General features: G+C 35.1%; 2 protein-coding genes across 3 annotated transcripts in view; one reads left to right on the top strand and one right to left on the bottom strand.

Annotated features, from left to right (window-relative positions):
* Positions 1 to 13,972: 13,972 nt before the first annotated feature.
* LOC112025635 (cationic amino acid transporter 8, vacuolar-like) lies at positions 13,973 to 16,239 on the bottom strand. Its single transcript, XM_024058303.2, is given in 2 exon segments — positions 13,973 to 15,401; positions 15,404 to 16,239. Coding segments are annotated over 2 exon segments (1,743 nt in total). The 5' UTR covers positions 15,924 to 16,239; the 3' UTR covers positions 13,973 to 14,178.
* A 46,996-nt stretch (positions 16,240 to 63,235) lies between these two features.
* LOC112013187 (ubiquitin carboxyl-terminal hydrolase 15) overlaps positions 63,236 to 72,089 on the top strand; it is a 14,189-nt gene continuing 5,335 nt past the window's right edge. Inside the window, exons 1-11 of one of the 2 annotated variants that reach the window (XM_024045574.2) lie at positions 63,236 to 63,382; positions 64,956 to 65,386; positions 68,776 to 69,217; positions 69,298 to 69,754; positions 69,833 to 69,984; positions 70,087 to 70,175; positions 70,596 to 70,681; positions 70,786 to 70,948; positions 71,174 to 71,297; positions 71,441 to 71,598; positions 71,711 to 71,795. In XM_024045574.2, coding sequence (XP_023901342.1) covers positions 65,100 to 65,386; positions 68,776 to 69,217; positions 69,298 to 69,754; positions 69,833 to 69,984; positions 70,087 to 70,175; positions 70,596 to 70,681; positions 70,786 to 70,948; positions 71,174 to 71,297; positions 71,441 to 71,598; positions 71,711 to 71,795 — 2,043 coding nt within the window. In that variant the 5' untranslated portion in view covers positions 63,236 to 63,382; positions 64,956 to 65,099. The remainder of the gene's footprint in view (positions 63,383 to 64,955; positions 65,387 to 68,775; positions 69,218 to 69,297; positions 69,755 to 69,832; positions 69,985 to 70,086; positions 70,176 to 70,595; positions 70,682 to 70,785; positions 70,949 to 71,173; positions 71,298 to 71,440; positions 71,599 to 71,710; positions 71,796 to 72,089) is intronic. The other variant, XM_024045575.2, reaches the window with a different exon arrangement.

Raw genomic sequence — 72,089 nt, forward strand, 5'->3', positions numbered from 1 at the left:
AACGAACCAAACACTAATATACATTACTATATTCCCCCTCAAACTCATCAAGGAGCGTGAGGGATTAACTTGAGTTTGTCAACTAAAGCTCAAAGGCATCTTGTAAGGTGTAACATGGTGAAGATATTTGCTAATTGATCTTGAGAGGAGATATATAACAGCTTGAGAGAGCCCTAGAGTAGTTGATGACAGATAAAATGACAATGAATCTTGATATGTTTGGTCTATTCATGGAAGATATCATTGTGAACAATTTGAATGGCACATTGGTTATTACTAAGAGTGACAAACGATGTGAACACACCTAAATCCTTGGGAAGCCAACAAAGCCAAAAGAATTCAAATGTGATGTCAGCAAGGGCACAATTTTTAGCTTTAGTGCTAGAGTGTACCACAACAAATAGTTTCTTGCTTTGCCAAGATATCAAAGATGAGTCAAGAAGAAAGTAATAACTAGTGATGGATTGTCAATCAGTGGGTCTCCTACCCGATCAACATTAGAGAATGCACAAAGAACAAGTGGAGACTATGCATAGAAGTGTAGGAATGCACATGTTCCAAAACCAAGTCAGAATCATATGATTGTGGCTATCTCATTCAAATATGTATGTCACAAATGCTTGATCATCTTTATAGTCCCCCTTAACAAGGGCAATGATTCCACCAACATAATACATCCAAAGCATGTGACCTTTGAGAAAATTGCGCATAGCTCATGATCAAAATAAGTAATTCTTGCTCCCTTCCAAGGTAACGTGGATATGGTGAGAAAGAATAATCTCCATTTGAGAGAGAATAATTTCTCAAATGTCACAAAGGCTTAATCATCTTTAGAGCTCCCCTTAACAAGGGCAATAATTCCACCAACATAACACATCCAAAGCATGTGACCTTAGAGAAAGCTGTGCATAGTTCATGACCAAAATAAGTACTTCTTGCTCCCTTCCAAGGTAACATGGATAGGGCGAGAAGGAATAATCTCTTTTTTGTTTATCTCAAAGCAAAATATACAAAACAAACAAAATTGAAATTTACATTATAAAAAAAAAAATGGGTAAGGGGCACTTGAAATGCAAAAAGTCAACTCTGTTAGGGTTATATTTTCTATATAATTAGCTAATCCTTCAACAAAACGCATTTTACTTGTAATTGGGTAGATCTAAGTTGGGTTTAATGTATCAAGAAGTTGTTATTCAAACATATCAAATGGTATCATTAAAGACATGAAGTTTGATAGAAGAAACAAATGAAGAAAAGTTGTTTCATTAAAGCTCTACACAAGCTTGACACAAGTTGCTAACGAGGACTAATGGAGAAGCGCAACACAAGATCGATTTGTCGAGAACTATAAATTCAGAATTCTCGGATCTGAATTTCGGCCCATGATGACTTGAATGATTTGGGTTTCTCTCTCTACAATCCTAGTCATATATAAGGCTTATTTTAAAAGTCATCTAGTACAAAAATAGAGACCTAGAACTCATATACTTTGTGCGAAGTTTTTGCATTTGTACGCCTTAGGGTTTTGTAACCAAGTGCTTCTTGATATTCATTGTCCATGAAGTGAAGAACTTTGCAACCAACAACAATTTATCAAGTTGCTGAAGTTAGTTACATACTGAGATCCATGCAAAGGTGTTAGTCACAAATTGGAGATTTGTGCAAAACAAAGAACTCTACTACAAGATCAAGTTTAATTGGGTATTGAAGTGAAGGTTTAATTGTAGGTTGGTATTTTGGGATAGTCTAGGGTAGTGGTAAGATTTTTTATACTTGTAACTGCTTGATTATTGATTAGTAGATTCTTGAAAGTAGTGGCCTTAAATTCACATAGTGGGGTTTTTATCTTACGTTCGTCAACAAATCACCGAGTTATTTAATTTCTGCTGCATATTAGCTATTGGTGATTTATTGGTGCATTCACAATTTGCATGTAATTTGACCTTATTAATCATCTTTGGTAATTGAATTAATTAACTGGGGTCAATCTATTTTAACCCAACAAGTGGTATTAGCGTGAGCACACTCTGATTAGGTTTTAATCTATGTTGTGTGATCCATTTACCCCTACTGGCATGGATACAAATTACATGAACAAATATTTTTCTAATAATATCTCTCGTGATTCTAACATTAATGTTCTTCAGTTTCTCAAGACATGTAAGTCTAACAATTATTTGAAATTGATGTTTTAGTTGGTTGAAAAAGATTTGTATATGGATGATTTGATGGAATCAGTCAGGTGAAAGAAAAGTTGATTCTCGAAAAATGAAAAAGAAGTCTAGATTGCCTCAAAAGGTGCATACACAGGGCTGCTGGTAAAAGAAAGATGAAAGCTTGGTTAAATTTATCCAGCAAAGGTTACAAAGAAAGAACCATAACATATAACTTGGCTAATAAACATGAAGTGCGTTTCATGATGCATACTTCCCTTAAAGTAATGGACACATGTCTATGGTATCTTGATAGTGGTTGTTCAAGACAAGTAACTGGAGACTGTTCTCTCTTCAAAACATTTGAACCGAAAAATGGTGGTAATGTTACATTGGGTAATGGAATCAAATCCCTAATAAAAGGAAAATGAATTATCTTCTTGCTAGGACTGCCTGTTTAACAAGTTTGAGAATTCCTAACACAACTTCCTTCTTAGATAAGATTGAAAGTTGCTTATAGCTTGCATGTCCCATCCTTTGGTGTCATAGATTTTCATTGGGCATTTGAATACTATTGCAAACTATTTTAGCATCTGGAACTAGACTGTAGCAATTATCCAGAGTACAAATTCCACCAATAAATTGCTCTACTAGTTCATTAAGTACTAGACACTTTCCTTTGGAGAATAATACCATAAAGTCTTGATCATAAATTTGACTTATGCTCAACAGATTTACCCTTAGCTCTTCTACATATAAAACATTTGCAGACTTAGTCCTTCCATATAAGGGCACATGTAAATGGTTCCTAGACCTAAACTAGGTGGCGACTCCATCTTTTCTCCACCCCGATTCACTCAGTTTAGGCGTACTCCCCATTTCCTCCTCCCTATGGAGGGGAACAAGCAGTCATGGCGCCTACAAGGAGGAGTGGTTGGTACTAGAGTATCATCAACAAGGTTTCTATCAGATGATTCAGCAATACTTGGTGTGGAAGAAGGAGAAGGATCTTCTTCAACTTTATCACTTTCAAGTGCTAAAGGAAAAGCAGATTTCGACAATCGATCAACCTCTTTTTTTTGTGGTAGAAGTTGAGGTTTCGTCAATTACAACATTCACAATCTCCACGACTTTATTTGTCCTATTATTGAAAACTCTATAAGCCTTGCTGAAGGATGAGTAACCAAGAAAAATCTCTTCATTGCTTCGTGTGTCAAACTTTCCCACATTTTCTCTATCTTTCAAAATAAAGCAAGTGCTATCAAATATTCTGAAATACTTTACATTTGGTTTTCTTCCTTTCCACAGCTTACACAGAGTTTTCTTTGTTCCTATTTTGAAGTACACTCTGTTCATAATATGACATGCAGTGTTCACAGTTTCACCCCACAAATTTTTATCAGCATCCTTGTTGTGCATCATAACTCTAGCCATCTCTTGAGTAGCTCTATTCTTACTCTCAACTACTCCATTTTGTTGAAGAGTAATAGGAGTATAAAATTCTTAAGCTATGCCAACTTCAGTGTAGATTGCTGCAATTGAGAGTTTTCAAACTCTCTTCCTTGATCACTCTGAAACACTTACTCCTTTCTCATTCTACAATCTTTTACACAACGTTTCTATTTGGTGAGGTGCTTCAAACTTAAACCTTAGCAAAATTGCCCATGTGAATCTGGTAAAGTCATCTATCACAACTATGATGTATCTCTCATCTCCTAGAGATTCTATTCTAGTACTACCCATGAGATCGATATGGAGTAGCTCAAGTGGTCTTGCTGTGATTATGGTTAAGGTTGCATGATGATGAGCTCTTATCTGTTTTCCAAGTTGACATGGTCCACATACAACATTATTGACTTTAACCAGCTTGGAATGCCTAACATAGCTTCCTTCTTAGACACAGTTGATAGTTGCTTGTAACTTGCATGTCTCATCCTTTGGTGCCATAAATCTTCATTTGGCATCCGAATGCTATTACAAACTATTTTAGCATCTAGAACAAGACCATAGCAATTATCCAGAGTACAAATCCAACCTATAAGTTATTTACAAATTCATTAGGTACTAGATATTTTCCTTTGGAGAACAACACCATAAATTCTTCATCACAAATTTCACTTATGCTCAGCAAATTCACTCATAGCCCTTCTACATATAAAACATTTGCAATGTCAGGTAATTTAGGTATGAGGATGATTCATTTTCCTTTTATCTGGGATTTACTTCCATCACCAAAAGTGACATTGCCCTCCTTTTTCGGTTCAAACATTTTAAAGAGAGAATAGTCTCTATTCATATGTCTTGAACAGCCACTATCAAGATACCACAAATAGGTGTCAATTATTTTTAGGGTAGTATGCATCATAAAACATACTTCATGTTATTAGCCTGATTATATGGCAGGGTTCTTTCTTTGTACCCTATTTTGGATAACTTTAATTGAGCTTTTGCCTTTCTTTTACCAACAGCCCTGCACAAGCACCTTTTAAGACAGTCTAGTCTTTGAAGTTTGCATTTTTCAAGAATCAACTATTCTATCAATAGATCTGATTTCAATAAATCATCCATATACAAATCTTTTTCAACTAGCAAAAATATCAATTTCAAATAAGCATCAGACTTACGTGTCTTGAGAAACTAAAGAGCATCAATGTTAGTGTCACGAGAGAGACTATTAGAAAAATAATTGTTCACGTAATTTGTATCCATGACAATAGGGGCCAATAAATCACATAGCATAGATTAAAATCTAATTAGAGTGTGTTCGTTTTGATACCACTTGTTGGGCTAAAAAAGTTTAACCCTGATTAATTAATTCAATTACCTAAGTTGATTAATTAGGTCAAATTACATGTAAATCATGGAGGCACCAAAAACTCACCAACTCACTAATATGCAGTAGAAAATAAATAACTCAGAGATATGTTGACGAATGGGAAAACATCTCGCAAGGCAAAAACCCCACCGATTTAAGGTCACCACTCTTAAGAATCCACTAATCAATAATCAAGCGGTTACAAATATGAGGAATCTTACTACTACCCTATCCTATCCTAAAATACCAACCTACAATTGAACCTCTATTTCAATACCCAATTGAACTTGATCTTGTAGCAGACTTTTTTTCTTTATACAAATCTCTAATCTGTTACTAGCTCATTTACACGGATCTCAGTATATGACTCACTCCAGCAACTTAATTGATTGTTGTTGGCTAAAAAGTTATTCACTTCATAAATGATGAAAATCACGAAGCACTTGGTTACAAAACCTAAAGGCATACAAATGTAGTAGTTTCACACAGAGTATATGAGTGTTAAGTCTTTGTTTTTGTACTTTTTAAATTTTAAAATAAGCCTTATATCTGATTAGGGATGTAAAGAGAAAAACCTTAATCATTCAAGTCATCATGGGCCGAAATTCATATCTGAGAATTTTGAATTCTTAGTTCTCGACAAATCGAGCTTATGTCAAGCTTCTCCATTAATCCTCGATAGTAGCTAGTGTCGAGATTATGTTGAGCTTGTGTCAAAACTTAATGAAACAGCTTTTCTTCTCTTGTTTCATGGATCAGTCTTCTTGTCTTTAATGATACCACTTGATGTCTTTGACAAACATGATTCTTGATACATTAAACACAACTTAGATTTAACCAATTAAAAGTAAAGTGCGTTTTGTCACAATATAAGCCAATACATAGAAAATATGACCCTAACAATCTCCCGTTTTGCCAATCCGTCACAAAACCACAAGCATAATTATGAGAGAAGTGTAAATCAACAATTTTCATAACTATTACACAAGAAGTACATAAGTCTAACTAATACAATGAATTCTTATAATAACTTTGAATACTAGAATTAGAGACAAAATTCCAAATCCATACGTGACACCAAATGTAGACACAATATTTTGTACGCCTTACGACTCGAGCCCCCGTTCCCTAATGATGTTGAATTCTAAGACCCAAGGTTAGTTTAAAGCCTAATCAGATTACAAATTGACTTGAGAGATATTAAAATGAAAAATATAACTTTTTAATGAGCTAAGAATCTTGGAAAATAAAAGCCAAAAGAAACCCTAAGCCAGCATATGCAGCCTAGAAGCCTATGTGTGTAGGCATGAAACCAGCGCATGCAGGTAGGGTTTCAAAAGCACCGGAAAGACAAGTTTTCTACATTAAAGATTAAGGTTTGGAATGAATCCCACATTGTCTAGGAGCCATTCCAAACCCCTATTTTCATAATATAAATAGTCATACATGGTACCTTTCAAAAACACACAGAAATCTTATGGAGAAAACACTTAGATTCACAAGAAATAGTGAATCAAAGAGTGAGTTTTTCACAAAACATCCTCAAGTAAATTTTATTTGATTAGGGCCTTTTCTCGCCTTGATCTTTGAGTTTTAATATTGCTAATCACTTTCTTATTGATTTGTGATAGATTTGACTGAGGGAAACGGTCAAAATCAAGCTTATGAGCTTTTACTTTGAGGTGTTTCTTTTTTAAAATTTTCTTTTTATTTTTGCTTTTAATTTTGTCTCTACCTTGTTTCCTTGTTTGTCTTATGCTTATAACATGTTTGTTTAGACTAAGTTTATGCTTTATGTATGATTTAAGCATATTAGGTTGAATTTGTGTTTTGATCTGGCTATATTTTCTGCATTTCTAGGTTTTCTGGGCAGAAACCCACACACGTGTGATCAAGGCTACCTACACAGGCTTGATCATGCGCACGTAGGGTTGTTCATGCATACGCATGAACCAGACCAAAAGCCCTAATTTTGTTTTCTATTGTTTTTGCTTCTGCTTTCACATATATACTTCTGTTTTGGTTCCTTTATATGTTCTTGTGTTTTTTAAAGCTTCTGTTTCACATGTTTAATTGGTTGTTATCTTTTCACATGTTAGAAATAGGGTTTGTTTTGAGTTGCTTTTATTTCAATACCATGATCATGCATTCATATGCTCATGCATAATGCTATAGGTGCTGAGTTGTTGCAAGGCAAGTAAAGGTAAGTCAAGTATTCACATGAACATGCATCTTTGAGTAAGGTTTTAGATGTAAATATGCTTGTTTGATGAAGTTGTGTTTTCTCACATGTTTGTTTGGATCTCTTTATGCTCACATGTTTTGCCTTGGATGGATATGATGATATGATGATAGGGTTTGTGATGAAGCATAATTAGATGTATGATTAGGGTTGTTTATGTTGTGATGAATGCCTTGAATGCTAGGGTATGCCATGATAGATGTATGGTTAGGGATGTTTGATGCCATGTTGATTTTAAGATGTATGTTAGTGTGTGTGTGAGAATTAGATACAAGTATTGAGTTTGCCTTTAATAAGCTTAAGACATAAGACACAATGATGGGAAACCAACCTTAGCGTTGGGCGGTTATGGTTGCCTAACACATTCCCAAGACTGTACCTTAACTCCGAATTCACATCTCTAGTAGTAAGATCAAAAGGTCCTTCCTCGAAAGGACACTATATATATGGTTCCTAGGCCATTGCAAAAACTAGGTGGTGACTCCAAAACCCATTGTGTCCACACCAAACATGCACATCAATGTACCCCTCATATTGGCTGTTGCAAATTCTAATACGTAAAGTAGACAAGAAATGGTTAATAATCCCATGTCGAATTGAAAATGTGTTCTACCTAGGGTTATCATTCGTAAGTTAGATGTCAATGAAACTTATAGAACGCCACAAATCTAACAACAATTGGAACACAAATGGTCACCAGTCATCCAAAATTTTCATCTAAATATATACGATCAATGTAAATAAGAATACTTTTAGTCATAGTAAAACAATGGACATTAAACAGATGAAATTTCTACACTCATGTATTATGTTGTGTACCTCTTCGTTTTCTCTTGATCCAAACCTCTCTCTTTTCACCAAAGTCCTTCTTCCATTCAAGATTTTGACCTATTCCAAGCTTCAATTCATTGGTATGTCCTCTAAATCTCTTCCTTCTTTTCTCTTCATTGGTATGTTCTTCATTTTCTTCTTCTCTTCCCATTTGAGATAGGTCCCATGATTTAGAATCCCAAAAGGATTTTGAGAATAACTTTTGTGACCAAGTGATTCATTTGGAACACCAAGTTATTCTATCTGATTTTTTGGACACACCTCTACTCGGTGCATTTAGCTCTCGGGATCGATAATCTCTTTGCAAAAAACGCTCTAAATGTCCTCACGTTTTTATAAAGGAGTTTTACACCAAAATACAAGCAATCAGTACCTCTATTCCTTAGTTTACTACAGTATTTTGAGGAACACGTATCTTAGTGACACCAAACCTTATTACCAATGTACTACATGTCCCTAAGGTAGCTTTTTCGGACTATCCTAGTCATCCTCGTCTCCGTTCCATCTCTCGGGATTAGCTGGCCTCACACTTTTATGAGCGGCCTATGTTGTGGGGTAATGCTCTTAACTTCACCACCCATGAATTTGCTAAGGATCTAAGGATCCTTAATATGGTGATGACCTTTGTACTCAATCCATGGTCTCACTATAACATCGTCAATGCCATATGCTCGTTTTCTTTATTCTTTCTTGGAGGGTCTTTCTATAGACTTTCTATCTCACATAATAGTATCTATGATAGATATCTATCAAGACACTACTACACGTGATAAGATAATCTTTTTTCTACTATCATACGTATTCTCTCACACATGCACATCCCTATTCCTTCTGCCCCTCTCTTTCCGATCATGGGTGCGATCAGTCAAGAATCTATGCAGAGGAGTGCTGCACAATTGACGGGAAAGGCCAAGCGACCTCATCAAGAGGTTGCTTTTTGAGCTGTAGAGGATGCTTACTATGCCTCTCTACCCCTTTCTTCGTCTGTTCCATCTTCTACTTTTGCAGTAGAATACTTTTGCAGTAGAAGCATTTCTTTCTACCATCTTGGATTAGCTTCTACCCATGTGAGTTGATTTTGGTGCTATCTTTCTAATGAGATGTGTCAGATGAACACAAGGATTGGTTTTATTGCTCATCGACAATCTCGCCTCGGTGGCTTTGTCCCTTCTCCTAATCATGATCCTTCCGAGGAGTCCTCTGATGGTGGAGATGATGATGGTGATGATGCTTCTGTCTTTAACTATGATGATGATGAGATGACCATCTCTTGGTGATTCACCTTCTGTCACTTGTGACAAAAAAGAGGGAGTAGTTTTGGTTATGAGAGAGTAGTCTTGTTGTTAGGGGGAGAGTGTTTTGAGATGTGTAGTGGGGTTTTTGTTGAATAGCTCTCATTATATGTACCTTCATCTTGTGACCTTTTACATACATTGTATTTATCTTGATATATATGATGATGATGTATGTTTTTCACCTTTATCTCACATGTGTTGTTTCTTTTCTTTCTTTATACGCATGTTTCTTATTTTATATAGCTTGTCTATATTTCACACTTGATGCCTTGAAGGATCTTATTTAAGTGTTCTAGCTAAGACAGGTTGCAAGTCTTTCATATCATGATCTCTCTTCTTGCAAAGTTTTTCAAGAGTTCCTTGTGTTAGTTAGACTTATGTAGTTTTCTGTGTAATAATTAGGTAGTTTGTTGTTTATACTCCTCTCATAATTATGCTTGTGGTTTTGTCACAAATTGTCAAAGAGGGAGATTGTTAAGGCCATATTTTCTATGTAATTGGCTAATCTTTCAACTAAACACACTTTACTTGTAATTAGGTAGATCTAAGTTAGGTTTAATGAATCAAGAAGTATGTTATTCAAATATATCAAGTGGTATCATTAAAGATATGAAATTTGATCCAAGAAACAAGTGAAGAAAAGTTGTTTCATTAAAACTCGCACAATTTGCTATCGAGGATTAATGGAGAAGCTCGACACAAGATCGATTTGTTGAGAATTACAAATTCAAAATTCTCAAATCTGAATTTTGGCCAATGATGACATGAATGATTTGGGTTTCTCTCTCTACAACCCTAATCATATATAAGCTTTATTTTAAAATTCATCAAGTACGGAAATAGAGACCTAGAACTCATATACTCTATGTGAAGTTAATGTGTTTGTATGCCTTAGAGTTTCGTAACTAAGCGCTTCCTGATCTTCATTGTCTATGAAGTGAAGAACTTTATAGCCAACAACAATCAGTCAAGTTGCTAGAGTTAGTCATGTACTAAAATCCGTGCAAAAGAGTCGCTGAGGTTAACAATAACTAGTGGCAGACGATTGCCAGTGCTGACGATGGCTAACATTGTACTATTGACGTGGTAGTAAAAGCATCTCTAGCAGTGTATATATAGGCAAAATATTAGCTATAATAGAGAATGGGACCATAAAAACAGACTCTAGCAGATTCTCTATATCCAAAAAAAAAATTTAACTTATGAACAGTAGCCCATCAAGTCTTATGGGCTACTGTACATTAGCAATTGAATTTCTTGGATTAAAATATTGTACCAACTACTTATTATATCAATTCTTTCTCTCTCATCCAGATTTCTTTTTTTCTCTCATTCTCTCCGTTGCTTTTTTTTTTTTCTCATTCTCTCATTCTCTCTGTTGCCGTTGCTTCTTTTTTTCTCATAAACCAAATGAAATCAGAAAAATAAAAGAAAAAAAAAAGAAAAAAGAGAAAAGAGAGAGACCTATTCATGAGCAAAAGAATTAATCCAACACAAAACTAAATCCAATTCTTAAAATAAAGTTGAATCAGAACAAGCAAATATGAAAAAAAAAAAAAAAAAAAAAAAAAAAAATCTCTCTCTCTCTCTCTCTCTCTCTCTCTCTCTCTCTCTCTCTGAGATGTGAAGCGTTGGAATGTTCTTGTGAGGGGAAAAAGAAAATAAAAAGAAGGAGGGGGGGGGCTAGAAAAAGAAATGAAACGTGGATGAAAATGAAATGAAAGTAAGAAAAATAATATAAAAAATAAAAAAATCTTAATTGAAAAATACTACCATAATATTTTTACAATAAATTTTAAGTAACAGATTGTTATTAGTTAAAATTGGCGAGTAAAAAAATAATTTCAGTGGTGGATTCAAATTAGAACTAGTAACAACTTTCCACATAAATTTCGTTATAAAAGTATTGTGTAAAATGTTGTGAACATAACACTTTTCATTGAAAAATATAGTTGTTAAAAAAAGAATAAACAATAAATAAAGAAATAATATTTAAATTAGATAGAGAATGAGATAGAGAATTTGTTGGAAGTGTATTTGAAAAAGTGGATAGGTAAAAGTTAAATGTTACTGTTCATTCTTTGAACAGTACAAAAATTTAGAGAATCTACTGGAGATGCTAGATGCACTAAGGTTTTACTTAGATGTTGATGTCAGCAAGCAGGACTAACTTGGCACAACAAGGATGAACACGTGGTAGAGAGCAATGTGGTAGGTGCATAAGGATACATGCAGAGGCAGTATGTGGTTCACGGGTCGAGATGTCGGAACTTCAAGCGGCGCCTGGGCACTCTAATGGCGGCAAATCTTTCACAATTAAGTTGATCGAAGCATAATCATTTCAGAGGTTCTAATGGCTGCGACCCTGATTGCAGCACTATGACAGCTACAGTAAAGAGTAACATTGAGAAAGACAATATGCTTGTAATACCAAAAGATCAAAGTAGTGACTTAAATGTTAAATCTTGTATAGTGCTAGCATATTTTGTGTCAAATTTGCTTGTAATAAATATTTAAATACCTTAAAATTTTCATTTTGTAGGTCTATTTGTGACATTGAAGACAAGTGAGGATGAAACATTTGATGAGTTTTATGCCAAGTTGAATGACATTGTGAATTCCAAGTTCAACATCGGAGAGAGTTGATTGGCCAAAGATTGTGAGAAAAGTTCTTCGTTCCTTAATGGAGAGTTTCTGTCCCAAAGTCGTAGCTAGGGGGAATTTGTTCAAATTTCATTCCACCACAAACTATGCATGACATGTTTCAGAGGTCCAATTTAGTAACCAAAAAAAAAAAAAACATGTTTCAGTGGTCCAAAGGTCAGGGAGAATTTTCTGAACGTGTTTCAGAGGTCCAAAGTTATAGCTGTTGGAACAAATAAGTTAGATTTTTGGTGGAACGATACTTGTACGTATTCCCCATAGAAAATGAATTATACCAAACCCCATGTAATATTAGGCCCAATCATCATCGAAAGTCGGACCACACCATTTTTAACCAAATAATGAGACCTAGACAATAAATAGGTTAAAATCAATGTGCAACCACATTAAGGTACATTATAATTCAAAGTACATCTTCACAATAACTTTGGAAATTATTTCTGGAACTAGACAAGTCTTTCTTCTCTTGAGATATCTAGTGATGTTTGGCTCTAATGGCTTTGGTACCATGTTAGACAAGATAAAACATAGCCATGGTACCATGTGAAAATAGAAAGAAGAAAACAAGATAATACAGAGAGACAAACTGGAAGCAAGAGAAATAATGAAACAATATAGGAAATTTACTTGGTTTGACCTACTACGTCCAAGGCAGGAAGACAGTAATAACTATATCCTTACTATTAAGTACTGTGTTTTACAATAAACACATAGCAGGTTATATCTTTAATAATTGTTAATAGACAATATCTCCAACTCAAGAGGGAAATTGAATGCCTTTCTGCAAAAGAGTTCAATAGCATTAATTTCAGGTAAAGGATGCATTTCATGAATATGAACAAACGAAAGTTCCTTGCAGGAAGTAGCTGACATCAGAATTATCCTACTGCCTTTGTGATCATGAGGAAAAGCATTAATTCTTTATAGACCCCATTCAGAATTTATCCTAATGCCTTTGAGGCTAGATCCTGTTGAAACCACTTACATCTTACTGCAATGAATTGAGAATAAAATATCTTAATACAATTATCGCAACTTGAATGTTATGCATGACCTTTCAAGGAAAGAGATACCAAAGTTCTTGTTTGCAATCTCTAATAACATAAAACAAGAAGGAATGGTCCAAACCAAAGAGCCTGTACAGAATTTTCTCCAAAAAGAATCAAGAATTAATTAGTTACGTAGTACAGCTGATATTTAGAGAGGAGAGGACATCCATTAATAATGCTAAGTAAATCCTCATCATTCATGTCATGATCAATTTAATAATGCCTGCGTTTCTTCTGCTTCCATATTTGAAGCTGCGCTAGAAAGGATGAATTGCATAAAAACCATATCTGTATCTCAAAAATCATCTCTACAAATTATGCCCAAAGCTGCATCAGAACTTCAGGGACCACATTTACATAATCATTTCTTCAAATAGTCAATCTTGATGGCTCCACAACCACAACTGGTCTTTGCAAAAGGGCAGCTCTCTATATATGTTAGAGTTGAATCAATGATATGAAATAATGATAAACTTGGTATTGAGAGATTATCATCTTCCACAACTAATGGCATGAGATTCTCCATACACAAAAAACTACTAGTGGCATGTAATTAATGCCCTTGAGTATTGTTGCAGAAAGAGTACAAAGATTAACCTTAAAGATCAATCACATACGTTTACTCAAAACCATAAAGTTAGCAGTCACTACTTAAATAAGCTTTAAGAATGGGTCCATTCAACTGGGGGTATTAGGAAAGTTGGCTTGGATACAGTTCTACCTTTACAGCATTTTTTGCAATAAATCCCTACTTCTAACAATAAATTATATCATGCATCAAATATATGCATCTGTCCCGTCATAAAGCATAAGCTTCAAAGCCTTGTGAAACTCACAAACTGTGAGAGGGACGATGCGTATATCCAATACATGAACTTTTAACCATTGCACTAGGCAATGGTCCTTTCCTATAGGAATACAAATTAAAAATTAAAAATAATTGATTTCATTTCAAGGAAATATTCCTTTCATCACCATAAATTCAGAACATTTTCCTGTTGTAACATTCACAGAATATTTTCAAGCAAATATCTGAGCATTATCAATTACTACATCAGGAATGAGGCAAACACCAACAAATTGCTCTACATGATCCCTACTATCACAGCCACACCCCTCCATTGACAATTTACTTTCCCTCCTGATCATTTGAATCCTGTTCACTCTGATGAGCCACATCATAGGTAGCATGGACACCAACTAACAAATAGTAGATGAGCATTACTGCACTGCAAATGAAGAACCTGTAGAATGCTACAGTACCAAGTGACCCAATCAGAAAAATGTTCATCCCAATGGATAATGAAGGCAACCATGGAACAAGTGGAACCCCCCAAACCTTCGGAACTCGGTGCTTTGAAAGCAAGGCCATAGCCAGAGTCCCCAAAAACCAAACTAAAGCAGCCACTGCATACCCAATCCACCCTCCACTATTCAAATTCCAAACTATCGTTCCTCCAACACATGAAGCAACAACAACAAATAAGCACCCAAGAAATTTAAACAAATCGTTCTTTGGTGTCACATTCCTAACATAATATCTCCTCACAAGCAATGCAACAGCAATGAGCATAAAAATGAAGAGCGTACTGAACGAGAAAACACTCGACAACACATCCAAACTTGAGAAAAGCGCTACAATTGCACTAGTTATTGTAACCAATAGAGTAGCATTAATAGGAGTTCCAGTCTTCGGATGCACCAGAGCGAACCAAGGCGGAATCATATGCGCCCTGGAAATCTGAGTTGTGTATCGAGCTTGCCCAAGAGATCCAACCAACAAGCTAGTAGTCATCCCCTTCAATGCACATATACCCACCAAATACTTTGCCCAATTCATCCCAATTTTACTAAAAGCAACTGAATAGGGCGCGTTCACATCAATGTCAGTGTATTTCTGCATCATGGTCAATACCAAAGCCATCAAGCAATAAACCACAGTGATGATAGCCATTGAACCAACCAACCCCACAGGTATATCCCTCGACGGCTTCTTAGTCTCTTCGGCCATAGTGGCCACCATATCAAAACCAGTATAAGACCAGTACACAACTGCAGCAGCCTCAAAAACACCCTTTGCTCCCTCTGGAAAAAATGGGTCCAAATTTGAAGTCTTGCCACGAATAAACCCAACCACTATGATAAACACAATAATAAAAGAACTAATCATGGAACTAATCCAATTCAACACAGATGTCATCTTAGTCCCACTCATAGCTATCCCATTAGCAACTAAAAGCACCAAAACAGCAACTGGGTCTAAAAGATTAAAACCCTCAGCTAAAAAACTTACCTTAAACCGCAAGAAATCCGCGTTGTTCGTGATCAAACTCGCCAAATACGACGACCAAGCCCGGCGGCGCCCACCACCGCCTCGAGGAGGATATTCGAGGCGGCGATGAATGCAATGAAATCGCCCAACTCGACACGGAGGTACGAGAAGGAGCCGCCGGCGACGGGGATTTCAACTGCGAACTCAGTGTAGCAGAAGCTGGATAGCAACGCCGAGAGGCCGGCGACGGCGTAAGCGACGGCGACGGAGGGTCCAACGTCGTGGGCTTCGAGACCCGTGATCGTGAAGATCCCTGAACCGACTACGGAGCCGAAACTGAGCCAGAGAAGGTCCCACCACGTGAGGCACTTGCGCATGCTGTTTTCGCTGGCTTTTCGGAGCTCGACGAGCTCGAACGTGTCGGTCGAGCGGTCGAGGAGACGGTCTTTGAGGCGTGGGCAGGTTTGGGAGAGCGAGGCTCTGTAGGATGTAAGGTTTGAGAAGGAGGGTTCTGGGAAGAAGTCTTGCTTGCCCCATCGCCAGTAGCTTCGAGCTCGACTTGGTTCTTGTTCTTCTTGTTCTTGGATTGTCTGTATGGCCATGGTGGTTGTGATGGGAAATGGGGTTTGTGAGATTTGAGAGATGGAGACAGTGGAGAGAAGATGAATGTTAGGTTGGTAATAATAAGGATTTGATGATGAGGAGGAGGATTAGGAGTTGGAAATGGGATTCGGGTCGGATTATGGGGAAGATGCATTTTGAGTTGAATGAGAGTGCATTATTTTGGCTGTGTACGATACAGATCAAGATCCTTTGCTGTAGTCTTCTTGAAGTAAACTAGATTTGACGGCCAAATTTGCCAGCAAAATTTTAGGAAATTTTAGGAGAAACTGTTCTAACAAAGTTAATATTTTTGGAACTTGTTTGAATGTTTTTTTTTTTTTTTTTAATACTAAAATTGTGCAATTTTGCAAATTTGGCCAGATTTTGATACATTCTTTTATTATTATTATTATTATTATTATTATTATTAGGTTTATATTTTAATAAAATTACATTTTTAGATCCTATATTTTAGGATTTGAACAGATCATGGGTTGCGGAAGATGTGGCAGAGAGCAAAGAAATGGACTTGAGGTCGAATTATGAGGAAGGTGCATTTGAGTTGGAGTTTCCCCGGTTTGAATGGGAGTGAATTTAGCTTTGTGAGATACGGGCATTTTAATATTACTTTTGAAAAAAATATAAAAAAGTCAATTACTTCACTGTCTATACGTGGACGGCCCCAAAAAATTGGGTTTTTTAGGTGTTTGGCATCACACATTGGGTTCTTAGATGTCGCGACGCCTGGATCGTCGCGTTTAGCGACGCGACGCACCGGCGACGATCCAGGCGTCGCAACGCACCGGCGACGATCCAGGCGTCGCAACGCACCGGCGACGATCTGGATCGTCATCAGTGCGTCGCGCCCAGTGTCGCGACGATCCAGGCGTCGCGACGCACCGGCGACGATCCAAGCGTCGCGACACACCGGCGTCCTTGTGATGGATTTTGTGGGTGTGGTTGTGATGGATTTTGTGGTTTTTTTTTTTCCTGGTGGTGGTGATGGTGGTTGGCAGTCGTTGTGGGTGGCAGAGAAGAAGAAAAAGAAAACAGCTGTTTTTTTTTTTTTTTCTCTTTTTACCTTTTTGCTTTTGAATGCTCTAATCATTTGCTCAAATTTTATAGCTTTGTGTTAATTTGAATGTGTTCTCTCTTTTGCCTGAGAAAAGCTGGGTGGCTTTAATCCCTTTAGACCAAAAGAGGTCAACATCTTGCTGTTATTCCAGGATATGGTCTGCCTATACCGAATGGTTTCATGGGATGAGGTACCTTTTTCTTCTATGTTTTTTTTTAAAAAATTTTTCTTTTCTACTTCTTATTTGCGGTAGCTGAGAAAACTGTTGGTTAAAGTTTCGATTTTCTGGCTTTTCACTAGAAATAAAATGGTGGGTTGGTATTTTCAATTTTGTTTAATTCGATAACCATTGATTTGATTTTCTTTGTTGTGGGTATTGGTGAGTGAACATTGCAGCGGGATCCGATGAATTTGTGGGGGTCTATTATTGGGAATATCAAGTATAAATTTTTTTATATTGGAGGATATCAGATGGCTCATAGAGTTTTGAGAGACTACAGCAAGGTAAATTTCTCAATCTATCAATTATCTTTTGTGAGAATATTTAGTTAATGACTTGTGCAATATGATGATATTGTGATTGTAATTTGAATTTCTTATTTACTCTTGAGGAACCGATCCTTGTATATCTCTTGAGATTCTGGATTGGGAATTTGGCAAATTGCTGCCTGATTATCTAACAAAGTGGTAAATTTTTGGAGTTATGCTTGTCAATGCGTGTTGCTCCAGTCCACCATGCTATCTTTCCTTGTTCAGTATGCATTTGTGCTAATTATATTTCAATCTTGTTGTGAAACTATTTTATCCAAAACTTAAACACAGTTTTATCCAAAACTGTTTTATCAAAAAAAAAATTTTGTTAATTTTTGTTTCTAAATGCTTGATGTTAATTTTTCTGCTTGATGTTAATTTTTTTTTCCTTTTTTTTTCTTTTTTGGTTTGAAATTTGTTCTTTGTGGTAGGATAATTTGTCTTAAGTTTGAATAGAGACTGTTCTCATTTTGTATAGATTGTTTTGGATGAGGGCTGTGCTGTTGTTGTTTGTGAACAGGAATGATGATTGTGGTTGTGGAATGGTGATTGTTGTGAAATGGTTTTGGGTCTCAGTTTTGAAATCAATCATAACTCTTATTTTTACATGTTGATGATGCGTATATCTGTTTTGTTCTATGAATCTGAAACTTTTATCTTTTGTTTTGTTTGATTTATTTTTTAGTGAGAAGTGAAAGTGATTGTTTTTTTGGGTATTTGTGGTTAACCATCTGATGAAATATACATTTGAAGCTTATTATTGTGGATGTTTGAGTTGCAGGGCAGATGGGTTTTTTTTTTTTTTTTTTTTGGAAAGCCGTGATTCATTTATAAAGTTATAGAAATGATGGATTTTATGGAACTTTTTGTTTTAAGGGTTGTTTTCATTGATGTATGAGCATACTTATTAGGATGGAGATGTGATGTAAAGAATAGTGGAGTAGTTGTCATGTCTTTAGCAAATTTTTTTAGGGGGATATCTAATAGTTAAACATGATTACATGCTCTAAAAGGAAAAGTTTAGATTGATTTCCTTGTGTGTTTATATTTGTAGAACTTCTTGATAGGAGGGTAGTTTAACACCTTTAGTTACTATAACATTGTGTTTCCTTCTTTATTGAAATTCTTACATTGTCTCCATCAAGAGGTAAAGCTGCACTTATCTATGTGTTGCATGCAGGTAAAGCTTCACTCATCTTTTTGTGCTTATCATTGGGTCTACTTAACTGTTCACTAAAAGCTATCTTTGTTTTATTTTCAGCTCTCTCTTTTGTGGCTAAAGAAATTGTGAGGAACAAGGTGAAGAACACAAGTTAACTTTGGATTTTTTCTAAAAGTTGTAAACTTAGCTTGAGCAAAGTAAGTATATTTTAGTTAAAAACTTATAAAACTCTATATATACTTGTGATGTTGGAAATTTGTTTTGTGGTGGGTTGTTGTGTTGGAGCAAGCGGGTGACTTGCATGGTGTTATAAGATGGCTTAAATTCATATTGGAAGTATTTTTAATTTCTTGCAAATGTGAATGAAATTTGTTGATTAGTAGCAATTGCGTTCTTTTATTCAATTTCAATACTTGTAAGAATATTCTCAAATTTTTGAGGAGCAAGGGTTATGATGACGGTTTTAACTATGGGGGTGGTTCATCTTCAAGTTAAATCACTTATTGGTAACACTTTATTTTTTATGTATCATTTGAAATTAATTGTTAGAAATTTTTTTATAACATAGTTAATGTTTTTACTTTACGATTTTAATGTAATAGTGTTTTTATATTTGTGCAGATTTCTTATTGGTGGCTTTAGGGGATTTACTTTTGGCATTATTTGAGGACATATGAGGACATCTTTTGGCTCTAGGGGGTTCTAATTATATTATGCTACATTTTTTGTATTGTTATAAAACATTTTAAGTTAGTATGTGTTGCAAACAATTATTGTATGGAAGGAGTTTGAATTTGACACTTCTTTTAATTTTAACTTGTGGAATGTATGGATCGATTTTTTTATAAATGTGTTGTTGAAATAAATGTGTTAATCAAATGTGAGGTTTTAATAATGTAATGACAGGTTACAGGTTAATATTAACGTCATGAAAATAATAAAAACAGAAAATATGTTTTAGTGACGAATTTTTTCGTCACAAATATGGCAACAAAAAATTGTTTTAGTGACGAAATATTTCGTCACTAAATGCAGTGGAATTTTGTAAGAAATGGTTTTAGTGACGAAAATTTTTGTCACTATATCTGCATGGATTTTCTTAAAAATAATTTTAGTGACGAATATTTTCGTCACTATATGTACCTGAAAATAGTTTTAGTGACGAAATTTTTCGTCACTAAATATGATTTAATAAACTGAAATGGTTTTAGTGATGAAATATTTTCGTCAGTAAATACTGTTTTTAGCGAGGAAAACATTTAGCGACAAAACGTTTTCGTCGCTAAAAGTTTTTTTTTTTAATACCAAATTGGACTTTTAGTGACGAAACTTTTCGTCGCTAAAAGTCGCCAGGACTTTTAGCGACGGGGCTACAGCGACGAAACGAATTTCGTCACTAAAAGTCCAATTTCGTCACTAAAGGTTCTTAGTGACGAAAAACTGGACTTTTAGTGACGAATTTTTTCGTCACTAAAAATACATTTTCTTGTAGTGATTTCTATTGGATATATCATAAAGGCATATAGTGAAAATAAAATAAAACCTACAATATTATCTAACCCTTTCTTTTTTTATTGTAATATTGATGGAAGGATATGCGCATATCATTTATTCATTCGATTAAATGATTACACAAAATTGTACTCGGAATTAAGCATTATTCATACCTAATGCACAAAACTTATACTTTTGAGGGATCTTAGAAAGGTCATGATAAACAGTCTTACTCTTTTATTTTTAATAAGGTTAATTCTTGAATTTGAACTCATGGCCTATCGTTTTTAGAAGAAGACACTTATTATTGCACAAATGGCCAATTTAGATGGAAAGGGAATAGAATCTCCTCTAAAACTTATTGTGATGTAGGACAAAATATTCTAATTAATTTCTGTAATCTTTTATATTTGGTATTTTTTTTTTTTGTAATTTTCGTTATTTTAGGTTTAGGGCATTTATTTCCTTATTTTTAGGTGCATTTAATACTTTTTAGGTCAAATTTGATTCCTGTTATGGTTAGGTATCAATTAGAAGTTAATTTAGATTATATTTTCTTGTCAGTCAAGTTTTAAGGAGCCCTTAAATAGGCTCCTAAGTCTGTAAACGTTTTTCATAGATTATTATCAATAAACACAGACATTTTGTCAATTTTCTTTTCTGGTGGATTCCAGTTTTATCTCCTTGTGGATTCAGGGAAACCCCTCGTGAATTCGAGGTTTACTACCAGAAACTAACAATTTAGTTTCTGTTTCATCAAGAGAGTATCGTGTGTGCTCTTCTTCAGGCTTCCGCGACATCAGTTGGTATCAGAGCCTTGACTTACCCTGGTCTGATGGCTAACCGGCAAGACGGTGACCACCACAATAATGACGACGGTGATGACGTCAACAACCCAGTCCTCACTAGGGCTGAGTTCCTCAAGTTTCGTGAAGAGGCTCGTGATGAGCAATAATTTCATGAAAAGAGTCAGAAAATTGTGAGTGAAATCCAGCAAAAGATTGCTACTCTTCTTGCTAGGAAATCATCTTGCAACAACAATGTTCGATATATTCAAAGACACACTCCTAACTACAAGAAAATTCCATTCTTTGACGGGGATATGTGTAAAATGGACTTTATTGACTGGCTTCTTGATTTAGAAGAGTATTTTAATTTTTGGAAGATTTGTGATGAAGAAAAGGTGCGGCTTGCATCTAATAAATTAGACAATGAAGCAGAGGAATGGTGGGAAGACATTCAAATCGATAGAAAGCGGCGAGGTAAGCATCCAATCTGCTCTTGGCAAAGAATGAAAAAAGTACTAATTGTCTTATGGTTTCCTAATGACTATTATGATATACTAGATTATACAAGTGTTGATTATAAATCTGTATATTCATATGAAAATCAATATGTTCACAACATGAAGGGTCAAAACCAAAATTATCACAGCCAAGTCCATGTATCAAGTAAAGGAAAGAGTTTGAGGGTTGAGAAGAAGCAACCTATTTCTAGAGAAACTTTTGAAGTGGTTAAAAAAGGTCAAGACTTACAACAAGTTGTTGAATTGAAACTTGAAAAGAAGATTGAGTTGATTGTAGAAGATCACAGAAATCAAGAGATAGTAAATATTGAGAATATTGTGGAAGATCCACTTGAGGTCAAAGGTGAGGACGAGTCCATAACCCACAACCCCCATGTTCCGGTTGATTTATTGAAGACGACTACACAATATGTTGATTTTCTTGGAGTAAAAAATTTTAATTTCATTATCAACCCATTTTTGATTGATGTTGCGAATAAATTGAAGATAGATGAGAACAAATTTTATGCTACACTTTATGACAGATTCAAGTTTCAAAACCAAATCAAGTTATTAAAACATTCAAAGTATTTGTTTATTTGGAATGGAAGATTTCAAATTTCAAGAATGAACTCGAGGACGAGTTTATTTCAAGTGGAGGGGTTTGATGTAGGACAAAATATATTTTTTTTAACTGATGTCGCAAAAGCCTGAAGAGAAGCAGACACGATGCTCTCTTGATGAAACAGAAACTAAACTGTTAGTTTCTGGTAGTAAACCTCGAATCCACGAGGGGTTTCCCTGAATCCACAAGGAGATAAAACTGGAATCCACCAGAAGAGAAAATTGACAAAGTGTCTGTGTTTATCGATAATAGTCTATGAAAAACGTTTACAGACTTAAGGGCCTATTTAAGGGCTCCTTAAAACTTGACAAACAAGAAAATATAATCTAAAATAACTCCTAATTGATACCTAACCATAACAGGAATCAAATTTGACCTAAAAAGCATTAAATTCACCTAAAAACAAGGAAATAAATCACCTAAACCTAAAATAACGTATTTTTACATAAAAATACCAAAAATAATAAATTACAATAATTAAATAGTAAATTGTGTCCTACATCAGACCCCTCCACTTGAAACAAACTTGTCCTCGAGTTCATCTTTGAAATCTGAAATCTCCCATGCCAAGAGAACAAATACTTTGAATACTTCATCTTCTTTGTCTTCTTGCCAAACTTAAAAGTCATTAATTGGGCAACTTGAACTTCTTCTCCCTTGATCTTCATGTAATTGATAATATTCACCAAATAAGAGTCAATGATCAAGTCAAATCTTTTTACCCCAATAAAATCAATAAACTTTGTTTCGATGTCTCCCAATAAAATAATAGGAGTTTGAATGTTGCAATCATCTAACTTGATTTCATCGAGATCGTTGACAACTTCCTCTATAATTTCTTCTTTAATGGTCTCTACTATCTCAACTTCAAGATCTTTCTCTATAATGGGGTCTTCATTAATCTCCTCTACAATCTTGATTTCAGATTCTTCTTTGACTTCTCCATATTCTTCAAGAACAATATTTGCTTCAACATGTAAGTCTTCCTTTAGCGGTGGAATATTTGGCTCTTCAAAATAGAACCATTTTCAATTTGCTTAAGTACATTCACTTCGTCCATGTTTTTGGACATAAGTTTTATACATTTGCTTTTTCAAGCTTAACTTTCAAGGGTTTTTGGACGATGGTCGTTTATCCTTTTTATGAACAAGTTAATATATGTTTTCCTGTACATGATTTGGACTTTATTTATTTATGGATTTTGGTATGCCTAAGTGTTTGCTCGTCCATGGTTTGAACTTTAGTTAGGGACTTTGGACATTTGCCATTCTTTAGCATCATCTATTTGTTGCATGCATGCTTTTCTTCGTTTATTATTTATCGACAAGTGTACAGGGAGGTGTTTGTTCCTTCCCTTTGTACTTCTGATTTTACCTTAAGGTTTTATTTCACCATGTGATAATTTGCCTTTTCCTCATCTAAGGATGGCTTGGGACGATACGTCTTTGCATCCAGAGACTTTACATGTCTATAGCTTTTAAGTTTTTCATGGACTTTAGTTTTGTAGAAAATTATCAACACTTAAGTTATAAAATTCAAACTACTTTATCTACAATGGAGAACTTTGTACATAACATCATTCATAGACATTGCACATGCTAGTAGCAAGTGCTTTTTAGGGAATTCAAATGCTAGAAAACATAGAATACTACTAGAAAACATAAGTGCTAAAGGATACCATAAATAGACTACAGGTGGGAACTAGTAGTCTTTAAGGTCGTCCATGTTGACCTCCTTGACAAGTCTTCACTAATTGTACTTCCTTAAATGCTCCACATTTCATGGATGCTCTAGCCTTCGTCCATCTAAGGCTTCCAAATAGTACGACCCCTGTCTTTTATAGTTAATGACTCTGTATAGTCCTTCCCAATTAGGTCCCAACTTTCCATGAGTAGGGTTCTTAGTAGCCAAGGACACCCTTTTTAGGATGAGGTCTCCAATGTTGAACTGCCTAGGTTTGATCAAGGCATTGGAATGTTTGGTCATCAAGTTCTTGTAGCGTGCCACTCTCTGTTCCGCATCCATCATTACCTTGTCAATGAGATCGAGGCTTAGATGGAGCTATTTCTCATTTTCCTTATCCTTATAGTTGGCCACCCTGTAGCTAGTCAGGCAAACCTCTGCGGGTATCATTGCATCACTTCCATATGCTAGCTTAAAAGGAGTTTCTCCAGTAGAAGTCCTCATTATCATCTTATATGTCCAAAGGACATTGGGTAGCTAGCCATATCCACTTTACCCCCTCAAGCCAAGTCTTGATGATCTTCAATACGGATCAATTTGGAACTTTTGCTTTTCCATTGGCCAATGGGTGGGAGGGTGAGGAGTGGTGATTTCTGATTCCTAACTGCTCACAGAACTTTCTAAAGGGTGTGTTATCAAACTGGCGTCCATTTTTTAAGATGAGCACCCTAGGGATTCCAAAATGGCAGATGATATTCTTCACGACGAAATTTCTAACGTTCTATTCGGTGATCTTCGCTAATGGATTTGCTTCCACCCATTTAGTGAAATAATTGATTCCCACTACCAAGAACTTTATTTGCCTTGTCCTCATGTAAAAGGGACCAAGGATGTCAAGTCCCCACAGGGCAAATGGCCAAGGGGCCACCATCAAAGTAAGGTACTTTGATGGTCGTTTAGGCACATTGCTAAAGTGCTGACACTTATCACATACTCTGACATATGCTCTGGCGTCTGTTTGCATGGACGGCCAGTAGTATGCTGCATAGACAATCTTGTGGATGAAAGACCTTGCTCTTAAATGATTTTCACATGCTCCTTCTTGGATGTCCCTCATAACGTAGTTCGACTTGTCTGGGGTCAAACATCTCAGGTAGGGCTGAGAAAGACCCCTCTTGTATAACACTTCATCCATAAGGAAAAATTTAGCTGCTCTAACCCTTAGTCTTCAAGCTTCTTCCTTCTCCTCAGGAAGTATGCCGCCCTTAAGGTAAGATATAATCGATGTGGTCCAGTTGGTTTCTCTATCTATCTGCTGTATTCGGGATATCAATACTTGGGATATACTAAAACCTAACTTGGTCATTTATGACGTTGTTCGCAGAGGTGGCATTGGCTAGGCTATTCGTTTCCATGTTCTCTTATCTTTGGATTTGTTGAAACTTGGCTGATGTGAAACTTTTGATGCAATGTCTAACTTTGCACAAATACCTCTTCATTCATTCTTCCTTGGCTTCATATGTTCCATTCACCTGGCCTATAATTAGCTGCGAGTCTCCCTGGATGAGAATTGACTTTGCTCCAAGTGACTAGGCCAACTCCAAGCCCTCGAGGAGGGCTTTATACTTAGCTTCGTTGTTGGTTGTCTAGAACTGTAGATGTATCGCATACTCTAGATGATCTCCTTCAGGTGATTACAAGATTTCACTGACTCCTCCTGTATATTGAGTAAATGAACCATCTATAAAGACGATCCACTATTTTGCCCCCTTTCCTCCATTCTGCTGGTTATAGGCTGAAGTGAATTCTATGATAAAGTCTGCAAGCGCTTGGGCTTTTATTGCTTCTCTAGAGTGGTATCTTACGTCAAACTCACTGAGTTCCACTACCCATTGAATCAGTTGTTTAGCTGTTTCCACCTTGTTTATAGCCTTCTTAAGTGGATGGTCTATTAGGACGTTGATGACATGAGCTTGGAAATAAGGCTTGAGCTTTCTTGCTCCTGTTACCAATAAGAAGGCTAACTTTTTTATTGGTGGGCACCATCCTTTAGCTTCTATTAAGGCCTTGCTAGTGTAGTAGATGGGCTTCTGTACCTTTCCTTCCTTCCTGATTAATGCTGAGCTCACTGCATAAAGGGATACCCCTACGTACAGATACAACTCTTTACCTGGTTTGGATGGGCTTAACAAAGGAGTTGAAGTGATATAAGCCTTAAGATCTTCACATGCTTGTTAACACTCATCTGTCCATTCAAATGCTTTCCTTAACACTTTGAAAATGATAAACACTTGTCAGCTGCTTTTGAGACAAACCTGTTGAGGGCTTCTACTCATCCAGTGAGACTTTATACTTCTTTGACATTCTTTGGTGGCTCCATGCTTAGTATTACTTGGATTTTATTAGGATTTACTTCGATTCTCCTCTGTGAAACCATGAAACCAAGGAACTTTCCTGATGAAACTCCTAAGGTGCACTTACTTGGGTTCAACTTCATATTGTATTGTCTAAGCATGTCAAAAGTCTCCTATAAGTTGTCCAAATGCTGTGTCTCCTTCACACTTTTGATTAGCATATCGTCTACATATACTTCAACATTTTGTTCAACTTATGGATGAAACATATGGTTGACTAGTCTCTGATAAGTGGCCCTTGCATTTTTTAAACCAAAAGGCATTACTTTGTAGCAAAACAAATCTTGGCTTGTAAAGAAGAATGTTTTCTCCAGATCAGCTTTGTCCATCTTGATCTAATTGTACCTCGAGAATGTGTCTATGAAGCTCAGCAATTTGGTGCCTAACTGTTGAGTTTACCAGCTAGTCAATGCAAGGAAGGGGATAACTATCATTGGGGTATGCCTTGTTCAAATTTGTAAAGTCTATGCACATCCTCCATTTGCCGTTAGCTTTTTTGATCATCACTACATTAGCTTGCTAGTTAGGGTAGTAGACTTCGCCGACGTATTCTGCCATTACCAACTTTTGGATTTCTTCTTTGCTGACATTGCCTCATTTTGGGGTGACCACTCTCCTTTTCTGATGAACAAGCTTATAGGACTGGGACACATTTAGATGATGAGTAATCACACTTGGGTCAATCCTAGGCATGTCTTCTTGACTCCAAGCAAAAACATTTATGCTCTTCTTGAGGAATTGGATGAGATCTTGCTTCGTTTTCTCTTCCATGCTTGTTTTGATCCTAGTGAACTTCTCCGAGTTGGACTCGTCCAGAGGGACATCTTCTAATACTTCAATTGGTTCAACAACTGTTCTTTCTTTAATGTTCATTGTCTGCATCCACTTTTCCATTGCTAACATAGCCAAGTAACATTCTCTAGCTGCTTGCTAGTCTTCTTGTACTTCTCCAATGCCATATTCCATTGGAAATTTAACGGACAAGTGATAAGTAGACGTCGTAGCCCTCCAACTATTCAAAGTTGGTTGTCCGATAATAGCATTATATGAGGACGAACAATCCACAACAAGGAAGTTTACTTGTTGTGTAATTTGCAATCATCAAATGATGACAATTGCATTGTCATGAGGATGATGTAGTCTTCTCGCATCTTGGTCAGTGAAAGTAAGAGCAGGCTCGTCTACTCTGGACGTCCTTGGTGGGCAGCCTGTGAGTTGAACATTTTGAACTACCAGTAAGTAAGTCTTCTTGGCTTTGGATGAACTCCCGGTTGACAATCCTCCCACAATGCTTATTTCTCCAAGTGGCTAACACACTAATTCTTCCGCTTTGCCTTTCAATGGTTGCCTTTCATCCTTGTGGTCTCTTCCAAGAAAATTATTCAACTTTCCCTGCTTAATAAGAACTTCAAATTTGCTATTTCAAGTCATAACACTCGTCCATGTCATGCCCATGATCTTGGTAGAAACGACAATACCTGCTTTTGTTCCATTTTCTAGGAACTCCTTTCATCTTCTCTGGCCATTTCAAGGATAATTCGTCCTCGATTTTCATCAACACTTGGTCAAATGGGGCATTCAAGGTAGTGTAGTTGGAATATCATCCTAAGGATGATCTTGCCTTCCTGCCGTCTCGATCTTTTTTTTCTCCCTCTTGGCCTTCTTTGGATGAGGACCTTGCTCTAGATGGTGTATGTAACCAGCTTCCACTAGTTCAGACTTCTTCTTTTTCTTAGCAATAATTGCATCCTCAACATTCATGAAACTTTGGGCTGAGTGTATCAGCTCGGCCATCGTTTATGGCTTTTGGTCATACAACTTGGGGATAAACAAATTCGAAGTAACTCCATTGTAAAAGGCTGCTAAGAGGTTTTTGTTATCCATCTCATCTACCAACAGGGCTTCCCTCTTACAACAACTGATGAAAGTCTGAAGACTCTCGTTTTCTCCTTACTCTATGTTTAGCAAGCTAGATAGGGAACGCTTATGCCTTTGGCCTTTGACGAAGTTGCTAATGAACAACTTACTTAACTCTTTGAACGAAGTTATGGTGTTTGGTGGTAGCTTACCAAACCACACCCTGGTTGGGCCCTTCAACGTGGTAGGGAAGACTTTACACATGATTTCGTCTAGAACGCCTTAGAGATGCATAGTTGTCTTAAATGTGGCAATGTGATCACAAGGATCTTGTGTTCTATCATATGAGTCCAAGGTAGGCATTTTGAACTTGGAGGGTAAAGGATGACTTGTGATGGACGCGGTGAAGGGAGAGTCACTTCTGTGGATGAGATTATCCATATGGTTCGCTCTCCTCATGGAGTCCTTCATCTCCTCCATGGGTTTCTTCATCTGATCTATTTCTCTCTCCAAGTGTGGCACCCTTTGAGTGACGGTACCTCTGGATTGATCTCTTCCTTCAACGCTGTTCTCTGCCCCTTCATTCTCTAAAATTTGCCTGCGTTTCTCGGCGCGTCACTATCGACGTTATCTATTGACTTCTCTAGTTAACTCTTGGTTTTGTTGCGTTAAGTCCACCATTGTAGTTGCCATGGATTGCAGTTGTTGTTGGATGGACGCTGGTGGCGGTGCTGGGGCACAATTTGGATGAGTAGAGGCATTTCCACTTTCCTAGTGTTCTATACTTATGGCCGTCGACCTAGTCCGAACCATGCAGACTTTTTGTCTTGGAAAGTAAGGCGATTAACACTTAGAAACTTTGCCTATTTCCTATAGATAGTGCCAATTGATGATGCACGAGAATTAGTAGACTAAATGCTCTAGGCTATGTTAACGGTTTGATGACCTGAAGAGAAAGAAAGACTGTCAAGGGTGACTGGGGCGAACCGGCCAAGGACTCTCTGATGATTAAGTTAGCTTTTCTCTAGAACACAAGGATGGTGAATCAGTGAATAGTAAAACATACATTGGGCTAGTGGACTCGAATCCTTTTTATAGAGAGTTCTAAGTGGGTCTACTTGTTCAGATCCACTACCATCATGGGAGATGTGTACAATTAATGGAGAAAATAGAGTAGATTTCGAGGAATCCTCCCTACGTTCTAGAATGACAGATCAAGGTCCGATTACTTAATGTTTGTAGAAAAATCCTTCGAAATTCACTAAGTGTTATTTGGTCGTCTATGCCCTTGTGTGACATGGACGACTAGGTTGCTTTGGACAATCATGATGTTTGTAGACAAATCCTATTCATATCCGTGACACTTTTTGATGGGCTCCTTTACTTGTGAATTGTTCTAGATGCGGTTTGGTCATGGACAACTACCATGGATGAATTGAACTTTATTTAGTCCACCATTAATCATAAAGTCAAAAACTATGGAAACTAAACATCCAGAGCTTCCAGGGATAAAAAGTTTGAAGAAAACAGAGCTCGGAAAGGCCTCCAAACAATCACACGAAGATCGGACCAGAAACTAGGAAAAAGATGAAATAGACTATTTATGTGTAAAAGTGGGGGGTTATGTGATGGTGTACCAAAACACCATCACATAGCCTCCAATCTTTTTGGCATCTCTATAAATAACCCCCCCCCCCAATTTTTTTGTAAAAATTAAAAGCTTTTTGGGAGAGAAAAATAGAAAAATAGAGAGAAAAATACTAGGAAAATCTGGANGAAATAAAACCTTAAGGTAAAATCAGAAGTACAAAGGGAAGGAACAAACACCTCCCTGTACACTTGTCGATAAATAATAAACGAAGAAAAGCATGCATGCAACAAATAGATGATGCTAAAGAATGGCAAATGTCCAAAGTCCCTAACTAAAGTTCAAACCATGGACGAGCAAACACTTAGGCATACCAAAATCCATAAATAAATAAAGTCCAAATCATGTACAGGAAAACATATATTAACTTGTTCATAAAAAGGATAAACGACCATCGTCCAAAAACCCTTGAAAGTTAAGCTTGAAAAAGCAAATGTATAAAACTTATGTCCAAAAACATGGACGAAGTGAATGTACTTAAGCAAATTGAAAATGGTTCAAAACAACGGACCCCAAATAAAAAAATATATATAAAAAAAAAAAAAAAAAAAAAGAGAAAAAGAAAGAGATTGCTTGTAACAAAATAGAGAAACTACTAGGATAAACCAGTGGGGGCATCGTCCTTAGGTTGAGCAACATCCATAGGCTGAGCATCGTCTTTGGGCTTATCAGAGGTTGTTGCTTAGTCATCAGGATGATTAAGAATGGTCTCCCTTCAAATGGGGCAAGAAATAGAAAGTGATACAAAAATGGTCTTTCGCAAAATGATCTCTTGTAGAATAACCTTTGAATATGGCAGCAGTAGTTTAAACAAAAGAAGGAATAGTAAATGAAACAAAAAAAAAAAAAAATTTGTAGAAAGGTAATAGTGGAATAATTGCATTCTTTAGAAATTTAGAAATTAGAGAGAAGAAAATGAAAAAGAAAAAAAGAAAGAAAGAAAGAAAGAAAGAAGAATGAGAGACAGAAAAGAAAAAAAAACGATAATGAGTGAAGAGAAAAAGGAAAATGAAAGAAAAAAAAAAAGGAGAAAAGAGAAAAAGGAAAATGCAAAAGAAAGAGAAAAGAAAAAAAACAAGAGAATGAGAAAAAGAGAAAAAAGAAAATGAAAGAGAGAGAGAAAAGAGAAAAAGAAAGAGAAGAAAGAGAAATAAAAAGAGAAGAAAGAAAAAAAATATATATATCTCTCTCTCTCTCTCTCTCTCTCTCTCTCTCTCTCTCTCACGTGTGGTTATAAATAATCCACGTGCTCAGGAGACTAATGTTGATACCCAAATTTTCACACTTAGGCCAATAAGAAAGGCCCAAACTCCAGCAAGTCAAGTCTTTGAAAATGGAGGGAAAATATGAGGATTAACACTTAAATCCATGTCCTAGCTGAATTGGCTACGAGTAACCTACGAAAGGGTCTTGTTGTAGAATGCTTGGATATGAGGATAAATGGGCCTAGAAGTGACCCAAGACCTTACATTAAGGAAATGTCATGAAAAAAGCCCACAATGGCCTAACACATTTGTATAAATGAGTTAGAAGAAGCTGGAGAAACCTAAAAATTTTGTTGGGCATTTCAATGAGAAGAGAGAACATGACAAAATGAAGAAGATGAGAAAAGCCAACGGGTAAAACAGAGAAAAGCAAAGCATAGTGGAAAAGTGAGAGACCCAATAAGGGAGATTTCCATAATTTTTATTTTCAACTATGGTAAGTCTAGAACACAACAAAATGTCACAACATTTTCACAATACCTTTATTTTCAGTTGTGGTAAGTTTTAGTATGATATTTTATTATTTATTTTATATAAGGCGTAAATGCACTTTAGTCCCTACATTTTGACTTTTTTCCATTTTAGTCCCTACATTTTATTTTTACCACTTTTAGTCCATAAACCAATTAACGCGGGACATTTAAGTCCTTGAAGCACCATTCTGTCACCAAACTAACGGGGAAACTGGACGTGGTTGACATGGGCATCAAAATATTATTAAAAAAATTATTTGGCATTTTTTAAATGCCAAAATTAAAAAAAAATTAATTAATTACTCAATTTTCTTTTCATTATTTGTGTTCTTCTCGTGTTCTTCACTATAATCAATCTCCAGCAAAAAACAAACCCTAAACCCAGATCCTAACCAAACCCCAAACCTATATCCCCAGTAAAGCAAACCTTAACCTTCAAACCCATAAATTTTCTTGGCAAACAAACACAAAAAAAAAAAAAAAAAAAAAAAAAACCCAAATCTCCACCACCAAATCAAAGAACATAAAGTCAAACCCAAGAAGAAGAATAGAAACCCAGCAACCAAATGGCAAAAAATAATAAAAGTCTGGTGGATGACATTTTTACACCATCCAAGATATTTTTTATTGATCTGAAAATTTCAAAATTTTTTAAAATATCTTAAACGCACAGAGAGAGAGAGAGAGAGAGAGAGAGAGAGAGAAACTCTGTGAGTGAGTATGAGTGAGAGATGGAGAGAAACACCCATTGAGATATTGCTATTTTATTTTGTAGAGAGTGTGAGACCACGTATTAGTCAAGCTCCTCTGTAGTTTGTACTAACTTCATTGAACAAATTATAAATTATTTCTACTCCACAAGTGTTCATTTCTCTATACCAGTTTCACCAATAAAACAGAACAAGAAAAAGAAGATAATTGATGGCTCTGATACATGACATAAAGACAATCAACGGCTCACGATGAGGCTCACAAAAAAAAAAAAAAAAAACCCAAACCCAGATTTTGCTCACCGTCAAGCGCACTTAGAACTTCACCGCCAAAGCTGCCGCTCAGTGCCTCGCTCAAGTCATGGCCTCTCCACTTCCCGTTTCTGGCGCTCGCTCTCACTAGGTACCAACTTTTTCTCTCTCTTAGGTGAAAAATGTATTGTTGGGTTTGTTTACATTTACTCATTATGTGTGTGTGTGTGTCTGTGTTTGCATTCTTAAGATCACAACATCTTTCTAACCCAGATCAAGCAAATCTCAGCCTCTTTCTATCTCAAACCCATCGCACCCGATCTCAGCCTCTTTGATGATGACTTGGTTTGGGAGTGAATGAGTTGGGTGCTTTGCTGGGTTTCTATTCTTTGGATGGTTTGGTTTGGGAGTGGTTTCGTTGATGTGGTAGTGGATGATTTGATTCAGTGGTGGTGCTTTGCTAGTTGTTGGGTTTCTATTCTTTTGTTTGGGTTTGATCTTCATGTTCTTTGATTCGGTGGTGGTGATTTGGGGTTTTTTTTTTTTTTTTTTCTTTTTTTGGGTTTGTTTGCCAAGAAAATTTATGGGTTTGAAAGCTAAGATTTGCTTTACTGGGGATATAGGTTTGGGGTTTGGTTAGGATCTGGGTTTAGGGTTTGTTTTTTGCTGGAGATTGATTATAGGGAAGAACACGGGAAGAACACAAATAATGAAAAGAAAATTGAGTAATTAATTATTATGTTTTTTGGCATTTAAAAATGCCAAATAATTTTTTTAATAATATTTTAATGCCCACGTCAGCCACATCTAATTTTTCCATTAGTTTGGTGACGGAATGGCATTTCAAGGACTTAAATGTCCCGCGTTAATTAGTTTAGGGACTAAAAGTGGTAAAAATAAAATGTAAGAACTAAAATGGAAAAAAGTCAAAATGTATGGACTAAAATTGCATTTACACCTTTATATAAATGCTACCTCCATAATTTTTTCATAACAAATTCTAGATGGTAAGTTGTTATTAGTTTTAAAATGGACCCATGATTGATTTCACTTTTTTATCCATCAATAGTAGTTTACTACCTATGATTTGTCGTAAAATTAATGTGAAAATTTTGTGGACTTAGAAAATTAATGTGAAAATTTTGTGGGCTTAGCATTATTTATTTATTTATTTGACCTATAAGAAATTGAGATCTTGACAATTATGAAAATATTACGATAAAAATATATTTATTGAGTTTTGCTCACCAATTGACTAAACCAAAATTTTATTGTAGAAAGAGCTAATCCATGTTTTTATATTGTTAGAAGAAATTGACGTTTAAAGCAAAGTTAACTAGAAGACCCAATTCGATCAATTTAATACTTGCCTGCTTTTCATAACCAAGCGCAACTCTATAGAATGAATTGATTTATGTGGTCTGTTGATACCTCCATCATCCTCAGCGAATGAGAGATGGTTTCAATCACTCATAAATAGGAGATGTGTGGATTAGGATAGAGAGGGCAACAAGGGCTTCCCCTTTCCTCCTTCCTTCTCATGGAGAAAGGGAGAAGATTGTATATGAGTGTGTGAAGCCTACATGTACATTGTTTATGAGATTATTAGTGATCCATTTTAATTAGGTTTGGGAGTTATCACCAATCATAAGAATTTTTAAGGTGTGATTGATCACCTGTGCCTACTTGATTTTATTACCAAGCCTTGATTAAAAAATGTCATTTGTTCTAATCTAAACAATGATAAGACACTTTTGATTAGATTCATGGATCGGGGAGTTCAATTATGCGTGGTAAAGGTGTTAGGTACTTTATTTTAATTTGTCCCTAGGTTTTGATTAATAGTAGATTAAAAAAAGAGATTCTTGCACAGATGTACGATTGACCTAATTCTTGTGGCCATAGAAAGAAGACTTGAAGATCTACAACTTTGTAGTTTACAACAAATTCAAAAAAAAAATCATTTCGGAGGTCAAAAGTGGGTTGGAAGTTGACTGTGGATAAAATTCCAAAAATTAAGCAATTCTCATCCTAAATTTGAGTGATTTTCACTTTTTCTTTTGAGAGATGATATGTCCATAACATTTTCACAACATTTTTACAACAAATCTTAAGTGACAGGTTGTAACTGCTTGTTATTGTTGGGGCAAAAAAGTAATCTTAATGTTAAGTTCAAATTCGAACCACTAACAACTAACCACCTATAATTTGTTGTGAAAATATTGTAAAAATGTAGTGGACGTAACATTTCTCTTTTCGTTTGGAGGAGGCTGAGGTTATAGAAGAGGAAAAGCCTTAGAACGTTTTTCATCTTTTGTTTTATTTAATTTTTTAGGTGATTAGCATTGTTTTATTATGAATTTATTTTGCATAACTATATGTGGCTAAATCTCTAGTTAAGGTTAGAGGTGAAACTTAATATTTTTATCATGTGTTCTTGGAATTATTTATGTGTTTACTATGGGTTGATTTACTATTTGGAATCATTTCATGTTCACAAGTTTTTAATATTTAATATGATTTTTATTTATGTGAATGCTTGAACTCCTTGATTTGTTATGATTTGAGAATATATTGAATGCATAATCTCCCCAATAACATGCAAATTGAATGATTTGCACAATCACTTTTATTCAATCTACATTACGCTTTGTTTAAATACTTTATTATTTATCTTCCAATTAGGCGAGTTGGCTCTTTACCCTAATTGTGTTAAAAATAATCAAGGTCATATGATAAAATATTAGGTGGATCATTGAATTTCTAGTATTTTCTCCCCCATTAATTTCTCTTAGATTTATTTTGTTATTTTCAATTGTAGTTTCAATACTATCTTGTTGTTCATAATTTTATATATATATATATATATATATATTATCTTGCTCTATCTTTGGGTGGAAAAACAAACAAAAACCAATTATTTTTATTTACTACTTAATAATAGAGGTTTTTACATTAGTGTTAATCATTCCTTGTGGATCGACCTCGGACTCACCGAGATATTATTATTTGTGAAAAATTTGCACTTATGTTTGCATTATTTTAATTGCAACATGGGGTAAGAATCCTTTTGTATGGGGGAAAAATATAAAAAAAAAAATACTAAGAATGATCACCTGTAGAGCAAGTCCTTGAATGGAGTAAAAATCCCTTAATATGGGGGAAAATATCAAAAAGAGTGCAAAAATAGTCTCCTATAGAGCAAGTCCTCGAATGGGGTAAAAATCCGTTTGTATGAGAAAAAATATACATGTAAAAAAGACTAAAAATATTGTCCTATAGAGCAAACCCTTAAATAGGGTAATAATCCCTTTGAATAAGGGAATAAGTAACAAAGAGAACTAAGAGCCCATGAATAGGGCAACAATCCCTTTGAATGTGTGAAAAATGTCACCAGGATGATTAAGAATGATCTCCCTTCGAATGGGGCAAGAAATAGAAAGAGACACAAAAATGGTCTTTCGCAAAATGAACTCTCGTAGAATAACCTTTGAATATGGTAGTGGTAGTTTAAACAAAAGAAGGAATAGCAAATGAAACCCAAAAAAACAAATATCTGTAAAAAGGTAATAGTGGAATAATTGCATTCTTTAGAAATTAGAGAGAAGAAAATGAGAAAGAAAAAAGAAAGAAAGAAGAAGAATGAGAGATAGAAAAGGAAAAAAAAAAAAAAGATAATACGAGAAGAGAAAAAGGAAAATGAAAGAAAAAAAAAGGATTAGAAATAAGAGAGAAGAAAATGAGAAAGAAAAAAGAAAGAAAGAAGAAGAATGAGAGATAGAAAAGGAAAAAAAAAAAAAAGATAATACGAGAAGAGAAAAAGGAAAATGAAAGAAAAAAAAAGGGAGAAAAGAGAAAAAGGAAAATGAAAAAGAAAGAGAAAAGAAAAAAACAAGAAATTGGTAAAAAGAGAAAAAAGAAAATGAAAGAGAAAGAGAAAAGAGAAAAGAGAAAAAGAAAGAGAAGAAAGAGAAATAAAAAGAGAAGATAGAAAGAAAAAAAAAATGTATATATATATATATATATCTCACACGTGTGGTTATAAATAATCCACGTGCTCAAGGGGCTAATGTTGATACCCAAATTTTCACACTTAGGCCAATAACTAAAGCCCAAACCCCAACAAGTCAAGACTTGGAAAATGGAGAGAAAATATGAGGATTAACACTTAAATCCATGTCCCACCAAAGGGCCTTGTTGTAGAATGCTTGGATATGAGGATAAGTGGGCCTATAAGTGACCTAAGACCTTACATTAAGGAAATGTCATGAAAAAAGCCCAAAATGGCCCCCAACACATTTGTATAAATGAGTTGGAAGAAGCTAGAGAAACCTGAAACTTTTGTTGGGCATTTCAATGAGAAGAGAGAACACGACAAAATGAAGAAGATGAGAAAAGCCAACGGGTAAAATAGAGAAAAGCAAAGTATAGTGGAAAAGTGAGAGACCCACTAAGGGAGATTTCCATAATTTTTATTTTCAGCAATGATAAATCTAGAAACACAACAAAATGTTACAACATTTTCACAATACCTTTATTTTTAGTTATGGTAAGTTTTAGTATGATATTTTATTATTTATTTTATATAAATGCTACCTCCATAATTTTTTTTCATAACAAATTCTAGATGGCAAGTTGTTATTAGTTTTAAAATGGACCCACGACTGATTTCACTTTTTTATCCATCAATAGTAGTTTACCACCTATGATTTGTCGTAAAATTAATGTGAAAATTTTGTGGACTTAGAAAATTAATGTGAAAATTTTGTGGGCTTAGCATTTATTTATTTATTTATTTGACCTATAAGAAATTGAGATCTTGACAATTATGAAAATATCGCGATAAAAATATATTTATTGAGTTTTGCTCACCAACTGACTAAACCAAAATTTTATTGTAGAAAGAGCAAATCCATGTTTTTATATTGTTAGAATAATCTGACGTTTAAAGCAAAGTTAACTAGAAGACCCAATTCGATCAATTTAATACTTGCCTGCTTTTCATAACCAAGCGCAACTCTATAGAATGAATTGATTTATGTGGTTTGTTGATACCCCCATCATCCTCGGCAAATGGAAGACGGATTCGACCACTCGTAAATAGGAGACGTGTGGATTAGGATAGAGAGGGCAACAATGGCCTCCCCTTTCCTCCTTCCTTCTCATGGAGAAAGGGAGATGATTGTGTATGAGTGTGTGAAGCCTACATGTACATTGTTTATGAGATTATTAGTGATCCATTTTAATTAGGTTTGGGAGTTGTCAGCAATCATAAGGATTTTTAAGGTGTGATTGATCACCTATGCCTACTTGATTTTATTACCAAGCCTTAATTAAAAAATGTCATTTATTCTAATCTAAACAATGATAAGACAATTTTGATTAGATTCATGGATCGGGGAGTTCAATTATGCGTGGGAAAGGTGTTAGGTACTTTATTTTAATTTGTTCCTAGGTTTTGATTAATAGTAGATTAAAAAAAGAGATTCTTGCACAGATGTACGATTGACCAAATTCTTGCGACCATAAAAAGAAGACTTGAAGATCTACAACTTTGTACTTTACAACAAATTCAAAAAAAAAAAAAAAAAATCATTTCGGAGGTCAAAAGTGGGTTGGAAGCTGATTGTGGATAAAATTCCAAAAATTAAGTGATTCTCATCCTAAATTTCGGTGATTTTCACTTTTTCTTTTGAGAGATGATATGTCTACAATATTTTCATAACATTTTTTAAGTGGCAAGTTGTAACTAGTTGTTATTGTTGGAGCAAAAAAGTAATCTTAGTGTTTGGTTCAAATTTGAACCACTAACAACTAACCACCTATAATTTGTTGTAAAAATATTATAAAAATATAGTGGACGTAATATCTCTCTTTTCTTTTGGAAGAGGCTAAGGTTATAGAGGAGGAAAAGCCTTAGAACGTTTTTCATCTTTTGTTTTATTTAATTTTTTTAGGTGATTAGCATTGTTTTTTTTTAATTTATTTTGCATAACTATATGTGGCTAAATCTCTAGTTAAGGTTAGAGGTGGAACTTAATATTTTTATCATGTGTTCTTGGAATTATTTATGTGTTTTCTATGGGTTGATTTACTATTTGGAATCATTTCATGTTGACAAGTTTTTAATATTTAATATGATTTTTATTTATGTCGAATGCTTGAACTCCTTGATTTGTTATGATTTGAGAGTATATTGAATGCATAATCTCCCCAATAACATGCAAATTGAATGATTTGCACAATCACTGTTATTCGATCTACGTTACGCTTTGTTTAAATACTTTATAATTTATCTTCCAATTAGGCGTGTTGGCTCTTTACCCTAATTAAGTTAAAAATAATCAAGTTCATATGATAAAATATTAGGTGGATCATTGAATTTCTATTATTTTCTCACCATTAATTTCTCTTAAATTTATTTTGTTATTTTCAATTGTAGTTTCAATATTATCTTGCTGTTCATAAATATATATATATATATATATATTATCTTGCTCTATCCTTGGGTGGAAAAACAAACAAAAAAACAACTATTTTTATTTACTACTTAATAATAGAGGTTTTTATATTAGTGTCAATCATTCCTTGTGGATTGACCTTGGACTCACCGAGATATTATTACTTGTGAAAAATTTGCACTTAAGTTCGCATTATTTTAATCGCAACATGGGGTAAGAATCCTTTTGTATGCAGGAAAAATATAAAAAAAAAAAAAAAATACTAAGAATGATCACCTGTAGAGCAAGTCCTTGAATGGGGTAAAAATCCCTTACTATGGGGAAAATATCAAAAAGAGTGAAAAAATAGTCTCCTATAGAGCTAGTCCTTGAATAGGGTAAAAATCATTTTGATTGAGAAAAGATATACATGTAAAAAGGACTAAAAATATTGTCGTATAGAGCAAACCCTTGAATAGCGTAATAATCCCTTTGAATAAGGGAATAAGTAACGAAGAGAACTAAGAGCCCATGAATAGGGCAACAATCCCTTTGAATGTGTGAAAAATGTCACCAGGATGATTAAGAATGATCTCCCTTTGAATGGGGCAAGAAATAGAAAGAGACACAAAAATGGTCTCTCGCAAAATGATCTCTCGTAGAATAACCTTTGAATATGGTAGCGGTAGTTAAAACCAAGAAGGAATAGCAAATGAAACCAAAAAAAAAAATCTGTAGAAAGGTAATAGTGGAATAATTGCTTTCTTTAGAAATAAGTGAAAAGAAAATGAAAGAGAAAAAAGAAAGAAAGAAGAAGAAAGAGAGAAAGAAAAGACGAAAAAAAAAAAGATAATAAGAGAAGAGAAAAAGGTAAATGAAAGAAAAAGGGGAGAAAAGAGAAAAAAGAAAATGAAAGAGAAAGAGAAAAGAGATAAAAGAAGGAGAAGAAAATGAAAGAGAAGAAAGAGAAAGAAAAAGAGAAAAAGAAAAATAAAGAGAAGAAAGAAAAAAAAATTATATATATATATATATATCTCATATGTGTAGTTGTGAATAAACTACGTGCTTAGGGGGCTAATGTTAATGTCCAAATTTTCACACTTTGGCCAATAAGTAAGGCCCAAACCCCAGCAGGTCAAGTCTTGGAAAATGGAGAGGAAATATGAGGATTAACACTTAAATCCATGTCCCAACTGAATTGGCTAGGAGTAACCTACAAAAGGTTCTTGTTGCAGAATGCCTAGATATGAGGATAAGTGGGGCCATAAGTGAGGCAAGACCTTACATTAAGGGAATGTCATGAAAAGGCCCAAAATGGCCCAACTTTGTATAAATGAGTTAGAAGAAGCTGGAGAAACTTGGAACTTTCAATGGACATTTCAATGAGAAGAAAGAACACGATAAAAAGAAGAAGATGAGAAAATCTAACGGGTAAAACAGAGAAAAGCAAAGCATAGTGGAAAAGTGAAAGTCCTAATAAGGGAGACTTCCCAAGTTCCAACTACAGAAGAGAAACCAACAAATAAAGTAAGGTAAAGCTGGGTACTTCAATGAGAAAGTATAGAGGAATAAAACAAGATGTGAATAAAAAGGAGAAAGCTCTCACACATCAAATGCTGCAAAATGCCCAACGAGTAAAGTAAAAAGATATCAAATGCTGCAGAATATCCAACAAGTAAAACATTGCAAAATAGGAAAATTCCTAGGGTTCAAGCTACAGGATGAGATCCAATGGGTAAAGCAAGGTAGGCAAATGGGTTCACCCAATCTGTATCTCAGACATACAAAGGAGGTTTAACTTGTCACTACTGAGATTTAGGGAGGTGTGGTCTCGCAGAGGGGAGGAAGATCTTAGTTGTGATAATTTGTCACAACTCTTTAGAGATTGCATTTGTTGGGAAAAGCACTTATCCCGAAAGAGGAAAACGTTGTGGATTATCATGAGGTGCATGTCATAGGGTTAGTTCACTCCAAGCCAAATAACAATAATGGTCTTCCACCATTTACGCTAAATAGAAACCAAGTAATAACCAGAAATCCACCAGAAAAACCAAATAACTCTTCTGTGGTTGTAACCCAAAAAGGAGAGGAAAAATAGTCAGTAGAGATAAACAAACATGTGACTCAAGAAATCAAAAGGAAATAAAAAGGGTAAAAGAACCACTCAATTTCAAGTATAAAAGGAGTAGATTACCTAAGGGAAGAGGTAACATGAGGGGAAGAGAAAAAAAAGAGAACAAAAAGAAAGAAAAATAATAAAAGAATATAATGAAAAATAAATAAGAGAAATTGAGTAAAGAAAATGTTGAGAATTTGTACCTAGTAGAGTACTTGCACTCTTCTGCAAAAAATACCTAGAGAGAAAGAGATTACCGTAGAATAGTAGTATTGACATGCACCACTAGGAAAACTTCCTCTCTCCCACGAGACACATATCTCTTGAGTTTCTCAATATTTATCTTAATATGGCCAATCTGACTCACATTCCAAACCTCACAATTTTGTGCCAACTCAAGGCAATAAGACTATGTGAGTTGGATTTGAAATCTTTTTGGCCCAATTCGTTGTACACAATGTATTTTATACATATGTGTGAATACGTATATGTATATATACTAATATAAATATATATGTGTGTGTGTGTAAATATATAAATATATTTGAGAATATGTATGCGAACATGTTGTAAACTAACATTTGATTGATGAATACTTTCTTTGGATTTTAGTTTTTTTTTTTGTGTGTGTGCGCGTGCGCGCGCGGATTTATAATAGTAAAGCGGAGTAGTGATCAATTTGCATAAAGTAGAAACAACTCATTCTGCGGAGAGAGTCTTGTTACATAGCAAAATAAATGTTCCCTTTGCAAAAAGTGGAGAACAACCCTTTATATGGTAATAGAAGAGGAGAATAAGTCCATTTCACAGCAACATTCCTTGGATCAAACTTAATGTTTGTACCCAAACTAGTAGTAGTAGAATGGAACCCCAAAGCCCATTTTGTGAAAGTGTCAAACCCAACTTCCTTCTTAGGAAAAAAAAAAAAAAAGATTAGACTAGAAGATATCCAATAATATCAAGACACATGTCTAAGGTGTAAAAACATGAAAAAACGATCCTCAACACCATTCCATGATACCAGATTAGTCTATTGAGCACATGACTAAGGAAGTTAGAAGCACACTCAACTCTTTCTTTGGTTGATTTGTAAACCATACTTTAGAAGCCAATTTTATCAATTTTCATAGATGAACTTTTTCTTTTTTATAATATTATGAAAATTGATTTGCATCTTATCTGTTCTAGATTTTGTTTATGGACCTTTTATATATATATATATATATATATATCTTTTATAATTTGAATCTTAAATGCCTATATTAGAAATATCAAGATGTGTCAATAAGTTGAGATACAAAACTCTCGGCATAAATCACTCTTTTTGTTCGCCCATTTCTTTGTCTAGCTTTTTTTTTTAGATTAGGATCAAAATCCCAAATATCCTATTCAACTAATAAATTTTATTAGTGAAGCTAACTGGAATTTACAATTTACCTTTGTTTTGTAAGAAAAGTTAATGGATGCTCTAAAAACATTGATTTAAGAAATATTTATAGAAACTTTTTATAGAATTTTTTTTTAATAAATTTTAATATTTTTCTATGAAAGTAGTATCAAAATATTCCTAGAATAATTTATTGTCAAATGACAAAGGTAGTTGTTTGTTCATTCCTTAATCATTAACAATACTCTTATTTCATTCTTGTCTTAATGAGAACTAAACACGATCCATCAGGTGTTGAGGAGGTGTCGAGATTGCGATAAGAAAAAGGCTTAAGAAGCTCGACAGATAACAAGGTATCGAGGAGGTGTCGAGCCGCTTTAAAAAACATTTTTTCGAGAAGAGAAAAACACAGATATGAATGCAATCCAACATGTACCTCAACCAATGATCCACTCAACATATTAAGCTCTCAAAATCATCTTTCAATAAAAATTTTAAGCACAAGGGTCCTCAAAAACACACACACACACACTAAACAAGTCTAACCAATTTTATTTTTCAAAAACAAGTCAAGACAGTTTAATGAGCATACATTAGCACATGTAAACACTTGTGATGGCCAAATCACATTGTACCTGCACATGTATCAAAAGTAGCAAAGAATATTGCATGTTGTATGTGAAAAACATCGCAAAATTGCATATCTGTATACATGTTATGACGATCTGAGATATGAGAAAATAACTTTAACTCACACACAATCATAACTGTTTGATGGCGACTATCACCTTTGAGGTACATCCTATAACTCTCACATCTCCTAGAATACACGCTTGCAACCGTATTTAAAGCATTTTTAATCTTTTTGCTTTTTTATTTTCTTTGCATATTTTCTTTTATTTTAGCATACCATACATGGACATATAAAAGAGAGAAAAGAAATACCCAAGATGTTAAGTAATTGACATCGTACTTTTGCTATGCCGAAGCATACGAATGTCTTTGACATTGCACTTTTGCTATGCCGAAGCATACAAGTGTCATATTATGATTGGTGGGCAACAGTGGTGAGATAACTATTTATGCCTTTCTCTTAAGATTTTCTAGTCCTACCCGTCAAAAAGAGTGATACAAGTGTTAAGTTTAAGAGATAACTTAATCTTACTCATCATAAATAAGAGCCACAAAACTCACTTGCTTAGTTGTGCATAGAGATGCTTATCTAAGTTACAAGAGATACAAAGTTTAGAAAATTTTGTTTCATTGGCCATCCAAGGTACACAGGTACCAAAGTACACAAAACATACACTGTTTTTGTATTTTTCTTATTTTTTCAAAAAAAAAATTTCAAAAAACAAAATAAACAAAACTGAAAGTAAACACACAAAAACATGTTAAATAAAGCAAAACATAAAACTAGACTGACTCAACGAAAATGCAAAACACACAAGCAATGCAACAAACAAAAAAAACAAGAAGAGAGAAGAAAGTGATAAAATCACTTAGAGTCCTTTTTCTTCCACACTTTGGAAGAATCTTTCCTTTGATTAAACCCTTGAACCGGCGGTGAGGGGGAAGAATTGAAACCGTTCAAGTTCGAAAGGAACATGAGGGCTTTAAGGAGATCACCAAGAGGAGCAAGAGAGGATTGAAGCTGATTCTGGCTACCAAACGCGATTATGCCGTTGCTCTGTTGAGTGGCTAGCCACTTATAGCAATTTGGTCGAGTATGACCGGCAGCTCCACAATGATGACAGAGATGCTGCTTCTTTTGTTTAGGCTTTTGAGAGTTAGCCTTCTTAGCCCTAGGGTTTTTAACATCTTTCTTATCCTATTTAGGGGGTGCTCCTAAGATGGATTTACCATTGTCTAAGTTCTCACTAGCTAATTTAGTTTTATCATTAGTGTTCTGAATATCAATGTTATTAGCAGGAGAAACAAAAACAATAGCACTAGTAGAAGCAATATGAGAGGAAGAAAGAGCATACCCTAAACCTGTTCGATCCAAAGCAGATTTTTGGATGCTGAGCATCTCATCAAGCTTTGCACTTGAAGTCCTCTCTAGTTGAGATTTGACTTGAAACAGCTCCGCTTCAAGCTTCTTGGTCTTCTCAGCCAAGAAATTGTTCTTAAACCTCAGTGCTCTAATAGTTTGATTCGCCTTATCAAGCTTTGTGGACAGCTCTTCACAATCACGTTCCACATCACTGAGCTTCTTGGTGGCCAGCCTATACAATTTCTCATGCTTCTCAGAGAGTTTGTAAAGCTTCTCATAGGCTGAATGGATATCATCTTGATCATCCATCTTCTCGAATTTGGACTCCACCAGTTCTTCTTCTTCATCCACTTCTTCAACAATCCCTTCAGTAGGATTGATTGTGACAGTGAAGGCATTTAAGATTCTATCATCCTCATTGTCGGAATCATCTTCGGGCTCAGTGTCACTCAAGGTTGCAGCAAGTGCCTTACTCTTCCCAATACTCTTGAGATATGTAGGGCATTCATGCTTCATGTGACCAACACCATGACATCCAAAACATTTTGGTCCTATCGGAACAGTGTACTGACTGCCATCCTTAGCATCCTTCTTCACTTTGTCTTGGCTCTTAAATTGAGAAGAACTGAATTGTCTGCGGTCCTTGTCGAAGCTCCTCCCATTGGCATTCTTCATAAACTTCTTAAACTGCCTTGTAATGTAGGACTTCATCTTGGAATCTTCATCATCTGAAGACTCGTCTGTGTCACTGCTCTTTGCCTTCAAGGCTATGCTCTTGCCTTTACTTGATTTGGCAATCCTAGATAATCCTATCTCGTAGGTCTGCAAGTTTCCAACCAACTCAGTTAAAGGAATCTTGTCAATGTCCTTTGATTCCTTTATAGTAATAATCTTCACATGGAATCTCTCGGGTAAAGATCTGAGCACCTTCCTTACAATCTTGGGTTCAGGGATGGTTTTCCTAAGATTGAAAGCTGAGTTTACTATGTCCTTGAGCTTGGCATAGAACTCATCAAATGACTCATCCTCCTCAATCTTTATTTCTTCAAAGCTTGTAATGAGCCTTTGAAGTTTTGAATCCTTGACAGCCTTTGTACCCTCATAGGTTGTCTGGAGCATGGTCCATGCTTTCTTTGCAGTTTTAGTAGAGGAAATCTTTTTGAACTCCTCATTGGTAACTGCGCTAAATAGGGTATTTAACGCTCTACTGTTGAAGTTTGCCGCCTTGATCTTGGCGTCATCCCAATCGGCTGGCTCTTCTTTAGGCTTGGTCCAGCCAATCTCTACAGCTTGCCACACCTTCTTATCTAAAAACTGCAAGAAAGTTCTTATGCGTACTTTCCAGTATGCATAGTTAGTGCCGTCAAATAAAGGAGGTATGATTAATGACTGTATTCTATCCATGACAAACAGGGGTCAATAGATCAACACAGTAAAGATTAAACCTAATCAGAGTGTGCCCGCTCTGATACCACTTGATAGGCCATAAACTGAATGACCCCTTATGATTAAACCAATTAATTAATTAGCCAAGTTATTAATTAATCAATTTAACATGCAAATATATGGAAGCACAAACAAATCACCAAAAACTAAATATGCAGCGAAAATTGAAAGACACGGTGATTTGTTTACGAATGGGGAAAACCCTTGCGGCAAAAACCCCATCGGGTGATTTTCAAGTCACCACTCCCGAAACTCCACTATTATCAAATCTAGTGGTTACAAGTAAAGGAATCCCAAGTATCTTATCAACCTACAGTTGAACCCTTACCCCAATACCCAATAGGACTTGATCTGTAGTGACAGTTCTCCCTTTTGATGCACAACTCCCAAGTACATGACTAACTAATGCGCGGATCCTAGTACGCAACTTCAAACACCAACTTAGAAGGAGAGGTTGGCTACAAAGTTCTTCAGTTCATCCTACACGATGAAGATTAGGAAGATGCTTGGTCATAAAACCCTTTGGTGCAAATACACAGCAACTTCTTCAGAGAAGATGAACTAGGTCAAGAACTTTGTCTTTGATCACAAATTGCTTGAATAGAGTTTGCTCAATGCTTGTGCAACTTGTGTACAGTTTGATGGCTCTTAAAACAATCCTTTTATATGTTTAGGGTTTGGAGAAAAGAAGGCCCAAAAGCATATTCACAGATCCCAAGAAATCAGATCAGAAAATCTGATTTTATAAATCTTGACAGATAGCAGGTGTCGAGAAGCTATTGAGCAGGTGTCGAGCTTTAATGATTTTGCACTTCAGCTTGTTTTTCTTGGACAGACTTGATGACTTCAACACTTGATCTTGAAACCTTGTTTCTTGAAGTATTAAAAACACCTAGAACTACCCAATTACAAGTAGAGTGCGTTTTGTCAAAGGATTAGCCAATTTACATAAATAAGTAACATATGTTCTTAACAAGTGAAAACACATATGTCCTAACACCTTAGAAAAGCATAATGAAAGAATTAGTTTTACCCAAGCTATTTATTTATGCCAACATTATCAATAAGAAAAGGAAAAGAACAATAACAATAATATATAAGTGCTATGAATTTAAAGACAAGTGAATAAGTGCAAGAATGTAAAGAATGGTAAATAAAATTGCAAGAAAAGTAAATGACAAGGAAAATTAAAGTGTTGAAATTTAAATGACAATAAAGGTAAAGAACTTGAATTTAAATGACAATAAAGTAAAGATTCATTAAAAAAAAAAAAAGGTTTCTTTTTAGAGTTCCCTCTTAAATAAATTTTAATCTCTTTCAAGCCTCATAGGTCTTTCATCAAAAAGAGATGAGAGTTCTAAGCCATCAACCATCCTTAAGATGACATACCTATATTGTGCTTTGCTTAAGGTTTAAAGGCCATTTAAAAGGATAGATAGAAATTTTTTTTCTTAGGTGTGTACTTAGTAATGTCTGTGTGTGTGTGCGCGCGCGCGCGTGTATAGAACAAGATAAATAAAAAGTGCAAAAAATAAAAGGGGAGTGGGGGATTCGCAAAAATTAAATAGGATGAAAATAAAGTAAAGGGGATGAGGAAAAGCAAAAATTAACAGGGATGACATTAAAGTAAAGGGGATGGGGGAATAGCATGGGTAACAAAATATAAGCAAGAACATAAAAAGTTCCTAGATGCCTAGAAGAAATGAGATTTCTTCCCCCTAAGGGTACTTCCCATATTGGGTTTAGGTGATGGTTCAATACCCATCTAGGAACATAATCACAATACCACAACCAACAACAAACAATAGAGACATAAAGGAAAGAGAGATAGATACATAATCACAACAATAAAATGCTTGGAATTTAAAGCAATAAAATAAAGAGACAAGATAAATAAATGGAACTTCACATATATAAATGGATGATGTTTACATAAGAAAGAGTAGAGAGAAATGGGATGGGTATAGTTATTAAGAAAACTATCCCATCCCTACACCTTACCCACAAAGATTACAAATTAAATGAGAGAATGCTAAAATTTTTGTGTGGGTTTCCTAAAGAGAGAAGAGAGAAAACTTTTTCAGAATTTTCTAGGGTTATTTTTTTTTTCTTCAGATTTTCCTAGTATTTTTTTCTCCTGAAAAGCTTTTAATTTTTTACAAAAAAAATTAGGGGGGGGGGGGGTGGTTATTTATAGAGATACCAAAAAGATTGGAGGCTATGTGATGGTGTTTTGGTACACCATCACATGGCCTCCCACTTTTACACATAAATAGTCTATTTCATCTTTTTCCTAGTTTCTGGTCCGATCTTCGTGCAATTGTTTGGAGACTTTTCCGAGCTCCGTTTTCTTCAAACTTTATATCCCTGGAAGCTCCGGATGTCTAGTTTCCATAGTTTTTGACTTTGTGATTAATGTTGGGCTAAATAAAGTTCAATTCATCATGGTAGTTGTCCATGACCAAATCGCATCCAAAACAATTCACAAGAAAAGGAGCCCATCAAAAAGTGTCACGGATATGAATAGGATCTATCTACAAACATCATGATCATCCAAAGAAAACCTAGTCGTCCATGTCACACAGGGGCATAGACGACCAAATAACACTTAGTGAATTTTGAAGGATTTTTCTACAAACATTAAGCAATCGGAACTTATTCTAGAACATAGGGAAGATTCCTCGAAATCTGCTCCATTTTCTCCATTAACTGTACACATCTCCCATGATGATAGTGGATCTGAACAAGTAGACCCACTAAAAACTCTCTATAAAAGGATTCGAGTCCACCAGCCCAATGTATGTTTTACTATTCACTGATTCACCATCCTTGTGTTCTAGAGAAAAAGCTAACTTAATTGTTAGAGGGTCCTTGGCCGGTTTACCTTGGTCACCCTTGACAGTCTTTCTTTCTCTTCATGCCATCAAACCGTCAACGTAGCCAGAGCATTTAGTCTTTTGATTCTTGTGCATCTTCAGTTGGCGCTGTCTATAGGAAATAGGCAAAGTTTCTAAGTGATAATCTCCTTACTTTCCAAGACAAAAAGTCTACATGGTTCGAACTAGGTCGACGGGCACAAGTACAGAACAACAGGAAAGTGGAAATGCCTCAAATCATCCAAATTATGCACCAACACTGCCACCAGCATCCGTCTAACAACAACTACAATCCATGGCAGCTGCAATGGTGGACTTAACGCAACAAAACCAAAAGTTAACTAGAGAAGTCAATAGATAACGTCGATAGTGATGCGCTGAGAAACCCAGGCAAAATTTAGAGAATGAAGGGCGGAGAATGGCGTTGAAGGAAGAGATCAGTCCAGAGGTACCGTCACTTAAAAGGTGCCACACTTGGAGAGAGAAATAGATCAGATGAAGAAAACCATGGAGAAGATGAAGGACTCCATGAAGAGAGTGAACCATGTGGATGATCTTATCCACAGAAGTGACTCTCCCTTCACCGCGTCCATCACAAGTCATCCTTTACCCTCTAAATTCAAAATGCCTACCTTGGACTCATATGATGGAACACAAGATCCTTGTGATCACATTGCCACATTTAAGACAACTATGCATCTTTAAGGCGTTCTAGACGAAATCATGTGCAGAGTCTTCCCTACCACGTTGAAGGGTCCAGCCAGGGTGTAGTTTGGTAAGCTACCACCAAACACCATAACTTCGTTCAAAGAGTTAAGAAGTTGTTCGTCAATAACTTCGTCAGAGGCCAAAGGCATAAGCATTCCTTATCCAGCTTACCAAACATAGAGTAAGGAGAAAACGAGAGTCTTCAGACTTTCATCAGTTGTTTTAAGAGGGAAGCCCTGTTGGTAGATGAGATGGATAACAAAAACCTCTTAGCAGCCTTCTACAATGGAGTTACTTCGGATTTGTTTATCCCAAGTTGTATGACCAAAAGCCACAAACGATGGCCGAGCTGATACACTCAGCCCAAAGTTACATGAATGTTGAGGATGCGATTATTGCCAAGAAAAAGAAGAAGTCTGAACTAGTGGAAGCTGGTTACATACACCATCTAGAGCAAGGTCCTCATCCAAAGAAGGCTAAGAGGGAGAAAAAAGAGATCGAGATGGCAGGAAGGGAGGATCATCCTTAGGATGATATTCCAACTACACTACCTTGAATGCCCCACTTAACCAAATGTTGATGAAAATCAAGGACGAATCGTCCTTGAAATGGCTAGAGAAGATGAAAGGAGTTCCTAGAAAATGGAACAAAAGTAGGTACTATCATTTCCACCAAGATTATGGGCATGACACGGATGAGTGTAACGATTTGAAATAGCAAATTGAAGTTCTTATTAAGCAGGGAAAGTTGAAGAATTTTCTTGGAAGAGACCATAAGGATGAAAGGCAACCATTGAAAGGCAAAGCGGAAGAATTAATGTGTTAGCCACTTGGAGAAATAAGCATTGTGAGAGGATTGTCAACCGGGAGTTCATCCAAAGCCAAGAAGAGTTACTTACTGGTAGTTCAGAATATTCAACTCACAGGCTACCCACCAAGGACGTCCAGAGTAGATGAGCCTGCTATTACTTTCACTGACAAAGATGCGAGAAGACTACATCATCCTTATGAGAATGCAATTGTCATCATTTGACGATTGCAAATTACACAACAAGTAAACTTCCTTGTGGATTGTTCATCCTCATATAATGCCATTATCAGACGACCAACTTTGAATAGTTGGAGGGCTGCGACGTCTACTTATCACTTGTCCATTAAATTCCTAATGGAATATGGCATTGGAGAAGAACAAGAAGACTAGCAAGCAGCTAGAGAATGTTACTTGGCTATGTTAGCAATGGAAAAGCAGATGCAGACAATGAACATTGAAGAAAGAACAGTTGTTGAACCGGTTGAAGTATTAGAAGATGTCCCTCTAGATGAGTCCAACCCAGAGAAGTTCACTAGGATCAAAACAAGCATGGAAGAGAAAATGAAGCAAGTTCTAATCCAATTCCTCAAGAAGAGCATAAATGTTTTTGCTTGGAGCCAAGAAGACATGCCTAGGATTGACCCAAGTGTGATTACTCATCGTCTAAATGTGTCCCCGTCCTATAAGCTTGTTCATCAGAAAAGGAGAGTGTTCGCCCCAAAATGAGACAATGTCAACAAAGAAGAAATCCAAAAGTTGGTAATGGTAGAGTACGTCCACGAAGTCTACTACCCTAACTAGCTAGCTAATGTAGTGATGGTCCAAAAAAGCTAACGGCAAATGGAGGATGTGCATAGACTTTACAAATTTGAACAAGGCATTCCCCAATGATAGTTATCCCCTTCCTCGTATTGACCAGTTGGTAAACTCAACAGTTAGGCACCAATTGCTGAGCTTCATAGACACATTCTTGAGGTACAATTAGATCAAGATGGACGAAGTTGATCTGGAGAAAACATTCTTCATCACAAGCCAAGATTTGTTTTGCTACAAAGTAATGCCTTTTGGTTTAAAAAATGCAGGGGCCACTTGTCAGAGGCTAGTCAACCATATGTTTCGTCCACAAATTGGACAATTGAAGTGTACGTAGAGGATATGCTAATCAAAAGTGTGAAGGAAACACAACATTTGGACAACCTGTAGGAGACTTTTGACATGCTTGGACAATACAATATGAAGTTGAACCCAAGTAAGTGCACCTTAGGAGTTTCATTAGGAAAGTTCCTTGGTTTCATGGTTTCACAGAGGAGAATCGAAGTAAATCCTGATAAAATCCAAGTAATACTAAGCATGGAGCCACCAAAGAATGTCAAAGAAGTACAAAGTCTCACTGGATGAGTAGAAGCCCTCAACAGGTTTGTCTCAAAAGCAATTGACAAGTGTTTACCATTTTTCAAAGTGTTAAGAAAAACATTTGAATGGACAGATGAGTGTTAACAAGCATTTGAAGATCTTAAGGCTTATGTCACTTCAACTCCTTTGTTGAGCCCATCCAAACAAAGTAAAGAGTTGTATCTATACCTAGGGGTATCCCCTTATGCAGTGAGCTCAGCCTTAATCAAGGAGGAAGGAAAGGTACAGAGGCCCGTCTACTACACCAGCAAGGCCTTAAGAGAAGCTAAAGGATGGTGCCTACCAATAGAAAAGTTAGCCTTCTCATTGGTAACAGGAGCAAGAAAGCTCAAGCCTTATTTCCAAGCTCATGTCATCAACGTCCTGACAGACCATTCACTTAAGAAGGCTATGAATAAGCTGGAAGCAGCTAAACGACTAACTCAATGGACAGTGGAACTCAGTGAGTTTGACGTAAGATACCACTCCAGAGAAGCAATAAAAGTCCAAGCGCTTGCAAACTTTATTGTAGAATTCACTCCAGCCTATAACCAGCAAAATGGAGGAGAGGGTGCAAAACAATGGGTCGTCTATATAGATGGTTCGTTTACTCAATATCCAGGAGGAGTCAGTGTAATCTTGTAATCACCTGAAGGAGATCATCTAGAGTATGCGATACGTCTATAGTTCTAGATGACCAACAATGAAGCTAAGTATGAAGCCCTCCTCTAGGGCTTGGAGTTGGCCTAGTCACTTGGAGTAAAGTCAATTCTCATCCAAGGAGACTCGCAACTAATTATATGCTAGGTGAATGGAACATATGAAGCCGAGGAAGAACGAATGAAGAGGTATTTGTGCAAAGTTAGACAATGCATCAAAAGTTTCACATTAGCCAAGCTTCAACAAATCCAAAGATAAGAGAACATGGAAGCGGATAGCCTGGCCAATGCCACCTTTGCGAACAACATCATAAATGACCAAGTTAGGTTCCAGTATATCCCAAGTATTGATATCCCAAAGTACAGCAGATAGATAGAGAAACCAACTGGACCACACCGATTATATCTTACCTTAAGGGCGGCATACTTCTTGAGGAAAAGGAAGAAGCTTGAAGACTAAGGGTTAGAGCAGTGAAATTAGTCCTTATGGATGGAGTGTTATACAAGAGGGGCCTTTCTTAGCCCTACCTGAGATGTTTGACCCCAGACGAGTCGAACTACGTTATGAGGGACATCCAAGAAGGAGCATGTGAAAATCATTTAAGAGCAAGGTCTTTCATCCACAAGATTGTCCATGCAGGATACTACTGGCCGTCCATGCAAACAAACGCTGGAGCATATGTCAAAGTATGTGATAAGTGTCAGCACTTCAGCAATGTGCCTAAACGACCATCAAAGTACCTTACTTCGATGGTGGCCCCTTGGCCATTTGCCCTGTGGGGACTTGAAATCCTTAGTCCCTTTTACATGGGGACAAGGCAAATAAAGTTCTTGGTAGTGGGAATCAATTATTTCACTAAATGGGTGGAAGCAAATCCATTAGTAAAGATCACCAAACAGAACGTTAGAAATTTCGTCTGGAAGAATATCATCTGCCATTTTGGAATCCCTAGGGTGCTCGTCTTAAACAATGGATGCCAGTTTGATAATACACCCTTTAAAGAGTTCTGTGAGTAGTTAGGAATCAGAAATCACTACTCCTCACCCTCCCACCCATTGGCCAATGGACAAGCAGAAGTTGCAAATTGATTCGTATTGAAGATCATCAAGACTCGGTTTAAGGGGGCGAAGTGGATATGGCTAGCTACACAATGTCCTTTGGACATATAGGACGATAATAAGGACTTCTATTGGAGAAAATCCTTTTAAGCTAGCATATGGAAGTGATGCAGTGATACCCGCAGAGGTTTGCTTGACTAGCTACAGGGTGGCCTACTATAAGGATAAGGAAAATGAGAAATAGCTCCGTCTAAGCCTCAATCTCATTGACAAGGTAATGATGTATGCAGAATAGAGAGTGGTAGGCTATAAGAACTTGATGACCAAACATTACAAAGCCTTGATCAAACCTAAGCAGTTCAACATTGGAGACCTCGTCCTAAAAAGGGTATCCTTGGCTACTAAGAACCCTACTCATGGAAAGTTGGGACCTAATTGGAAAGGACCATACAGAGTCATCAACTATAAAAGACAAGGATCGTACTATTTGGAAGCCTTAGATGGACGAAGACTGGAGCATCCATGAAATGTGGAGCATTTTAGGAAGTACTATTAGTGAAGACTTGTCAAGGAGGTCGGCATGGACAACCTTAAAGACTACTGGTTCCCACCTATAGTCTATTTATGTTATCCTTTAGCACTTATATTTTCTAGTAGTATTCTATGTTTTCTAGCATTTGAATTCCCTAAAAAGCACTTGCTACTAGCGTGTGCAATGTCTATGGACGATGTTATATACAAAATTCTCCACTGTAGATAAAGTAGTTTGAATTTTATAACTTAAGTGTTGATAATTCTCTACAAAACTAAAGTCCATGAAAAACTTAAAAGCTATAGACATGTAAAATCTCTGGACACAAAGACATATCGTCCCAAGCCATCCTTAGATGAGGAAAAGGCAAATTATCACATGGTTAAATAAAACCTTAAGGTAAAATCAGAAGTACAAAGGGAAGGAACAAACACCTCCCCGTACACTTGTCGATAAATAATAAACGAAGAAAAGTATGCATGCAACAAATAGACGATGCTAAAGGATGGCAAATGTCCAAAGCCCCTAACTAAAGTCCAAACCATGGACGAGCAAACACTTAGGCATACCAAAATCCATAAATAAATAAAGTCCAAATCATGTACAGGAAAACATATATTAACTTGTTCATAAAAAGGGTAGACGACCATCATCCAAAAACCCTTGAAAGTTAAGCTTGAAAAAGCAAATGTATAAAACTTACGTCCAAAACCATGGACGAAGTGAATGTACATAAGCAGATTGAAAATGGTCCAAAATAACGAACCCCAAATAAAAAAATATATAAAAAGAGAAAAAGAAAGAGATTGCTTGTAACAAAATATAGAAACTACTGGGATAAACTAGTGGGGGCATCATCCTTAGGTTGAGCAACATCCATAGGCTGAGCATTGTCTTTGGGCTTATCAGAGGTTGTTGCTTAGTCATCAGGATGATTAAGAATGGTTTCCCTTCAAATGGTCCAAGAAATAGAAAGAGACACAAAAATGGTCTTTCGCAAAATGATCTCTTGTAGAATAACCTTTGAATATGGCAGCAGTAGTTTAAACAAAAGAAGGAATAGTAAATGAAACAAAAAAAAAAAAAAAAATCTGTAGAAAGGTAATAGTGGAATAATTGCATTCTTTAGAAATTTAGAAATGAGAGAGAAGAAAATGAAAAAGAAAAAAGAAAGAAAGAAAGAAGAATGAGAGACAGAAAAGAAAAAAAAAAAAAAAGATAATAGGAGAAGAGAAAAGGGAAAATGAAAAAGAAAGAGAAAAGAAAAAAACAAGAGAATGAGAAAAAAGAAAATGAAAGAGAGAGAGAAAAGAGATAAAGAAAGAGAAGAAAACGAAAGAGAAGAAAGAGAAATAAAAAGAGAAGAAAGAAAGGAAGAAAAAAAAAAATATATATATATATATATCTCTCTCTCTCTCTCTCTCACGGGTAGTTATAAATAATCCACGTGCTCAGGGGGCTAATGTTGATATCCAAATTTTCACACTTAGGCCAATAATTAAGGCCCAAACTCCAGCAAGTCAAGTCTTGGAAAATGGAGAGAAAATATGAGGATTAACACTTAAATCCATGTCCTAGTTGAATTGGCTACGAGTAACCTACGAAAGGGTCTTGTTGTAGAATGCCTGGATATGAGGATAAGTGGGCCCAGAAGTGACCCAAGACCTTACATTAAGGAAATGTCATGAAAAAAGCCCAAAATGGCCTAACACATTTGTATAAATGAGTTAGAAGAAGTTGGAGAAACCTAAAAATTTTGTTGGGTATTTCAATGAGAAGAGAANTAAATCTCTAGTTAAGGTTAGAGGTGAAATTTAATATTTTTATCATGTGTTCTTGGAATTATTTATGTGTTTTCTATGGGTTGATTTACTATTTGGAATCATTTCATGTTGACAAGTTTTTAATATTTAATATGATTTTTATTTATGTCGAATGCTTGAACTCCTTGATTTGTTATGATTTGAGAATATATTGAATGCATAATCTCCCCAATAACATGCAAATTGAATGATTTGCATAATCACTGTTATTCGATCTTCGTTACGCTTTGTTTAAATACTTTATTATTTATCTTCCAATTAGGCGAGTTGGCTCTTTACCCTAATTGAGTTAAAAATAATCAAGTTCATATGATAAAATATTAGGTGGATCATTGAATTTCTAGTATTTTCTCCCCATTAATTTCTCTTAGATTTATTTTGTTATTTTCAATTGTAGTTTCAATATTATCTTGCTGTTCATAAAAAAAAAAAATATATATATATATATATATATATATATATATTATCTTGCTCTATCTTTGGGTGGAAAAACAAAAAAAAAAAAACCAACTATTTTTATTTACTACTTAATAATAGAGTTTTTTCAATCATTCCTTGTGGATCAACCTCGGACTCACCGAGATATTATTACTTGTGAAAAAATTGCACTTATGTTTGCGTTATTTTAATCACAACATGGGGTAAGAATCCTTTTGTATGGGGGAAAAATATAAAAAAAAATACTAAGAATGATCACCTGTAGATCAAGTCCTTGAATGGGGTAAAAATCCATTTGTATAAGAAAAAATATACATGTAAAAAAGACAAAATATTGTCCTATAGAGCAAACCCTTAAATAGGGTAATAATCCCTTTGAATAAGGGAATAAGTAACAAAGAGAACTAAGAGCCAATGAATAGGGAAACAATCCCTTTGAATGTGTGAAAAATGTCACCAGGATGATTAAGAATGATCTCCCTTCGAATGGGGCAAGAAATAGAAAGAGACACAAAAATGGTTTTTCGCAAAATGATCTCTCGTAGAATAACCTTTGAATATGCTAGCGGTAGTTTAAACAAAAGAAGAAATAGCAAATGAAACCAAAAAAAAAAAAAAAAATTTTGTAGAAAGGTAATAGTGGAATAATTGCATTCTTTAGAAATTAGAGAGAAGAAAATGAAAAAGAAAGAAGAAGAATGAGAGATAGAAAAGAAAAAAAAAAGATAATATGAGAAGAGAAAAAGGAAAATGAAAAAAAAAAGGGAGAAAAGAGAGAAAGGAAAATGAAAAAGAAAGAGAAAAGAAAAAAACAAGAAATTGGTAAAAAGAGAAAAAATAAAATGAAAGAGAAAGAGAAAAGAGAAAAAGAGAGAGAAGAAAATGAAAGAGAAATAAAAAGAGAAGAAAGAAAAATATATATATATATATATCTCACAAGTGTGGTTATAAATAATCCACATGCTCAAGGGGCTAATGTTGATACCCAAATTTTCACACTTAGGCCACTAAGTAAAGCCCAAACCCCAACAAGTCAAGTCTTGGAAAATGGAGAGAAAATATGAGGATTAACACTTAAATCCATGTCCAACGAAAGGGCCTTGTTGTAGAATGCCTGGATATGAGGATAAGTGGGCCCATAAGTGACCCAAGACCTTACATTAAGGAAATGTCATGAAAAAAGCCCAAACTGGCCCAACACATTTGTATAAATGAGTTGCAAGAATCTAGAGAAACCTGAAACTTTTGTTGGGCATTTCAATGAGAAGAGAGAACACGACAAAACGAAGAAGATGAGAAAAGCCAACGGGTAAAACAGAGAAAAGCAAAGCATAGTGGAAAAGTGAGAGACCCAATAAGGGAGATTTCCATAATTTTTATTTTCAGTTATGATAAATCTAGAAACACAACAAAATGTCACAACATTTTCACAATACCTTTATTTTCAGTTGTGGTAAGTTTTAGTATGATATTTTATTATTTATTTTATATAAATGCTACCTCCATAATTTTTTTCATAACAAATTCTAGATGGCAAGTTGTTATTAGTTTTAAAATGGACCCACGACTGATTTCACTTTTTTATCCATCAACAGTAGTTTACCACCTATGATTTGTCATAAAATTAATGTGAAAATTTTTTGGACTAAGAAAATTAATGTGAAAATTTTGTGGGCTTAGCATTTTTTATTTATTTATTTGACCTATAAGAAATTGAGATCTTGACAATTATGAAAATATCGCGATAAAAATATATTTATTGAGTTTTGCTCACCAATTGACTAAACCAAAATTTTATTGTAGAAAGAGCTAATCCATGTTTTTATATTGTTAGTAGAAATTGACGTTTAAAGCAAAGTTAACTAGAAGACCCAATTTTATCAATTTAATACTTGCCTGCTTTTCATAACCAAGCACAACTCTATAGAATGAATTGATTTATGTGGTCTGTTGATACCCCCATCACCCTCGGCGAATGGGAGACAGATTCGACCACTCGTAAATAGGAGACGTGTGGTTTAGCATAGAGAGGGCAACAATGGCCTCCCCTTTCCTCCTTCCTTCTCATGGAGAAAGGGAGATGATTGTGTATGAGTGTGTGAAGCCTACATGTACATTGTTTGTGAGATTATTAGTGATCCATTTTAATTAGGTTTGGGAGTTGTCACCAATCATAAGGATTTTTAAGGTGTGATTGATCACCTGTGCCTACTTGATTTTATTACCAAGCCTTGATTGAAAAATGTCATTTGTTCTAATCGAAACAATGATAAGACAATTTTGATTAGATTCATGGATCGGGGAGTTCAATTATGCGTGGGAAAGGTGTTAGGTACTTTATTTTAATTTGTCGATAGGTTTTGATTAATAGTAGATAAAAAAAGAGATTCTTGCACAGATGTACGATTGGCCTAATTCTTGCGGCCATAGAAAGAAGACTTGAAGATCTCAAGGAGGTTTAACTTGTCATTACTGAGATTCAGGGAGGTGTGGTCTCACAGAGGGGAGTAAGATCTTAGTTGTGATAATTTGTCACAACTCTTTAGAGATTGCATTTGTTGGGAAAAGCACTTATACCAAAAGAGGAAAAAGTTGTGGATTATCATGAGGTGCATGTCATAGGGTTAGTTCACACCAAGCCAAATAGCAATAATGGTCTTCCACCATTTACGCTAAATAGAAACCGAGTAATAACCATAAATCCACCAAAAAAAACCAAATAACTCTTCTGTGGTTGTAACCCAAAAAGGAGAGGAAAAATAATTAGTAGAGATAAACAAACATGTGACTCGAGAAATTAAAAGGAAATAAAAAAGGGTAAAAGACCCACTCAATTTCAAGTATAAAAGGAGTAGATTACCTAAGGGAAGAGGTAACATGATGGGAAGAGAAAAAAAAAAAAAAAAAAAGNATATATTGAATGCATAATCTCCCCAATAACATGCAAATTGAATGATTTGCACAATCATTGTTATTTGATCTACGTTATGCTTTGTTTAAATACTTTATTATATATCTTCCAATTAGGCGAGTTGGCTCTTTACCCTAATTGAGTTAAAAATAATCAAGTTCATATGATAAAATATAAGATGGATCATTGAATTTCTAGTATTTTCTCCCCATTAATTTCTCTTAGATTTATTTTGTTATTTTCAATTGTAGTTTCAATATTATCTTGCTGTTCATAATATATATATATATATATATTATCTTGCTCTATCTTTGGGTGGAAAAAAAACAAAAAACAACTATTTTTATTTACTACTTAATACTAGAGGTTTTTCAATCATTCCTTGTGGATCGACCTCAGACTCACTGAGATATTATTACTTGTGAAAAATTTGCACTTAAGTTTGCATTATTTTAATTGCAACATGGGGTAAGAATCCTTTTGTATGCAGGAAAAATATAAAAAATACTAAGAATAATCACCTGTAGAGCAAGTCCTTGAATGGGGTAAAAATCCCTCAATATGGGGGAAAATATCAAAAAGAGTGAAAAAATAGTCTCCTATAGAGCCAGTCCTTGAATGGGGTAAAAATCCTTTTGACTGAGAAAAAATATACATGTAAAAAAGACTAAAAATATTGTCCTATAGAGCAAACCCTTGAATAGGGTAATAATCCCTTTGAATAAGGGAATAAGTAACAAAGAGAACTAAGAGCCCATGAATAAGGCAACAACCCCTTTGAATGTGTGAAAAATGTCACCAGGATGATTAAGAATGATCTCCCTTCTAATGGGGCAAGAAATAGAAAGAGACACAAAAATGGTCTTTCGCAAAATGATCTCTCGTAGAATAACCTTTGAATATGGCAGCGGTAGTTTAAACCAAGAAGGAATAGCAAATGAAACCAAAAAAAAAAAAAAAATCTATAGAAAGGTAATAGTGGAATAATTGCTTTCTTTAGAAATAAGTGAAAAGAAAATGAAAGAGAAAAAAGAAATAAAGAAGAAGAATGAGAGAAAGAAAAGATAAAAAAAAAAAAAGGATAATAAGAGAAGAGAAAAAGGAAAATGAAAGAAAAAAAAGGAGAAAAGAGAAAAAAGCAAATGAAAGAGAAAGAGAAAAGAGATAAAAGGAGAAGAAAATGAAAGAGAAGAAAGAGAAAGAAAAAGAGAAAAAGAAAAATAAAGAGAAGAAAGAAAGAAAAATTATATATATATTTCATACGTGTAGTTGTGAATAAACTACGTGCTTAAGGGGCTAATGTTGATATCCAAATTTTCACACTTTGGCCAATAAGTAAGGCCCAAACCCCAGTAGGTCATGGAGAGGAAATATGAGGATTAACACTTAAATCCATGTCCCAACTGAATTGGCTAGGAGTAACCTACGAAAGGTTCTTGTTGCAGAATGCTTGGATATGAGGATAAGTGGGGCCATAAGTGACGCAAGACCTTACATTAAGGAAATGTCATGAAAAGGCCTAAAATGGCACAACTTTGTATAAATGAGTTAGAAGAAGATGAAGAAACCTGGAACTTTCAATGGACATTTCAATGAAAAGAAAGAACACGATAAAAAAAAGAAGATAGGAAAAGCTAACAGGTAAAACAGAGAAAAGCAAAGCATAGTGGAAAAGTGAGAGATCCAATAAGGGAGACTTCCCAAGTTCCAACTATAGAAGAGAAACCAACAAATAAAGTAAGGTAAAGCTGGGTACTTCAATGAGAAAGTATAGAGGAATAAAACATACTGTGAATAAAAAGGAGAAAGCTCTCACATATCAAATGCTGCAAAATGCCCAACGAGTAAAGTAAAAAGATATCAAACGCTGCAGAATATCCAACAGGTAAAACATTGCAAAATAGGAAAATTCCTAGGGTTCAAGCTATAGGATGAGATCCAATGGGTAAAGGAAGGTAGGCAAATGGGTTCAACCAATCTGTATCCTAGACATACAAAGGAGGTTTAACTTGTCATTACTGAGATTCAGGGAGGTGTGGTCTCACAGAGGGGAGTAAGATCTTAGTTGTGATAATTTGTCACAACTCTTTAGAGATTGCATTTGTTGGGAAAAGCACTTATACCAAAAGAGGAAAAAGTTGTGGATTATCATGAGGTGCATGTCATAGGGTTAGTTCACACCAAGCCAAATAGCAATAATGGTCTTCCACCATTTACGCTAAATAGAAACCGAGTAATAACCATAAATCCACCAAAAAAAACCAAATAACTCTTCTGTGGTTGTAACCCAAAAAGGAGAGGAAAAATAATTAGTAGAGATAAACAAACATGTGACTCGAGAAATTAAAAGGAAATAAAAAAGGGTAAAAGACCCACTCAATTTCAAGTATAAAAGGAGTAGATTACCTAAGGGAAGAGGTAACATGATGGGAAGAGAAAAAAAAAAAAAAAAAAAGAGAACAAAAAGAAAGAAAAATAATGAAAAATAAAGAAGAGAAATTGAGTAAAGAAAATGTTGAGAATTTGTACCTAGTAGAGTACTTGCACTCTTCTACAGAAAACACCTAGAGAGAAAGAGATTACCGCATAATAGTAGTATTGACATGCACCACTAGGAAAACTTCCTCTCTCCCACGAGACACATATCTCTTGAGTTTCTCAATGTTTATCTTAATATGGCCAATCTGACTCACATTCCAAACCTCACAATTTTGTGCCAACTCAAGGCAATAAGACTATGTGAGTTGGATTTGAAATCTTTTTGGCCCAATTCGTTCTACACAATGTATTTTATACATATGTGTGAATACGTATATGTATATATACTAATATAAATATATGTGTGTGTGTGTGTGTGTGTGTAAATATATAAATATATTTGAGAATATGTATGCCAACATGTTGTAAACTAACATTTGATTGATTAATACTTTCTTTGGATTTTAGTTTGTGTGTGTGTGCAGACCTATAATAGTAAAGTAGAGTAATGATCAATTTGCATAAAGTAGAAACAACTCATTCTGTTGAGAGAGTCTTGTTACATAGCAGAATAAATGTTCCCTTTGCAAAAAGTGAAGAACAACCCTTTATATGGTAATAGAAGAGGACAATAAGTCCATTTTGCAGCAACGTTCCTTGGATTAGACTTAATGTTTGTACCCAAACTAGTAGCAGTAGAATGGAACCCCAAAGCTCATTTCGTGAAAGTGTCAAACCCAACTTCCTTCTTGGGAAAAAAAAAAAAAGGCCAGACTAGAAGATATCCAATAATATGAAGACACATGTCTAAGTTGTAAAAACGTGAAAAAACGATCCGCAACACCATTCCATGATACCACATTAGTCTATTGAGCACATGACTGAGGAAGTTAGAGGCACACTCAACTCTTTCTCTGGTTGATTTGTAAACCATACTTTAGAAGCCAATTTTATCGATTTTCATAGATGAACTTTTTCCTTTTTATAATATTATGAAAATTGATTTGCATCTTATCTGTTCTAGATTTTGTTTATGGACCTTTATATATATATATATATATCTTTTATAATTCGAATCTTAAATGCCTATATTAGAAATATCAAGATGTATCAATAAGTTGAGATACAAAACTCTCGGCATAAATCACTCTTTTTGTTCGCCAATTTCTTTGTCTAGCTTTTTTTTTTTTTTAAGATTTGGATCGAAATCCCAAATATCCTATTCGACTAAAAAATTTTATTAGTGAAGTTAACTGGAATCTACAATTTACCTTTGTTTTATAAGAAAAGTTAATAGATACTCTAAGAACATTGATTTAAGAAATATTTATAGAAACTTTTTATGGAATTTTTTTTTAACAAATTTTAATATTTTTCTATGAAAGTAATATCAAAATATTCCTAGAATAATATATTGTCAAATGACAAAGGTAGTTGTTTGTTCGTTCCTTAATCATTAACAATACTCTTATTTCATTCTTGTCTTAATGAGAACTAAACGCGGATCGTGAAAATGACTGCTTTTGTCAAAATTTCAAACTTATGTCCGCATCTACCATAGCATATGTCACATTCGAGTCAAATCCATCGAAACCGAGTCTTTATATCAACATAAACCACATTCATAAGTCCCGTGTTCTTTGTACCCAAAAAAAAAAAAATGTGCCAAAATTGAAATAACCACGAAACCGAATCTTCAACATACGAATTCACGAAATCGTGGTCAATCGAAGTCAGCATTCTCCTGTCTCTATCTTCCTTAAAGACCTTTCCCTCTCTCCACTAGACTCTATTATTATTATTCCCCAAACCCACTTTCACACTCTTCACTCTCTTCACTCTCACTCTCAGTTGAGAACTGCACGTGACCCGTGATCCACACTCTCACTCCGACGCCGTTTCACTTCAGGCAGGTACGTCTCTCACTCTCTCTCTCGTTGCATTTCAAACAATGAAGTTAATGGGTGTAATTTGGTGTAAATTTCAGGGCATTTTTTTTTCGTTTGATTCTCAAAACTGTAACCCCTAAAATTTTTTCCACCAAGCTTTATTAGGTTCTTTCTCTGTTCCTTATTTTTTTTTAGCTTTCGTTTTGGGTTAAGAATCATATTCTCAGCTTCCCATGGTTTTGTTTTTCACCCATATGAAAAGTAAAACCGACTTGAATCAGAGATGCCTATATTGATGCACAATCTTCTGTCATAGGAAGAAAACCCTTTACCCCTTTTGCAAGTTATCAATCAAATCTCTAGTAAACAAGTTTTTCTTTGTTGTTTTCTTTTCATGACTCTTACTGCAGAGTACTAATTGTACAGTACCTGGGAGTACAATAATGTTGTACTCACTTCTCTTCACATACTAGTGGGTCTTTCCCAGTGTACACATTAAAATGGAAAATGAGGTCTCCATTTTTTAACGACATTGTAACGAGTAGTAATTATTAGGTACTCCCGGAATACAGCCGACGTGGCACTCTGCATGAATAATGCAAGCTACCTGATACAAGAATGATTTTTTGAATCTATTTAGTACTCCTGGAATATAGCTATGTGTTACTAATTCCTCCGGGAATACTAAATAATTTTCTTATTTTTATGATAAATTCCTTGCATTTATTGATGTGGGATATCATGTCACTATATAAAGCTATTCTTGAGGTACATTCTTAGGGAACCAGATTACTTTCCACCATGGCACTTTAGGATGAGTTCCTCTAATTGCATTCCTAGCTGATAATAGGCTATATATTCTCCTTAAGTAGATTGCTCCCATGTTACATGATCCTCTTGAGTAAAAAGACATGTAAGGAAAAAACTAATACTTTTGATCTAGCTATGGTTTGGTTTCTGATCATGATAAAAGCTTAGTTTCACGCTTCCTGCCTGTGATGAAATTGGGTTATTGGCTCTTGATGTCACAATCAAGTTCCTCATAGAATTGTGATTTCAAAACCTGATTTTTTTATGTATAAGTCATATTTCTTGATAAAATCTCAAAAGTAGTTTAATCATGAAATCATAGTTTGTTGCTGCATCCTTTTATTTGATGTTGTGATTTGTCTTTATATTGAATAGAGGCACTACTGTGATTGTCTAATGGCATAGTTTATTAGGTTCTCCTATAGTGATAATAGGATTTGGAGGAAACAAGTAGGCATTTCCGCTTTGATGAATTCAACGGTAGAGATATAGCTCTATTGCTTTTATCTCTTTATTTTCGTTTTGGATTAGCTTATTTGGAAGAAGATGTTCTGTAGTTATATATATATTTTCCATCATTCTATTTCAAGTCTGGAAAGAGATAGAGAATCACTTCTTTGTAAAAGGAGACCCTGCTGGACAAATTAAACTCAGAATTTGAAATAGCTTGTTTTCTGTTGATGTAAATAATTGCATATTTTTGTACTAAAATAAGAATAGTGTAGTTTTATTTTTTTCTAAGTTTGATTAGTTACATTGTGAATTTTACGAATAAAAAACTTTACAGGTATTCTTGGTGGGTCATATTCGGTGTTGCAATTCATGTTGTTGCCTCTGGATGTTAATTTACTTGGAATTGTTTAGCTTTAATAAGCTGTCTCCGGGATAGTGGTTTTGAGAGAATATTGGTCATGAGAATGCTGGTGGTGACATGCTTGAACCAAGGGAAGCTGATATACCTGTATTGCTTCTTTTCTTGGTTGTGCTCCCTTTGGTTGCTTACATCTTACTTGGAAAATGGAGTGAGGTTACAAAGAAGAGAGAAAGAATAAGTTTGCTAGCTCAATTGGCTGCTGAAGAAGCTTTTAAAGCAGAAGCGATGGCTGTGGGTAATGCTATTCCTCTTGTGTCTTCTTCAAAGAGTGGACTTCATGTGTGTGCGAGATGCTTTGCTCCTGCTAAAACCCGCTGCTCCAGATGCAAATCTGTTAGATATTGGTATGTCTTATTCCTTGTACTTTTATTGCAACAACTTTTTTTCTCGAGTACTGTATTCTTGCCATTGTATGAATTCGAAGAAGTAAACAAAGTAGGAAAAATATTGTCAATAAGATTAAGAACAGCGCCAAAATCTTTACATCCCCAGATTTGATTGTTAGAACTTTTACTTCACTTGTGAAAGAAGTAAAAAATTTTCTGATCATGGATGGTGATAATTGCCAGTTCCTAATGAGCTGTGCCTTGTGTGTTTATCTTCTTGATTCTGACCTAGGAATTGTCTATTTGGTCACTCAATAAATGTCCTCCCTCTCTATTGCTTGTCACTGTATATAGTTATGAATGAATCACTGTATAGGAATATTGGAAGACTCTTGGAAGTCTTTGCCTGAAGTAATATACAAAAGTGAGCTATATGATATATCCAACTTGGCAATTAAAATCTAGATATGAATCTTTTAGGAGTATTATTTGAATGGGTTACTTCATATAAATCATTTTGGCTTTACTATACATTTTTTACTTGAATTTTTGAAATAGTTTTGTTGATATCGACATACCAGATACCACTACAATTATGAGACTTGTTCTTGTAATAGAATAATTTACAGTATTAAACTTAGCTATTTTGTGTAAAATAAAATAGAGAACTGAGATGTGGGATCCCCACTTATTTTGCAATTAAAATATTTTTTAATAATGAAAAAATTACTTAGGAAAGACAAATATAGCTGTGTTGAGCATAAAATAATCTTTCTCTTCATCTTGTTCTTCTTTGATACCATTGCTTCTTGTTAGTGTGTGCTTTAAACTTTTAATAATAAGCATGATACTCTGTATGCTGAGGGAACGGACTACAAATTTCCAAAAAATGCTGGAAACCTGTTTCCTTTAAAATGCTAATTATATACCTGCTAGTTGGACTGAAATGTAGACACTTTTTTGGATACTGATAGCCTAAGTGAATAATACTCTGGCTAGTACCACTTTCCAACTTTTCTATTAATCTTTGATGGTAGTGTTTAGTATGTCTTTGAATTGGCCTTGGTTGCACTCTAACTGAACAATCATGGCTTATGAAAAATGTGTGTGTGTGTGTGTGTGTTTTTGTTTTTTTTTTTTTTTTTTTTTTTTTTATAAATAAATATCAATTCTCTAGGTTTGTTAGATGCAAATGAGCCAAACTGAGCCAGATACTAGTGTGTCTGAGCTTGGCACGCTTCCAGCTCAAACAAGCTTCATCAAGCCAGCTTGTGCTTGGCTCATACAAATATTTCGAAGCTTGAGCTCAACTTGGCTTGTTCCACTCAACTTGAAAATGACTAATGAGCTCAAATTTAAGATTTTTAGAGTTCAAGCAAAGTTCTTTAGCAGCCTATTCTATTCCTTTTACACTTCTCAGAAAGCTGACAGTCAAAGGTAAGAAAACAGGAAGGAGATTAAAATAGAAAAGAAAACCGAACAAGTAGCAGCAATGGCAGCTCCATATGGGACTTTGGCATGAGTTCTTGCTGCTGCTTTAGAAATTGGTGTTGAATTTGGTATGAGGGAGAGGAAGTGAGGGATACAAGTTGCTGGTTGATTTTACTTCACTCTGATCTCTTCGACTGAACCTGGAGGAGACTTCAATCATTCAACTTTAGCTTCTGAAGGAATCATGTCACTTGGAACTCCGGAAAGTGAATCTTCTTTGATACACTATTCTTGGTATGAAGGATCATACGGTTTAAAATCAAAAGAAAAAGGGATTGTGTTTGAAACAGAAATAAGAAGGAAATGAAGAAATTTACACCATATTTTTGTATAAATACACAGTGCATTAGAATCCTAGGAATTCCCCCTTATTTGAACAAATCTGTTTCACCTACAAAAGAAATAAAAGCTAGTGTGCATTTGCAGGTGTTTTATAGTAACTGAATTGTTAAATTTGTTAGAAAACATTTAAAAGTTTTCAAATCCTTTTTCCAGTGAATTTGTCCTGGATTTTATTTAATCTTGTTCTTTTATTTATTTATTTATTTTTATATAACTAATTATTCTCTTATAACTTTTACATCATGGTGGCATCGTGGTTTTTCTTGGTTGACTCCATGGTGCAGCCATTGATTTCACTGGTCATTTTTGTGGTTTAATTGGAGGTCCAGTAATCTAGTTTCAAAAATGTATCTTTATTCTTATTCAATGTTATTAATTTGTATTGGTTAGTGTTTTGTAGAAACACTGGCCTATAATGGTTACAGCCAAGCAATTGGAAAAATTTCTTTGAACAATCTAATATCCATTCATGATCCTTTGATGGCTTTTTGTGGATTTAAAAATCAAAAGGAAGAAGCACTTTCAATTGCTTCCTTCTAAATAAGTATTTTGGTGCCTGTTTTTCTAGAGATGTTAACTATCAAGGTCTTTCAAGCAAATCACTTGACCATCATGGGGAGTGAAAATACTGAATTCAAGAGTTTTTGGGCCAAACTTTGGGGGCTCCAAAATTTAAAATTGGAGGTTTAAAAGTTAAAACCCAATTTTTTTTTTTTAAATTTTTTAAAATTTTTTTTCTAAGTAAAAAACCCAAAACTGTTGTTAGAGAAGCTTCATATTTATTACTTTCATTTACTCGTGCATTTTCTTTGGACCCTCCCACTTTGCTCTTGCAGGCTTATTGTCTCCTGTTAAACCTATTACCTTTACCTTGACCAGCTCTAGCAGTCTATTTCTCAATGTTCTTCATTTTGGTTTTTTTTTGAATAACCATAGGGGTATAATTACTATGAATAAATTGTGTATGAGCAAAAGTAGCAATGAATCAGTATATCATCTTCTTTAACATTGTGATGTGCCCGATGAGTTCTGGTCCTTAAGTCTTCACTTTGTTTGGAGTGCATTAGGTAATGCCTTGAAGGATGAAGGATGTATTTGTATCCCAGAAAGGGAGGTCTGCTGTGGTGAGAAGGGTGAGATTTGCGGGGCTTCCCCTCTTTGTATCATGTGAACAATCCAGAGAGAGGAATAATCATATCTTCGATAGTACAGAGTAGACCAGGAATTCTTTGACAAGTATTTTTAAAGCACTTTATACGATTGACTATGCGCTTTTGGAAACTAGCATTGCGATTCTTTTTTAGAATTTATAGCATTCATGAATTTTTATATTGAAATTTGACATTAGGATGTATTATAATCATCATTTGTATGTATTTTCTCTTTGATTGAAATGTTTACCTATCATTTTTCTTTTGAAAGAACTTTGCACAATTATACATGCTGTAGATTTGCTTCACTATCTTATTGAGAGGAGCCAAAAAAAAATCCTTTTTTTTGAGAATCAATAGCATTCTTGAAATGACTCGGACTCTGAAAGTTTATCAAATTTTGAACTGATAACTTTTTTACAGTTCTGGAAAGTGTCAAATTATCCACTGGAGGCAAGCTCACAAGCAAGAGTGCCAGCAATTGGAAACTACTAGCAGCTCAAGCTCATCTCCTAAGTCTGTCTCAGTCGAAGAATCCCTTCATGGCAGGGTTTTACTTAATGACTACATGAACTCACAGTTCCTTGGTTACGATAATGATCAGGGAGAAAAAGTTTCTACAGATGATTTAACTTCATTAAGCTTTGGCGTTCCTGCTGTTGTTGATTACTCTGCAATTGGTAACTCTCAAATCCCCATTCTTGAGAGAACAGTGAACAAACGGGTGTCTCATAAACCCCAGAATGAATTGTTGAGAGGAGAGGATAAAGATGTAATTGACTCTTGTGAAGATGCCTCCAAAAGTAGGGCTACCCATTTGACTTCTGATTTTATTTCATCAAAGGAGGCATTTACAAGGCATAGGGTCAGTATCTTTGGAATTTATTATTTTATTTTTAGCAATAATTTTTCTCTGCTTATGATATAATTTCAAATTGGCTGCAGTCAAGAAAGAGTGATTCTGTTGTGTCAGAAGTAGAAAATTTAAGAAAGCACAATGTCAATAGCTCTAATGTAGGACAAGCTGCTTCAAGAGGTACGATGCATGGGAGTGATAAGTATATTACCCCACCTCAGAATACATTTGAACCAAGAAAAAGTTGTGGATTCTCAAGCTCATCATGTATGACTAGAAATGGAACAAATGCACATCAAATGGAGTATGATCAGGATGAAGGAGATTTACTTAAATGGGAAAATTCTACTAATGCTGAAAAAATAAATTTCAATAGCTCCTATGAAATGACTGCAACTAATGGAAATGTAAATGCTAAAAGTGGGTCACAAGCTTTACAGGCGAAAATTTCTAAATTGCCAAAATCAACAATGAAAGTTTCAGGAGAGCAATATTGTTCAGAATTTGAGAGGAAAGGACATATTGCCAATGAATCAAGTCAGACCGGTAACTTATTTATTTATTTATTTATTTTTTATGTACCTTGCACTTAATTGTTCCCCTAATTCTGTATGCATTTTGCAGATGTTGCCAGAATGAGAGATATCAAAGCTGCGCAAGGAAGCAATGGGGTTGAAAGGATGGGAATTATGAAGATGGTTGGTCTAAGAAAGTCAACCAAACTTACCAGACAAGATGCTCCGATAAATAATGGCAAAAGAAACAAAAAATTAAAGGTCAATTTGGGTTAACCCTATGTTATTTGATTTTGTTGCTTCCTCTGTCTTAAGTAATTAAATGGAATTTCTCATATATTATCTGCTATTTTTCTGTATCAGATGCTGTTTCCTTATGAGGAATTTGTAAAGTTCTTCCAGTGTGAAGTCTTTGATCTATCACCTAGGGGCCTTTTAAATTGTGGTAACAGGTATTGCCATGTCTTACTTTCTAAAAGAAATGAAGACTATGTTTAGCACATGTAGTTCAAAAGTACAAAACTGGGAAGCAAAAACAATAAGAAACAGAGTTCTTGTCCTATTGTGTGCTTTTGTTTATAAACTTAAGCGACGACTAGAATTTGCTGTACTTCATGCAATTGCCTGTCACTAGTTTCTTGCTTTTGTTTTCTTTTTGCTAGACTCTATAGAATTTATTGAAGACATAGCGAACATACAAGGTAGATGAAATGTCAAAAAGAAAGCAGATGTAAATAGTTGGTTGATCAACTACATAGATCCATGAATGAAAGTACACATTTTAGAAAAATTTTATTGGGTAATTCTAATGTATTAGACATTTGAGAATCTTTCATTCTATTCTTTATTGTTTATTTTTTTATTTTTTGCAGTTGCTATGCTAATGCCGTCTTGCAGTGTTTGACCTGCACAAAGCCTCTCATCACCTATCTGATTCATAGATCACATTCAAGAGCATGTACTCAAGTCTTCTCATTTACTCTCATTATTAGATTGTCAAATGTTTGAGCTTTACTTTTGTTTTGATGTTGTACTTACTCTGGTTTATTTTATTCATGTTAGGTTGTGTAAAAGGTTGGTGTCTCATGTGTGAACTAGAGCAACATGTAGTGATGTTAAGAGAAAGTGGGGGCCCTCTGTCTTTGAGCAGGATCCTTATGCATATCCGAAGTATTAATTTCCAAATTGGTGATGGAAGTCAGGAAGATGCACATGAATTTTTAAGGTCTGTTAAGATTTAGTAACCAATTTTGTCTTCTCTTTTTTTTTTTTTTTTTTTTTTAATTTTTTTTTTTTTAACACTGGTTTTGGTTCTCTTTGTTGTTTCTGTTTCCTTATATATGCAAAAATGGAAAAGACTTAGTCAAATTTGAATTAAAGAAGTATCTTATGTTGATGATGTTCTACATCAGTTTAATTAAATAAAATTATATAATGCTGTCTTATCCAGGCTTATTATTGCGTCAATGCAATCCATATGCTTGGAAGGACTAGGTGGCGAGAACAAGGTTGATCCTATATTGCAAGAAACAACATTTATACAACATATTTTTGGTGGCCGTCTTAGATCAAAGGTGTTTATTTCTTCTTTTAACCTTTGTCTTAAAGCTTGGTTGTGAAATCTTTATTGGGTTGCTTTTCCTCTTCTTCTTTTTTTTTTTTTTTTTCCCCCTCTTACCTACAATGATCATCATTAAGTTAATATCAATGTTACTAGGTCAAGTGTATGATATGTCATCAAGAATCAGAACGATATGAAAACATCATGGATCTCACATTAGAGATATATGGTTGGGTTGAATCATTGGAAGATGCTTTGACTCAATTTACAGCCACTGAAGATTTGGATGGAGAAAACATGTACAGATGTGGAAGGTTTGATGACCTTAGTTTATTAACTCTTAGCGTAACCATTTATTGTAGAAGTTAAAAGTTTTGGGTTTCAACTCAAATAGCTTATAAGCTGTCCATATATTTTGATGTACAGATGTGCTACATATGTTCGAGCTAGGAAGCAATTGAGCATACATGAGGCTCCAAATATCCTGACAATTGTCTTGAAGAGATTTCAGGTACCACTGTGCAACTGCATTAGTGATGAGATGGAGGTCCTGCCATATGTTACTGTGTCTTTGTGATTCTCTATTAATTTCAATTAGACATTAAACATCAGTGCATGAGATCATGAGATCATAATTGAGACAGAATTAGATTTGAGTCTTAATTTAATTGTCTACAAGTGGTTGACAAATTGCTTTGTAGCTACATAAGTTGCTTTTATTACCCATTAGGTAATATCTAGAAAAAAAAAGATTTAGTAATGAGAAATTATTTCTCAATTGGCTCCTCTCGGGGTTTCCAATGGA

The sequence above is a fragment of the Quercus suber genome, unplaced genomic scaffold (assembly GCF_002906115.3).
Source record: "Quercus suber isolate HL8 unplaced genomic scaffold, Cork oak 2.0 scaffold_148, whole genome shotgun sequence".
Taxonomy (NCBI): domain Eukaryota; kingdom Viridiplantae; phylum Streptophyta; class Magnoliopsida; order Fagales; family Fagaceae; genus Quercus; species Quercus suber.